This window comes from Aegilops tauschii, chromosome 4, assembly GCF_002575655.3.
Source record: "Aegilops tauschii subsp. strangulata cultivar AL8/78 chromosome 4, Aet v6.0, whole genome shotgun sequence".
NCBI lineage: Eukaryota > Viridiplantae > Streptophyta > Magnoliopsida > Poales > Poaceae > Aegilops > Aegilops tauschii.
In genome coordinates, this window is record NC_053038.3 from 460,168,380 (window position 1) to 460,240,468 (window position 72,089).

A 72,089-nucleotide genomic window follows, 5' to 3' on the forward strand; every position below is an offset into this window, starting at 1 on the left:
AGTGCTAATTCTGATTTGGAAAAGTAGATCCTGATCAAACTTGGTATAGATTTGTGGTGCACGCATGGAATTGTTTGATGCTGCTTGAGGAGGTAATAAATCTTTCTAGAGGCCCAAAGATTCAGGTCACCTTTCTAGGTATTCCAATTTCAGGCTTGCATTATTTCTAGAGGCCCAAAGATTCAGTTCACCTTTCTAGGTATTTCAATTTCAGGCTTGCATTATTTCTAGAGGCCCAAAGATTCAGTTCACCTTTCTAGGTATTTCAGTTTCAGGCTTGCATTATTTCTAGAGGCCCAAAGATTCAGTTCACCTTTCTAGGTATTTCACTTTCAGGCTTGCATTATTTCTAGAGGCCCAAAGATTCAGTTCACCTTTCTAGTTATTTCAGTTTCAGGCTTGCATTATTTCTAGAGGCCCAAAGATTCAGTTCACCTTTCTAGGTATTTTAGTTACATGCTTGCATTATTTCTAGAGGCCCAAAGATTAAGTTCCCAGTCGGCGGCAAGCGGCCCTGCTACCCATGCCGGTGTCGACCTCGACTCGCAAGGGCCGGCGTCGGAGGGGTTCCCGGGGCTTGGGCTCTACAGAGCCTTCCTCCAGAGCGACGATGGCGAGCTCCTCCCTCGGTGCGTGAGGGGCTCCGGGCTCCCTCCCTATCGTGAATGACTTCCGTGATGAGTTAGCTCATTCTTTGTTTCATGAAGTGTTTTTTTATTTTGTGAAGCTTGATTGACAACTTATATATTTAAGTGGGATATCTCGTTTGTATGGACAAAGTAAAAATTATCATGTTTTGCATGCTTGATTTGTATAGATGGTTCGTTTATGTCAATTGTGAGCGGGAGGAGGCCACAGAAGAGCCGGCCACACCAAGAGGGTGCTTGGATCCAAGGGACTTATTTTAGTCTGACTAAAAATAGTCTCTTTAACAGGCTAAAGTTCCAAGCACCCCTGACTAAAGAGGGGCTAAAACTAGTCTTGAGACTAAAAAAATTTAGTCAGGGGTACCCCTACTAAAATGTGGATTAGTCGTCTCTCTCCTCATTTAACTCCTCTCCTTTAACACAAGCGAGTTCTGGATTGGAGGGTTTGGAGGATAATAAATGCTCATTAACTTGATTTTAGTCTCTTTAGTATTTGGATCCAAGCATGGGTGAGGCTAGCAAGTTTTAGTCCCACTACTTTAGTCATGGAACTAAAACGTATCCAAGCACCCTCCAAATCCGGCAGGAAATAGGGTCCAAAGTAGTCAAATGATTGAGATAGAGCATTTATTGTCAATCTAACCCTGCCATCCATACACCTATTTGGTTTAGAGTTAGTTCAGGGTTAGAATCTAACTCTAACCTCTAACTGAGTTAGAGTTCTCCTCGTCTTGGTTCATCGCCATCATACTTTCCCCATTCCTGTGTTTTCAGTATCCTGCGAATCAAAGAGGCCCTTTTTTTGCGGGAAAAATCAAAGAGGCCCTTAGACTGGTTTCGGTCCGATCATTTTTTATAAACGTCTTATGTCCAAAATTTAATGAACGTGCTCCGGTTTCCATGAAAATAATCCGGTTTCATGTAGTAATTCATTCATTTATTTATTCTTCTGCGGGGGGTTTGCATGTAATTCGTGAGGTCTGAAATGTAAAGTACCCCGGCATATGATCCGAGTCGTGCATGCACTACGACCTAGATGCTCTATGTCCCACATGTCGGCGAATGGGAGCACGTGGAAATAGCCTAGGAGTACATATAGGAGGATAAATGCGTGAAATAATATGTACTGTGAAGCGTAGCCGCGGTTCGAAAAGGAGACCTAAAGTGATGATAGCTATAGGTCGCACGCACCCAACTAGTGGTACTAGACATATGACTAATTTTTTCCTCAAAAAAGAAAGAGGCACGAGTGCTCAGTACTCCTATTCTATAAACACGAGTCCCATCTGACAACAGCGTCCGTGCTACAGCTAGCTCTCCTCCCTCGTTTCTCTCTTCTAGTAATTCTAAACTCGGCCGACGCCCGGTGGACGGGGTGGGTTTGCTCAACTGCGGCCCCACCTCACAGTGAAAACGTTACGACTGGAATAAAAATGCCATATACTCCCTCCGTTCATAAATATAAGCCTTTTTAGATACTATTTCAAATGGAATACAGCATACAGATGTATGTAGACATAGTTTAGAGTGTAGATTCACTCATTTTGCTCCGTATGTAGTAGTCACTTGCTGGAATCTTTAGAAAGACTTATATTTGGGAACGGAGGGAGTACTATACTAATAAAACATTATGGCCACGAGGCGATGCAGTGCTGGTTACAAGAGGCAAGAAGAGATGCATCCATCGACGACGTCCACCTCCTCGACTCAGGGCGCCGGCCCACCGAACGACGCCTAAGTAGCAGCGGCTTTCGTGGCCAGGTCGACGTGCTTCTGAACAATGGCGTCCAAAGATTCCAGCCGCTGGAAGAAGGCCAACGTCTTTCTGTCCTTGCTTGCCTTGTAGTGGCCTATGTAGACGATTTCCTCATAGACGTGGATGTGCAGGTCGACGGTTTCTTGCATGGCGAGGCGTTGCGCGGTGAGCGCGGCCTCGAGGTGCACATTCTTCGTCGCGACCTCCGGCACCTGCAGGGCCACCAGGGCTTGAAAGAGTTCGTCACCATGGAGGCCGATGAGGGTGGCAGGCAATGAGGAGCCTGGGCGCGCGGGCTGGAGCAGTACGGCAAGGTCGTCCGCGCGCTTCTTGACGGTGGTGAACTTGCGGATGGAGTTGACCATCATGTCGTCCATGCGAGAGGCGAAGCCGGCGTCGGCGAGGGATATGATGCCTGCGGTCGCCAGCACCGTCTGGAAATGCTGTGCGGTGTGGGGCCGCAGGCCGGCGCCTTGGATGATTTGGCACAGCTGACTGCCGCTCGCATCCATCGCCTCCATAGGTGCTTGTGGCTTCTGGTCACTTGGTCTTGGATTGGAGTGAGCAGTGTTGCGCAGAGACTTGGGAGTAGATGGATTGGAGTGGTGGGGCGCCTTTATTATATGAGAGTCCAAACTCTGTTGCATTCACATCGTGCTGGCTCTATTCTGCTTCTCCAATTAATTCCCTCTGCATGTAATTGAGGATGCATCATTGACCGTTCAACGTCTCGGGAACCGCTACCCTCTCCCTCCTTGGCATTCAAGCACCTATGGACCCGTCGACGACGAGGTGCCTATGGTGACTTCGTAAATTTCAAGATGATAGTGCCGTGCGTGTGTGCGTTCATAAGGGTGGGTGTATGCACGTGTATATGAGCGCTTGCGTCTGTACTGTGTAAAAAAACGTAAATGCGTGTCAAAAAGAGACTAGTCAGTATACTCAATATTGTGCACCTCGGAGAGGAAAACGATAGAACTAATACGTATTTATTTACGGTGCAGATTCACTCATTTTGCTCCATATGTACTCCGTCTCGGTGTAGTCTAGTCACTTGTTGAAATCTCTAGAAGGGCAAATACTCCTTTCTGGTTTACAGGGCTATACTAGCAAGTAGTTGTACGTACTAGTACAATAGTGGGCTCACATAGCAATTTTGTCTCATGTAAGAGCCTGGCTATATGTGTGCTCCAATGTTCGCAACTGCAACGTTCGGTTTGCGCTTGGCTCTTCGCCTCTTCGAGAAGACGAACAATGATGTTACTACTACTGCTTCTACAGTGTCGAATCCATTGCTGCATGTCCGTCCACCGCGAGCGGGACGGATAGCTTGTTGTAGAAGTACTACTAAGCAAAAGTCTGTCCTCGTTTGCGAGCAACCGTGCGCATGGGTGAGGGAGAAGGCGTGTAGTAAAATCAAGCTTTTCCTCGTTGTACGAGTTGACACGACACATCATAGCACTGGCCCCACATGCTTGCCTCTAAACTTGGCTGAAAGACCCGCAGTGTACAATATATTTGCTGCAATCTCTAACATTTACCCACCACAAATTAAAATATATATGGCCGTATGCATCGTTCTGATGCAGAGGCCGGGGAGTCCCCCCTTTTCGAAAAAAACAAATTAAAATATATATTCCTGTCTTGACCAGATGAGCGTGCAAACTACAATCACCAGGGTGTCAGGTAGGGCCAAAAGACTATTTTAAGTTTTTTTAAAACACTTCGAGACGGCCACATAGCATGGAGCCGACCCCAACGATTTTAAGCTTACAGGCACGGTACACGCTATCCTAGACTACTCTACACATGAAACTGCCACACGAGCGTCCGGGCTGTGCTTGGCTCTTCGCCTCTTCGGGAAGTCAAACAATGATGGAGTACTACTGCATTGTAGGAGTACTACAGTACGCTTTTGGCCATCTGACACCGATTGAACTGCTGCATGTCCACCGCGTGCGGGAGGGAGAGCGTGTAGCGAAAGCTTCTCCTAGTCTTGCCAGCCACGACGCTCATGGGCGAGGGAGGGACGCTCCTGCCTTTGCGTGTATGACAGGTGGGCCCGATAGGTGTGTGGCCAACCTGTCATACAGCCAAAGGCAGGTGCAGTTAAGTCCGCGAGGGAGAGGATAATCAAACTTCTCGTTGATGTACGAGTTGACGCGACACATCAAAGCACTGCACTCGATATATTTCAATAATTTGCGTTTACTGATGCATTAATTACAACGCATGCATGCATGCCGTGACTCTCCTTTTGATACTTGCATGTGTTGATTTAATGCACCTTGAAGTAGTATAAAATATGTGACGGTAAAGCTTTGTAATACCCCGGCCCAAGTCGAGAGATGGTTGTGCACGAGGAGGGCGAGATCATGCAGACCGAACAGGACCCGACGATGGAGCTCTCTAAGGTCTCGATGGACCTCACCGTGCTCCACTGCCCCTTGTGCCTCCGCCCCTTGACGCCTCCAGTGTATGAGGTTCGAATACACCTCGTCCGTTCGGCTGATTGAGCAAGGTGCAGGTTTCTTGATTGATGTGCTGTTCGATTGATTTCTGCAGTGCAAGGGAGGGCACCTGGCCTGCACGGACTGCCGCGTCGAGCGCCCCGGGAACCAGCGGCAGTGCCAAAAGTGCGAGCGCGGCGGTGGCTTCGACATGCGGAACACGGCGGTGGACTCCGTCCTTTCGTCGGTGAGGGTGGAGTGCCCGCACGAAGGCTGTGGGCTCTACGTCACTTACCACAAGCTCGCCGATCACCAGAGCGTGTGTCTGCTCGCGCCCTGCAAATGCCCCGTGCCCATCTGCGGCTACGAAGGCCCGCCGCCGGCGCTCTACCACCACATCAGCACCGCGCATCCCATGCCCGTGCACAGGATCCAGTACGGCAAGGTGGTCCAGCTGCAAGTGCCACTGTCGGAGCCACGACTCTTGCTGTTCGCGGAGGAGGACCGCCGCGCGTTTTTCTTGGTCGGCGGCGTGCTCGACATCGGCGCACCTATCTCCCTGTCGGTCGTCTGCATCAGAGCGGGGGCGTCCCCACTGCCGCACTACGTGGCCAAGTTGTGGGCGAACAGCCCGCCGGGGGAGCCCAAAGGCACGACCGACGCCGTCAAGGTGGAAATGGAGGTGACAAGCAGCAAGGATCCCGGCGACGTCGACGTGCAGGAGCTGACCTTCTTGACAGTTCCGCCCAAGCTACTGGCCGGGGCTAAGCTTGTGTCCCTCCACATTCAGATTGACAAGCTCACGTCCTAAATGTTTCTACAGTGCCTTCTGTTTATCTTAGTAATATGCTAATATAGGGATTACCTTGGTCTACTTTAGCTTAAGAAATGGTGGGTTTTGGTGGCGATGCAGCAATTACTTCGACATCAGATCAGTAATTTCCAACAGTCGAACAGATATTTTGTGTCTGTTGAATATAAAGTTCCTTTGGGTAAGAAGTACTACTTGTCATCAAAATGGATAAAAGGAGATGTATGTATACGTATTTTAGTTGTAGATACGTCCCTTTTTATCCATTTTGATGACAAGCACTCCCTCTGTTCCACAATACATGCCTTCCATTTGTCAAAATATAGATGTATCTAGACATGTTTTAGTATATAGGTACATCCATGATAGAGCCAATCGGATGGTTGAGAACACTACAATTCGTAGCTACAGATGCGTGTGTGACTCCCAGATGGAGAGGCCGGGGGTCATGATCCTCCTTTTCGAGAAAAAACAGACGCGTGTGTGAGAGGACGAGTGCGTGCGTGCACCTCTTCTCTTCCTGTATAACGTACTACTAAACTCAGAGTACACGTTTTTGTGTGTGGCACGATGGTGCGTGCGAGAAGTCCCGAGAGATAGGTTTAATGCATCTGAAAAAAAGACTAGCCTAGAGCTCACCACGCGGCTATTCCTGTCGAACGCCCCATTAACCGTAAGATATGTATACGACGGTGCCAGTTATTGCACGTACACAGCAGTACTCCCTCCTTTCCGGTTTATAGGGCTTAATTCAAAAATCTCACCAACCAAGATGGTGAGTGGTGGAATATTTTTTGTAGTTTGCAAAAGCACCTAATTAATGCTCTTGTTTTCCTCCAAAAAATTTTGTTTATCAATGCATTATTTGCAATGCATGCATGCATAAAGTACATGCATTGGTCAATTTTCTCTTAATACTTGCATGCAATGATTTAATGCACCTTGGAATCTGAACATGTGTTGGGGAACAACCAAATTGAGCCTTATAAAATGGAAAAACTGAAATATTGAGATAAGCCCTATAAAACCGGAAAGGAGGGAGTAGAAAAAGAAGTACTCCATCCAAGAATAGTGCCGCACTTTGAAACTAGAACCGTCAATAAATTTTGAGCTTGCGTCTCGTCACATTCCAAATTACTCCACGCTATATTGAATTGCAAACATGTTCACACCAATCACAACCTAAACGGTTTCCCACTTAGGAGCTTATTAGTACCACGCTATATTGAATTGCAAACCTGTTCACACCGATCACAACCTAAACGGTTTCCCACTTAGGAGCGTATTAGTACTCAGTTATAAATACTAGTATGCCAAGATGACTACACATTCCTCCTCAACTCCTCATCCACAAAAACAAACAAGTCATTCAGCATCCTTCCCTTGCGTCTGCCATGGCCAGCGTGAGTTCTGGGCCGAGAGATTGCCACCAGGGAGAGGCGAGCATGGAAGCGGAAGCACGAGAGATGTCCCGCCTCGCTGCGAGAGCATCCGGCATGTCCCGTCGCGCGGAAGTAGCAGCACAGAGGTCCCGCCGCACCGCTGAAGCAGCACGGAGGTCCCGCCGCACCGTCGATGCAGCAGACTGGTCCGGCCGCGCCGCGGAAGCAGCAGAGATGTCCCGCCGCGCCGCGGCGGCCTGGGAAAATTTCTCGCGAGCAGGCGACGACTGTTACAGGAGCATGCATGCGATCGTCCATAGCCAGATGGATCAGATCTCCGGCTGGGCGAGGTTGCAGGACGACATGAAAGCCTCGTTTGAACAGGCTACCGGCGTCATCCGGCAACTAAGGGAGGGCAATGAGAGGCTCCGGGCCGAGCGCTGCTGAGGGAGAAGATCGTCCGAAGTGCAGACCAGCAGGAGGAGACCAGTGCCTTGTTGAAGAGGACCGGCGTCATCGTCAAGAAACTTATGGACGAGAATGACATGCTCCGCAACGAGCACCAAAGGCTGGTGGAGGAATCCGTGGATGTTCTCAAGCAGCGTCTTGAGGACACGAAAGAGCTCATCGCCGCTCGCCGCGGAGACTAGTTCCCGCGGCCTGCAGCAACGCATCAAGAAAGTAGAGATCAGCGAGCCAGATCCTTGTCTTCCTTCTTCTTTTGCCCTTGTGTATTTCGGGCGTAGCCACATGTGGCTTTTTTAATTATCTTTCTAATTATGTAAGACAATTAATCGTCCTTCTTTCTGTGGAAGATCAATGTTGCGAGGCTGGAATGAAGAAAACTCTTGTTGTGGCGACCCTGGCGTTGCTATTCTTCTAGTTGCTGCTGGGCTTCCTTCAGTTTCCTGGTTTCTTTTGATGTAATAATCGGTTTAGGATGTGGATTGTGTCGTCGGTTGTGAAATGTTGGGTTCTAGCGCGGATGTTTGGCCTTTGTTGGCCTCTTGGGATATTGCGATTTCAATCTGGTAGCTTTTAGTCCTTCGTGTTAGGCTGGAGTTGTGCTGAACTTCTTGTGAATTGTGGTGGTTTTCAGTAATGAAAATTAGAAGGGGCAAGCCCTTCTTTGATTAAAAAAAATTAATCGTCCTTATATATTCATCAGTCTTGCTATAAGTCGCAGTAGATGCTATATAGGTCCGTCGGATCTTACATCAAGATCCGTGCTTTCAGATTTTCTTTTTTCTCTCTTAAATCTCAGTCGAGTGAGACATAGCCACGCCATTAAACAGAGGCTCGGGCGCCATTAATGGAGACCTTGGGAGAGAGGTGGACGGCAGATGGAGGTCAAAGGGCTCTCCTCCCGATAAGCACGCGCAGGGGTCTGATCGCACGCCTCTCGTACTCAAATAGCTACCCTGCACGGCGCCTCCTAGCTAATAAAAATGGGGACGCGTGGCGGCACGTAAATGGTACTAGTAAGTAGAACGCCCATGGTTTCAATAATACTTGTGTTTCCGATTGTAACGTGACAGCACTTGTTCCAAAATGACTTTGTTGATTGTTAATGTGTGCGCCTTCGCAAATCGGACTGCAAATTTACCACAGCATGTTGGTGCCATGTCATGGCACCAAGACAAGTTTCATTATTTTCATCCATGTTTTGGATTTACAGGAATTAAAAAACTAAGTTTCTCAATGTTTCCAACCCAGCCACGACGCCCAGAATTTTGAATTTCATTCCCATTTCTTGCATGGAACCTAGAAATTAACCCGGGGACACACATGTGATATTTCAACCAACTTTGGTGCACTGGAACATGTGCTTGTATTTCAAATTTGAATTATGCACACAAAGGTGACACGTTCCCTCCCAGAACCACGAGCCTTCTTGAGAGAAGCTCCGATTTGCAAGAAGCTTATACCAAAATTTGTTCCTATTCGGCCAATTTTTTTACCACAGCATGGTACTACCATGACATGACACCATGCCAAGTTTCATGATTTTAAAACCAAGTTTCTCAATGTTCTCGACCGAGCCACGATGCCCAGATGTTTGAATTTTATTCTCATTTTTTGCATGGGACCTACCAAGCCACGATGCATGACACCATGCTGGGTAGTATACATCTATGTAGGACCGAAACACATTCTCATTTTTAATTCCTGTAAATCCAAAACATGCATGAAAATAATGAAACTTGTCTTGCTGCCATGACATGGCACCAACATGCTGTGGTAAATTTGCAGTCCGATTTGCGAAGGCGCACACATTAACAATCAACAAAGTCATTTTGGAACAAGTGCTGTCACGTTACAATCGGAAACACAAGTATTATTGAAACCATGGGCGTTCTACTTACTAGTACCATTTACGTGCCGCCACGCGTCCCCATTTTTATTAGCTAGGAGGCGCCGTGCAGGGTAGCTATTTGAGTACGAGAGGCGTGCGATCAGACCCCTGTGCGTGCTTATCGGGAGGAGAGCCCTTTGACCTCCATCTGCCGTCCACCTCTCTCCCAAGGTCTCCATTAATGGCGCCCGAGCCTCTGTTTAATGGCGTGGCTATGTCTCACTCGACTGAGATTTAATGGCGCCCAAGGACATGCATGAAAATAATGAAACTTGTCTTATATAATTCCTGTAAATCATCTGGGCATCGTGCATCGTGGATTCCTGTAAATTAGGCCCTATATAGATGGAAGGACCTACCATGCATGTTTTTCAAGACAGCCTTTGACTATTGACAAGATTAATAGCACATGAGATGTATACTATGAAAATTATATTATTGGAAGCTCCTTTGACATACAAATTTGAAGGTATGCTTTGTGTAAGTTGCATGTCATATATAATTGCTCTAACGTTTGGTCAAAGTTAGCCTCGAAAAACGCATTAGGACCTATATAGATGGAAGGAGGGAGTAGAAATTCACCCGAGGACACAAATGTGATTTCTCAACCAACTTTGGTGCACGGGAGCATGTGCTTGTAGTTTAAATTTGTATTATGCACATTAAATGACCAAAAACTCAATTAATGTGTAAATAAGGCCAAACGAAGCCGGAATAATTCCAAAATTTAACAGAGCACTCATGTAATTCTATGTTGCCTTCGTAAATAAACTCAAGGGGGACAATGTATATCGTTTCGCACTCAAAGGTGGCACGTTCCCTCTCAGAACCACGAGCCTTCTTGAGAGAAGCTTCGGTTTGCAAGAAGCTTATACCAAAATCTGTTCCTATTCGGCCAATTTTTTTACCACAACATGGTAGTACCATGACATGACATCCATGCCAAGTTTCATGATTTTCAGACGTGTTGGATTTACAAGAATTTTAAAACCAAGTTTCTCAATGTTCTTGGCCGAGCCACGATGCCCAGATGTTTTAATTTTATTCTCATTTCTTGCATGGGACCTAGAAATTCACCCGAGGACACAAATGTGATTTTTCAACCAACTTTGGTGCACGAGAGCATGTGCTTGTAGTTCAAATTTGACTTATGCACATTAAATGACCAGAAACTCAATTAATGTATAAAAATGACAAACGAACCCGGAATAATTCCAAAATTTAATAGGGCACTAATGTAGTTCTATGTTGCCTTTGTTAAGAAACTCAAGGGGGGGCAGCGTATATCGTTTCACACTCAAAGGTGGCACGTTCCCTCTTAGAACCACGAGCTTCCAAATCGGCCCAATTTTTTACCACAACATGTTAGTGCCATGACATGACACCATGCCAAGTTTCATGATTTCCAGGCGAGTTTTGGATTTACATGAATTTAAAATCAAAGTTTCTCGATGTTCTCGGCCGAGTCATGACACCCAGATGTTTGAATTTCATTTTCATTTCTTCCATGGGACCTAGAAATTCAACCAAGGACACACATGGGATTTTTCAACCCACTTTGGTGCACTGGAGCATGTGCATGCAATTCATATTTAGATTATGCACATTAAAAGTCCAGAAACTCAATTAATGTATAAAAAGGCCAAATGAACCCGAAATAATTCCAAAATTTAACAGGGCACTCATATAGTTCTATGTTGCCTCTGTAAATAAAATCAGGGGGAGGCAGCGTATATCGTTTCGCACACAAAGGTGACACGTTCCCTCTCGGAACCACGAGGCTTGTTGAGAGAATCTTCGGTTTTGCAAGAGGCTTATACCAAAACTTGTCCCAATTCAGCCAAAAATTATACGTATGAAAACAGGGTTTAGATTATCCCAAACATCTCGCTACCTAGACCAATAATGTACTATGATTTGAATTCAACATAAAATGGATACAAATATTTGAATTGGAGAGCGTATGGTACATGTAGTTCATAGTGAAATATGATTACTCCTATATGTATGTTTTTTGTTATCAAGATAATATTTAAATTATTGTATAACTTGACAACAATCGTATTCAAATAAGGAAAATTGATTCAAATTTAGTCCATATGGTAGACGACAATATATATGTTCACATGGTGGAGTAAAATGTTCATATATGATGGAAGATCAAAATGTACGACTACATCAATTATAAACCGCAAGGTCACCTAACGATATATTCGAATTCAACATAACGTGGATTCAAAAATTGAATTTCGAGATCATGGCATCTGTAATCATATAAAAAGGGACATTGCTCTTTCTTTGGTGGGAATTGATTTGTTTTTTGTTGTTGAGGGAAGTGCGAATCGATTTGGTACTGTGCAGGGTAATCTTGTTCTCCCGATTTTTTTTACATTTTTCTTGTAGTTTTTTCAATGGCATCTATAGCAATATAGTAAAAGGGGACATGACTCTCTTGTGTCATGTATGAATTGTTTTTTTTACACGTTAAGTTTGTTCTGCCGAACAAGGAATCCGCACCTTGTTATCCTGAAATTTTCAAGCTCGAGTATCTTTTGTCTCACCTGCTTTGAAACGGCCGCTTCTTCAACCCGCGCCGCACCTTGTTATCTCAAAATTTGGACGCGCGCGAGAACTCCCTCCTCATCCGAAATCGCTCCCGCAGCCCAGACACGCGAAATCCCCCTTCTACCCCTCAGCCGAAAATGAAGCTCCACGTCGCGGTGTCAAAACCGGTGGGGGTACGCTGGTAACTTACCCTACATTTCGGACAAGCGCGTCCCTAAGCTTGGCTCCCCCCTCCCCCTTCGCCCCCCCCCCCCCATTCATACACCGAGGCCGCCAAAACCCGCGAAACCCCACGCTCCTTCGTCGGCCTCCCGACCGCCGCCCACCCGGGGACTCTTCCCCGACTACGTCGTCCACCGCAACAGCTCGCCGTCCCTCATCCACCGCACCGGATGAGGATCCGTTGTCGATCTCGTCGTCCCGCCGGATCAGCCGCCCCGTCCTCCACCTCCAAGGAGCTGCCCCGACGTTCGCCTCGCCTATCGCGCCACCTCAATCCCCACAGCGCCGTCTTGACCTGCCCCACCGGAACCGCAGCACCCTCACCAATTCCTCCGATGAAGCCGAGGCCAACTCGGCGCCACCAAGGAGGTTCTGCACTCACCGCTGCATTTTATCTTTTATTCGATCTCATGGGGCTGCCGGTGCTCGATACCGAGCAGACATGGCGTGTCTCCATCGACGGCGCCGTCGCCGGCCACATCATCCACGGCGTCTCTCCCCCATGTCATTGCTTCCTCGGCGGCGACTTCCACAACGGCACTAGCTGCAGCTGCTCCGGCTCTCGCTCGCGCTGCGGCTCTGTTCTTGCTGTCGGTCACGCTGCTGCACTGCTCCTGCTTTCGTTCGTGCTACTACTCTGCTCTTGCTCTCGCTTGCGCTGCTACTGCACGACCTCCGGTAGCTACAGGAGTTGCTGCTTTAGCACTCGCTCGCGGTGCTACTGCACGACTTGCTCTCTGCTAGTGCGTTCCCTGCTCGAGCGTATGCTGATTTAGATCACTGCTTCTATGCTACTAGTGCTCGAACGCCCTAAACATCCATTGCAATGCTCTGTTACTAGTTCAACCAGTTTCAACAGTAAAATTCAGTTTCGACTGTGAAGTTCATTTTCTTCAGTTAAGTTCAGAGTGAACAGTACTTACAGCATCTGTCAGAGCGACCGTGGCGCGGCTGATGCGTTTTACATCTAGCACTTTTTGGTGATGTATTTTACATCATCTATTGCAGATGATATTAGGGTCCCACTTCAGATTGACGTTGTCTGTCTTGTCATGCTTCAGCCTCGTCGCCGTACACCTTAGCGGAGCTGCTCCAACGACGGAACCGTCCATCACAGCGGAGCAGTACCTTCGGCGCCGTTTCCAGAGGCCTCGGATCTTCTTCCCCGCCTCCGACAGTCACACCAGCATCATCACCATCCTCCACGTCCAACCCAATGATGTTGAGGTCCACAAGGCTATGCCAAAGAGGTTGTACACTTGTCGCATCACTTTGTTTCTCCATTCCTCTGTTCTTCCAATTCATGTGAGCCAAACACCCAGGTTGACTGAAATCCTATGTTTCCAAATGCTCTGTTTTGCACGTGCATTCCTATCCTATTCCTGTGTTTTTCCTGTCCCTGCGTTTATAGAATCCTCCAATTCTAAGGAGCCCTTACATATTTACTTCATTTTCAGATAGGCGTCAAAGAAAACTTTGTGTGTTATGTCCTGCTCCTGCCGTGCCGTCATCCACCCCACCTGAGGTGCACCATCGATAGAAGCGTTCACTACAGTAGAGATCCCCCCTGCAGACTTCCTTTCGCTGCCTCAGATCATCTTCCCCGTTGCCGGCAGCCACGCCAACTACATTACCATCATCGACTGAGCAGATGAACCTGAGGACTACACAGTTCCGGAAGAGAGGTCGCAGTCTTTCGTGTTTGCTTACGTTATACATCGGTTATTATTACCTGCTACTTTATCGTTCAATCTTGAGTTTTGAATTGCCCATGGGTCTCATATCGAGCCAGCAACGAATAGTATCTGTCTACTATCTGGTTCATCTAGGGTCTTCTATGTGGTTCATGTTGGGTGGGCATCAAAAATAGATGATCCATTGTCTATCTTTTTAAACTGAAGCTATAATCTACCTGCTATGATTAGTTTTGGATCCATCCACTCGTTTGCTACCATCAGTCTTGATTTTTGCATGCACCCCTTAGGCCTTACAAAATCTAACTATTTTTTTATTATGCATGTTAGATATTGTACACAATCATACTGAACATGTAGAGAAAAAGAGAAGACCGTTGCGTGCGAATATAATGTCATGCCGACGCCGCTCCATGGTGGGCGAAGTGCCCCCCCCCCTCCTGCATTTCCAGATTGTATTCCAGAGGAAGATAACTGTTCAGATGGAGATTCAGAAGGAGCCGACCATGCCTGTTTACCACCTGAGGTGTTTGCTCTAACCTGGCATGCTGATGTTGGTCATATCATGCATATGGCGCCTTGCATTGCTTACATTATACATCTTATATGTCATCATCTTAGTTTAGATTTGCTTTGTGTGAATGCCACCTGTTTGGTTTCTATATCATACTCCCACCATTCCTAAATATTTGTCTTTTTAGAGATTTCAACAAGTGACTACATACGGAACAAAATGAGTGAATCTACACTCTAAAATATGTCTATATACATCCGTATGTGGTAGTCCATTTGAAATCTCTAAAAAGACAAATATTTAGGAACAGAAGGAGTATATGGGAATTATGCAATGCCATCTTCTTTAGCCAGGCATCATATACGTGAATCATGCAATGCCATCCTGTTTAGCCAGTCATCGTATATGTGAATTGTATTGTGCCATATTTTTTTCCATAATGTATTCCATTTGTCAACAATGTTTATACATTCATCTACTCTTCCTGTGCATCAGCCATTTGAGTCGGTCATGGGAAAATCTGGAGTGAAAACAAGGTCTTCTGAGCAGTCAGTGCTACCTGTCGATGCAGATTTCTTGCTAGTTACAGATAGCTCCTCAGAGGAGGATTCAGAGAGAGATGACCAGTCGTATCCCCCCCCCCGAGGTGCATGCTCTAACTTGGCTGGGTTATATTGCTCATATCATGCATATGGTGTCTTGCATTGCCATGCCATCTGCTTCGATTAGACATGCTTTGTGTGAATGCCTCCTGTTTGCTTTCTATATCAGATATGTGAATTATGCAATGCCATGTTTTTCAGCCAGTTATCATATATGTGAATTATGCACCGCCATGGAGCCAGGCATCATATATGTGAATTATCTCATGCCATCTTTTTTTTTCATTACGTATTCCATTTGTCGACAATATGTGTATATTGAACTACTCTTCATGTGTATCAGACATTTGAGCCGGTTATGGAAAAATCTGGAGTGAAAACAAGGTCTTTAGAGCAGGCAATGGTACCTGTTGAAGCATATATCTCGATGGTTACAGGGAGCTCCTCAGAGGAGGATTCAGAGACAGATGACCAGTCCTATATCCCACCTGAGGTGTATGCTCTAAGTTGCAATGTTTATATTTCTCATATGATCCATATGATGTCTTGCATTGCTTAGTTTAGACATCATATGCACAATATTGAATTCTATCTCCTTAGTTTAGAGATCATACATGCGAGTGCCAGCTGCTTAGTATATGAATCAATTATGTCAATTATATCATGCCATCCTGTATAGTTAGACAACATGTATGTGAATTATTTCATCCCAACCTATTTTAGAAAGACATCATATAGTTTTGTCATGTCATCCTGTTTAGGTACTCATCATATGTTGAATGATGCCATTATATCATGTTAAGTTATCCATCATATATCTGAAACTGTGTCATGCTATCCTGTTTAGTTAGGCATCATATATGTGAAATTGTGTCATGCTGTCCTGTTTGGTTAGACAACATATATGTGAATTACCACATCTGTCTATCATACAATGTCTGTACGTTCAATTTCTTTTCTTGTTTATCAGCCATTTGAATTGGAGGGGGTGATGGCAGTATCTAAGGGAGCAAAAACCCGTTCTTCACAAAAGACAATGCTACCCGTCGATGCAGATAGAACCATGGTTGTACTGGCCCACAAACTAGCCCCACCACACATAATCGAGACTCTTCCAGATTGCACACTTACACCGTTGGGCAGAGAACTAGCTACAACCCATCTAACCGTAACCCCAGCGGATAGTAACCCACTTATAGTTGACAAAGCACCATGTCCACCACAGAGTACCCCCACACGAGCAGTTTGTAAAGCTACTGCAGTGCCCAAAGCACGAAGACCACCACAGCTAACCCAAACTCCACGTTTAAAGCAGAAGAGCAACTATTCTCAGGTTAGATTTCGTAGCTATGGTCCATACTCCTTTGTTGTTGCATCACTGTATTTACTCATACCAACTACTTTCGAATTTGAAGGATCCAATTGAAACTCCAATGGCGCAACATGTATGTTTTAAACCTATTTCTTTAACTGGATTGATGTTCTAACTTCTTGCTCTATGTTGATTTTAGTTTAAGTTGTATAAACAGTTATGTTCTCATGTGATGCACATTACAAGTGTTGCCAATGTTGTGTAGTTTCTCACACTTATATTCTGTCTATGCTGCTGTGTCTTAAAAATATATGAGTTGAACTGTGTCTCTATCTTGATTAGGGAACATAAACTAGAATGATATGGACAATACAGTGACCATAGTACATAGATATATGTTTGTTTCATGCTGTTATCCTTTCCACCTTACTACTGAACCAGTTTACCAAAATGAGTTTCGTATACTACAAGCTAAACCTGTGATGTGTCTGCTTGTTTCTCTTGTAGTATGCAAACAGAATATTGGAGAAGAGCACCCCACTATGCAATGGTAGAGAAAGTAATGCAGATAAGGTTCAAGATAGTGAGACAACCCTGTTGGTCTCCAAGAAAGGTGATAAAAACGATCTTGTAGACAGTGAGAAAACCCCACAGTCTTGCGTTGATGTAGTGTTCGAGTTACTGGCCAGTACCGCTGGCACAAGCTCTTCAAACTCGCTGCCTGAATCACTTCGGCTTCTTCAGTCTCAGCTACAAGCTGAAAGGCATCAGTCAGCTGTGCTGCGGCAAGGAGCCGAAGGACCGAGGAAGTCCCTGCAAAATTCAGATGCGTACGTTCTTGTGCAACAGCAAGCGCTGGAGGATTTAAGCGCCAAACAAGAGAAAGTTAATAAGCTTGCTAAGCATCTTGCCAGCATTATTGGTACCCAGGATATTGTTTCTTGAACTCTTCTGAAATGGTTTCAGTTCTGGACTTGTTTTGCTGCGGCGTTTATATGCTGCTTTGTTCCCTATATTTACACTGGTGGCGAACTTTGATGCCCAGTGGATGTAATATGTGTAATAGCCGTGATAGCCTAGCATAAGTTGCTTGCTTATTTATTTCCTTGTTGTCTTGTTTATTTGTTTGCTTGTAGTCAGTGCAGTTCTTTTTCCGCGGTTTGCTAGTGGCTGCAATAAACTATTTTTTAAAACTAGGCCACAATAACCATGGGCTAATATTTACTGTAGTGACACTGGGCCTCCTACGGGCCATAGAAACAGTGGGCCTTCTACGGGCCGTAGAAACAGTAGGCATTCTACGGGCCGTAGAAACAATGTGCCTTCTACGGGCCGTAGAAACAATGGGCCTTCTACAGGTCGTATCATCAATGGGCCTTATACGGGTCGTATGATCGATTGGCCAAACATGGGCCAATAACAGGCCGCATTATGGCCGTAAACGGGCTAGAGTTGGAATCGTCCGTTCATGGGCCGACCATAACGGGCCATCGTTAATAGGCCGTATTTGATGACGCTATGAAAACGGCCCAACGTATTAACGGACCACAAACGGGCCGACTGTAACCATGGGCTGAATTTGGCCCACAAGCAGAAAATGACAGTAACGGGCCGTAAGTAAACGAATGCTGGAAATGAGCCCAAGAATAAATGGGCTCTGAGAAGGCCGAAAGATAACATGGGCTGGAAACGGCCCAACGGAATAATGGGCCATTAATGGGTATAAAGTGATACACTGTTCATTACGGGCCAGTTTCACCACGGGCCTTTAATGGGTGTAAAGTGATACACTGTTCATTACGGGCCAGTTTCACCACGGGCCGTTAATAGGCCAAGAGTTACAAAGGGCCTCATATGGGCTGAAAGACGTCATGGGCCATACATGGGCCATGTCACAGCCATAGAATTGCTTGTAGTTAATTGCATGAAAGCATTCATGTCATCATGTTTAATTCAAATGAATTCGAATTGGGGATGACCAAACCCTAGCACCAAATGCATTCAACTAGGTTCAAGTAAACAATATCTTCAATGAACCCAAATGCCCTTTAAAAAAAGTTCATGATTTTTGTTAAAGGTGAAAACCTCTGCCAAAAATGATGCACCTATTTCTAGGCCATCCTGGATTTTTGAATTAAATCTTATTGTATTTGACTTTTGGGCATTTAAATGCTATAAATAATTTAAATGTTCAAATAATGTTGGAACTATTTTTGGGCCACTGAAATAATTCAGCAAGTGTCCATGAATATTTTCAGGATTTTAGGAAATGCCTTGGTATTTTTCCTAAGCTCAAAACAAAGGCAAATAATTAGAAAACAGAAACAAATTAGAAAAAACAGAAAGCAGAGAGAGAAGATACCTACCTGGCACTCACCACAGCCACCTGGCCGGCCCAGCTAGCGGCCCAGCCCACCAGGCGCTCTCCTGTCGCCTTCCTCCTCGCGCCAGTAGGCGAGGGCGCGTGCCCGACGCGCGCAGCTACACGCCGCGGCCACCTCCTCCCTCCCTGCCTGCCTGGCTCCGCCTCGACGCGTCTGGACGACGCCACGCGACCCCCAGAGCCGTCCGGCTCTCCCTCTCTCTCCCTCGAACGCTCTCCCCCTCCTCTGTTCTTCCCGCCGAACGCCTCCGTCGCCGCCGCTCGCCACCACCGCGGACACCGCCATCCCGGCGACGCCCTGAGATGCCCAAGAGCTCCGCCTGGTATCCCTCTTCCTCCTCGTCGAGCTGTGCAACGCCGGACGCCCCCGAGTGCCTCCACGTCGTCGTCTTCAACCTCCCAACGCCGGAGATCCCTCTCGCCGCCCCGCTCGCTCCAGTGCTTCCCCGAGCACGCCGAGGCCACCTCTGCACTCACTGTGAGCCCCTGCGTCGAACCCCCCTCCTATCTGCTCCGTTTGCTCATTGTAGACGCCGCCCCCTTGCTCATCGTAGCACGCCGCCGCGCGAGCTCGACGCCAGCATCACTCCGGTGACCATTTGGTCACGTGCGGTGCCTAACACACTCACCGCACCTCGTAGCGTCTCGCTAGTGCATCCATTCACCCACTAGCACGCTACAGCAGCAAAACCACCGATGCCCGAACTCCGGCCGCCGCATTCGTGCTCGCCGCCGTCGACTTAGACCACCCCAGCTCCTCCCGCTTGGCCTACTAGATGCGCGCGAGCCCCAGCTACGCGTAGGACCAAACCGCGGTCGATTTGGTCGACCGTGGGCAAATCCCGAGCCCTCCGCCGTCCCGGGTTTCACCGGCGACGAGCCGTGGACCAAGTCCGGCGGGTTTGACCCTGCTTGACCGGGGTTTGACTTCCCCCCTGACCCACTGACGTGTGGGGCCAGCCCCTGTTAAAAGTTAGTTTAGTTTAAAACCTAAACTTAATTAGGCACTGAGAGACTGACAGGCAGGTCCCACGGGTCAGGTTTGACCCTGGCCAGCCCGTTGACTCACTGACGCAGTGATGACGTCAGGCTGACGCAGTATTACATTTTCTGGATTTAAGTTTATTCAGGAAATTCCAGAAAATAGTATAAACTTCTAAAAATCATATAAAATCAACCGTAGCTCAGAATGAAATAATTTATATATGAAAAATTATCAGAAAAATGCAATCTATCCATCTGTATCATTTTCATGCATGTCAAACTAAGTTATACCTGCTGTATAGGTGAAAACATGATAATGCACTATTTGAATTCATAGTTTGAATTTGAATTTGAACCTTGAGTTCAAATCAACCCAAACCTTTCTGTTGCTAGTTGCATTAGGCCAAATCACGTCATATTGCCATGTCATAATCATGCATCATAATTGTTGCATTGCATTGATTGTGTTCTTCCTTGTTTGCCGGTGATTGTCCCCTCTCGATAGCCGTGATTCCGACGATGAGATCGATGACACCGATGAAGAGCTATACTATCTTCGGAAGTGTCAGGCAAGCATAAACCCCTTGTTCATTCCGATACAATCCCACTCTCTCGCTCCTGCTCTCTTTACTGCATTAGGACAACAACGATTCAACTGTTACTTGTTGCGGTAGTTGAACCCCTTATCCTCTGCATGACCTGTCATTGCCACAGTAAATAGATGAAACCCACTAGCATGAGTAGGAGTTGTTTGAGCCCTGATGTGCCTACTCATTCATGCTTGTTTGTCATGCCTGCTATTGCTTAGAGTTGTGTCAGGTCTGATTCATCGGGGATGAATTGGAATGGTGATGAACATGTCCTACTGTGTGTGAGCTAACTGTGTGAACACGATTTGGTAAAGGTAGCGGTGAGAGGCCATGTAGGAGTACATGGTGGGTTGTCTCATTGCAGCCGTCCTCAGGAACTGAGTTTTGTGTTTGTGATCCATGATACAGTTACTACCACGCATTGGGCCCGAAACCAATGGACCCTCTCGGCTTCTTAATCACCCTTGTCCTCTGTCCAGGAGTTGCAAGTAGTTTCTGGTGTTTGTAGTATGCTGGAGGCCGTGGGCAGCGCTGACCGGAGGGGTGGGCTGTGATGCGGTAGGCACGTGGCCGGGCATGCCGGGCGCCCGTTTGGTGTCTCGGAACCCTGCACACATCGTTCGGGGCCGTATGTGGAAACCTCGGCCGGACTCCCTGCGGATGGAACCTGAATAGGCGATAAACCTGGACTAGAGACTTGAGTGTTTAGGTAGGCTGTGGCCGACTCCCTCGCCAGGCTTCCGCTTGAAGGTTGCCGAGGTACACGACGTGTACATGGTGGTAAGTGGCGAGAGCGTGTGTGACGAAGTACACCCTTGCAGGGTTAACATCATCTATTCGAATAGCCGTGTCCGCGGAAATGGACTTCTGGGTTGCCTATAACAGTTCATAGACAAGTGAAAGTGGATACTCTAAAATGCGCAAGATAAGCGTGAGTGCTATGGATGGCGTTCTCGTAGGGAGACGGGAGCGGATCCATAGTGGAGTATTGATATGATGAATATGTGGACTCGTGTGCGCCACCTCAAAAGAGTTACTTGCAGTCGTAGTTTAGGATAGCCACCGAGTCAAAGCTGGCTTGCTGCAGTTAAACTCCACCACCCCTTTTGTTGATACCGATGCATATGTAGATAGTTCTGATGTAAGTCTTGCTGAGTACATTTGTACTCACGTTTGCTTATTTTATGTTTTGCAGAGAGACGTCAGTCTCGCTAGTAGTTCCGTGTGGACTTCGACGTTTAGCTTGATACCTCAGCTACGATCTTGTGCCCTCGGCAGGATCTGGTAGATAGTCAGGCTTCTCAGCCTTTTTCATTTGTAGATGTCTGTACTCAGACATGTTAAGCTTCCGCATGTGCTTTGACTTGTATGCTCTGAATGTTGGGTCATGAGACCCATGTTTGTAATATCTGGCTCTTCGGAGCCTAATGAATAAATACTCTGAGTCGTAGAGTCTTGTTGTGATGCCATGTTGTATTTGCACATATCGAGCATATTGTGTGTATGATTGAAATGCTTGGTATGTGTGGGATCCGACAATCTAGTTGTCTATCCTTAGCAGCCTCTCTTATGGGGAAATGTAGTCTAGTGCCTCCTTGAGCCGTAGTAGTCCGCTACAGCCCGGTTCACCGGAGTCCTGCTAGCCCAGCACTACTGCTCTGGACACTTGACTGGCCGGCATGTGTTTCATATCGTTCCTGTGTCTGTCCCTTAGGGGAAATGTCACGCGGTGACATCCGGAGTCCTGCCTAGCCTGCTACAGCCCGGGTTCCCGGAGTCCTGTTAGCCCAGTGCTACAGCCCGGATTCACACGCTGCTGACCGACACGTTCGATGTTGATTCATGTATGCCTGTCCCCATACGTTAGTGCCGCTTTGGGTTCACGACTAGCCATGTCGGCCCGGGTTCTCTGTCATATGGATGCTAGCGACATTATCATATACGTGAGCCAAAAGGCGCAAACGGTCCCGGGCCATGGTAAGGCGACACCCGTGGGAATACCGTGCGTGAGGCCACAAAGTGATATGAGGTGTTACAGGCTAGATCGGTGTGACTTAGAATCGGGGTCCCGACAGCGTTGGTATCAGAGCCTGACTGCCTGTAGGATTACCAAGCCAAACTGGTCGAAGTTGAGTCTAGAAATGCTTTAGTTATGTAAGGGAATTGATTGTGGAAGGGAACGTAAGGCTCTTTTTACTCCATTACCTTATGCCCTCTAATCTGAGTCACCCTCTTCTCATTCTACAGGGATTAAGAACTAGGCTTCCCATCTTTCTATCAGGATCACGTGTTACTAATCCGTAGACTCGTAGGATTGTTGGTCTCAAGCCTCAGTTCAGTTTCTACCATTACAGTGTGTTGTTAGTTGGACTTGGAACCTTGATATGATGTTGTTGAGCGGTTATGCCACCATTTTTGCAGGATGTCTCAATTCTTTTGAGCATTTACAGCCGTTACGCTGTCCGAGTCATCCCAGGTTCCTAAATGGTCTGATGCATTTGCAAATCCTTTCTTTCCGTTCTCGATGTTCCTTTGGGCCAGATTAACCACACTAATCGTTGAGTGAGGTACTCTGTTGCCTTGACATATATGTTGGAGTTATTATTATGACCCTAGGTGTCTTAGAGGACCACTTAGTAATCTAGCAATGCTTGCATCCCCAGTGTGATGATTCTGGCCATTATTCTTGAAAGCATCCCGTGATGCCATTTAGTTAGTAGGCATTCTATTTCTGGGTTCTTGAACCCAAGATTCACTCTACTTAACTCGTGTAGCTAGTGTTTGTTCGTTCCTTTAGGTTATTAGTAACCTTTGCATTAGTCCACGAGGTCCGTGGTATATCGTTCTTCCAAATACCATGAACCATTCTTGGCAGGAGTTCTTCTGAACCAAAAGGTCACGACCAAAGTGCTCTTAATGAGTTCTCCATTCTACATTGTGACTCTGCCAGTCCTACCTTTCTGCATGGGTTATCTAGAAGAAACTTGTTGGACTTGGTTCGACATACTAATCTATGCATCCACAACTCAGAAAACCATATGTTCCTTTGAGTTGTCCCTCTTTAGTTATTTTCTGGCCCTCGTCTATCAATTGATAGTCAGGAGTAATTGTGCATTTGTGTTATCGATGCCTATTATTCTTGTGGTCTGTCAAGCCATTCTAATCCAGAATGACTAGGAGAAACAAACTCCAGTACCTCGTCCATCTCTGGGATTGGGTCAAAGTAGTTGTATTCCGCAGATCAAATGCCTAACCAGCTTTTGTTCTGTTCTACCTACGAGTATTACCCTCTTTATGTCAGGAATCTCATGAGGATTGCACCAACCCTCATGAATTCTTGTTGCAGTGATACTTCTGGCCATCGTTATTCATTCCTCGGTCTCCGTGTTATTGTACCGGAATACTGACAAGTGAATCGTGGTGTGTGAAATCTATACTCCTAGCAACTCCGTTGCTTGGTAGTTAAAGGACAATAATTTCATCCTTAGCGTGTTGGTTATTGAATCACCATCCTGAGGTTGATCGTGCTACCTAGTCCATATTTCCGGTGCACTTTTCGATCAATGAGTTAGGATAGTGTCAGTCCTTGCTTATTCGGTCATATCATCTTGCCCTGAAAAGCAAGATTGTTCTCGATCTTAATAACATGTCGGTGGATCGTGATTTTCCAAATATCTTCTTGGAAGTACCACCAGGTTGTCCCTTACCGATATGTTGAGTTTGTGAACAAGTTGGTTTTCCAATAAACCACCCCTTCTCCAAGAATCTGTGTTGGATACCCCTGAGCTAGTTGGTCAAGCTAAACAACAACTTGGAGAGTTGGAAGATAAAAGGTTGTCTAACTTAGTTCATTTCCAAAGGGATATCTTGTGTCTATGTGTGTGTTGAAGAAAGATGATATCTTCATTGATTGATCCTCGTGATCAATTGTTGGATCTATTGTCTTACCCAAATCTTTGATTTGCGTATGGGCTATCATCAAATCAAGTCAGAACCAACGATATGCATAATGTTGTCTTACTCGTGGTTGATCCCTCGAGCATACACCATTACATCCTTTGGTATGACCAGTGCTATCACCATGTTCACATAGCTATGGAAATACATTTATATGGAAACCTGGATGAATTGTTGTTAAGCCCATTGACAACGTTTTCATCTTGTCCATGATTCATGTTGAACATCTAAGTTAGTGTTGGAAACTTTTGAAAGCATTTTTCTTTGTGCTAGTTCATGAAGCCTATGTTTGGATGAAAGGAGTGACTTCCTATAATTCATGTGCACTTGGTGTAAGTTGCCGCCGTGAATTCCAGAAAGTCAATGTTGTTTCCTCTGGAATCATCCCAAGTCAATCATGCACGTGCAAAGTATCCCGTGGTATGATAGACTGATCATCTTCATTCCATATGCATCCCTAGCACCCCAAGCCACTGATTGATTTGTTCAAGATAAAGGAGTCTGTTCTAAGGTGAATTCTTTGGACTTCCACGCGTGGAGACTTCGATGTCATTAATGATGGTTCCCCACCTGAACTCGGTAGCGCTTTGTTGTAAGACTACTATGTGGTCATGCTTGTCTTGGACAGTGTGTTCACAGGTTTGTAGCAGAACCAGCTCGTGTTTTGGAGCTTGCTATCGTAGTTCATCCCCTGAGAATCTCGCAACGTCATCTCGTCGAATTGTGTTGCAAACCTTCATTTTTCTTCCTAGACTTGACGAGTCTGGAATATTCTGACACCAACCAGATCTGAATCTCAGGCAGATATGATGGTTGGAACATCTCCCAAGAATTATAATATTGCCCTCTCGATAACCGGTAAAGTGGATGTCGTGGCCAACACATCCAGCCGGAAGGCCTATTATTGTAGTATCTTGATTGAGGAAGTTGGCCACCTCCCCATAAGGATTTCCTAGGATTTATTCCACTAGCTATTCCCTATGGATTCCTGCGCACCCGAAGTCCGACCTTTACTTGATGTTCTAGATATCAAGCCATATCTATGAAAGGGATATGCTAGTGCATCAAGGAGAACATTAGAAGCGGAGTGCTAAATGTCTCTCGGTCGATCATCCAGATTGCTTCTTTGGCATTGCTAAGGAAAAATCTGAGAAAGTGATGTCCTCCTTTGCACCTGCATCCTCCATCACCGTTCATCATGGTAGTAGGATGTGTTGCCAGGATCCTCGGCACGGATGTTGGTAGAACCTTGATGAATATGGAAATGCTCAAGTTCTTGAGAGCACGCACAAGCACTAGGTGTTATCATCGGCACTAACTGGAATTGCTCCCAGTTTCCTTCGGTTATGCTAAACCTTTCAAACAGTAGATTCACTCTCTACTGTTGAGCTTCTCCCCAGTTACTAGAATCATTCCTAGCATTTCCATTTTTGTTCCCAGCTTGCACCGTCATTGTGCCATCCTACCTTGGATTACCCTTCCCAGTAATTACTGATCAAGATCATATTCAAGTAGTCTTACCATAAGTCCCATTCATTTCCGGTGATAAGCAAATCACCCCTTGTGTTGTCTTCAACAAGGTAGTCCACATCGTCCATCCTAGCCCGAGTGTGTCGTTCTCCCGAACTCCCTCGAACGATCGTTTGTGATTCCTTAGGCTGGCATAAAGAGTTTCAATGATCTTAGGATCAAAAGTAATTCTTTTTGCCACTTAAGGAATAGTTCTACGAGTCACCTTCCCCAAGGTGCCCCGTTATGGAATCGTGGGAATTATCTCCTCGCTACTTTGAAACCATGCACCATCCTACCTAAGCGTGGGATTGTTGCCCACCAAATCAAATCTCATCGTTTGCTCTTCCATCTCCCTCGATGTATGTGTTGAGTCTCAGCTCAAGAGATACTCAACGTCGCATTCCGTGAGTTGATCGTGAGTTGCTCGATCTTTAAGGAGATCGATTTCTATAGAATTTTCCCTTGTCGTCATCGTGTCGGATGAAGATCTCGAAAGCAAAGACGTCAACGTTAATTGAAGCAACGGATCAACATCTTCGCGAAGAGCAATTGGATCATGAAGATCATGTTAGCTTTGTGTCCCTCTGTCTCCTTACCTCACGTCTTGAATCTCGGGACGAGATTCTTGTTTAGTGGGGGTGAGTTGTCACAGCCCTAGAATTGCTTGTAGTTAATTGCATGAAAGCATTCATGTCATCATGTTTAATTCAAATGAATTCGAATTGGGGATGACCAAACCCTAGCACCAAATGCATTCAACTAGGTTCAAGTAAACAATATCTTCAATGAACCCAAATGCCCTTTAAAAAAAGTTCATGATTTTTGTTAAAGGTGAAAACCTCTGCCAAAAATGATGCACCTATTTCTAGGCCATCCTGGATTTTTGAATTAAATCTTATTGTATTTGACTTTTGGGCATTTAAATGCTATAAATAATTTAAATGTTCAAATAATGTTGGAACTATTTTTGGGCCACTGAAATAATTCTGCAAGTGTCCATGAATATTTTCAGGATTTTAGGAAATGCCTTGGTATTTTTCCTAAGCTCAAAACAGAGGCAAATAATTAGAAAACAGAAACAAATTAGAAAAAACAGAAAGCAGAGAGAGAAGATACCTACCTGGCACTCACCACAGCCACCTGGCCGGCCCAGCTAGCGGCCCAGCCCACCAGGCGCTCTCCTGTCGCCTTCCTCCTCGCGCCAGTAGGCGAGGGCGCGTGCCTGACGCGCGCAGCTACACGCCGCGGCCACCTCCTCCCTCCCTGCCTGCCTGGCTCCGCCTCGACGCGTCTGGACGACGCCACGCGACCCCCAGAGCCGTCCGGCTCTCCCTCTCTCTCCCCCGAACGCTCTCCCCCTCCTCTGTTCTTCCCGCCGAACGCCTCCGTCGCCGCCGCTCGCCACCACCGCGGACACCGCCATCCCGGCGACGCCCTGAGATGCCCAAGAGCTCCTCCTGGTATCCCTCTTCCTCCTCGTCGAGCTGTGCAACGCCGGACGCCCCCGAGTGCCTCCACGTCGTCGTCTTCAACCTCCCAACGCCGGAGATCCCTCTCGCCGCCCCGCTCGCTCCAGTGCTTCCCCGAGCACGCCGAGGCCACCTCTGCACTCACTGTGAGCCCCTGCGTCGAACCCCCCTCCTCTCTGCTCCGTTTTCTCATTGTAGACGCCGCCCCCTTGCTCACCGTAGCACGCCGCCGCGCGAGCTCGACGCCAGCATCACTCCGGTGACCATTTGGTCACGCGCGGTGCCTAACACACTCACCGCACCTCGTAGCGTCTCGCTAGTGCATCCATTCACCCACTAGCACGCTACAGCAGCAAAACCACCGACGCCCGAACTCCGGCCGCCGCATTCGTGCTCGCCGCTGTCGACTTAGACCACCCCAGCTCCTCCCGCTTGGCCTACTAGATGCGCGCGAGCCCCAGCTACGCGTAGGACCAAACCGCGGTCGATTTGGTCGACCGTGGGCAAATCCCGAGCCCTCCGCCATCCCGGGTTTCACCGGCGACGAGCCGTGGACCAAGTCCGGCGGGTTTGACCCTGCTTGACCGGGGTTTGACTTCCCCCCTGACCCACTGACGTGTGGGGCCAGCCCCTGTTAAAAGTTAGTTTAGTTTAAAACCTAAACTTAATTAGGCACTGAGAGACTGACAGGCAGGTCCCACGGGTCAGGTTTGACCCTGGCCAGCCCGTTGACTCGCTGACGCAGTGATGACGTCAGGCTGACGCAGTATTACATTTTCTGGATTTAAGTTTATTCAGGAAATTCCAGAAAATAGTATAAACTTCTAAAAATCATATAAAATCAACCGTAGCTCAGAATGAAATAATTTATATATGAAAAATTATCAGAAAAATGCAATCTATCCATCTGTATCATTTTCATGCATGTCAAACTAAGTTATACCTGCTGTATAGGTGAAAACATGATAATGCACTATTTGAATTCATAGTTTGAATTTGAATTTGAACCTTGAGTTCAAATCAACCCAAACCTTTCTGTTGCTAGTTGCATTAGGCCAAATCACGTCATATTGCCATGTCATAATCATGCATCATAATTGTTGCATTGCATTGATTGTGTTCTTCCTTGTTTGCCGGTGATTGTCCCCTCTCGATAGCCGTGATTCCGACGATGAGATCGATGACACCGATGAAGAGCTATACTATCTTCGGAAGTGTCAGGCAAGCATAAACCCCTTGTTCATTCCGATACAATCCCACTCTCTCGCTCCTGCTCTCTTTACTACATTAGGACAACAACGATTCAACTGTTACTTGTTGCGGTAGTTGAACCCCTTATCCTCTGCATGACCTGTCATTGCCACAGTAAATAGATGAAACCCACTAGCATGAGTAGGAGTTGTTTGAGCCCTGATGTGCCTACTCATTCATGCTTGTTTGTCATGCCTGCTATTGCTTAGAGTTGTGTCAGGTCTGATTCATCGGGGATGAATTGGAATGGTGATGAACATGCCCTACTGTGTGTGAGCTAAGTGTGTGAACACGATTTGGTAAAGGTAGCGGTGAGAGGCCATGTAGGAGTACATGGTGGGTTGTCTCATTGCAGCCGTCCTCAGGAACTGAGTTTTGTGTTTGTGATCCATGATACAGTTACTACCACGCATTGGGCCCGAAACCAATGGACCCTCTCGGCTTCTTAATCACCCTTGTCCTCTGTCCAGGAGTTGCAAGTAGTTTCTGGTGTTTGTAGTATGCTGGAGGCCGTGGGCAGCGCTGTCCGGAGGGGTGGGCTGTGATGCGGTAGGCATGTGGCCGGGCATGCCAAGCGCCCGTTTGGTGTCTCGGAACCCTGCACACATCGTTCGGGGCCGTATGTGGAAACCTCGGCCGGACTCCCTGCGGATGGAACCTGAATAGGCGATAAACCTGGACTAGAGACTTGAGTGTTGAGGTAGGTTGTGGCCGACTCCCTCGCCAGGCTTCCGCTTGAAGGTTGCCGAGGTACACGACGTGTACATGGTGGTAAGTGGCGAGAGCGTGTGTGACGAAGTACACCCCTGCAGGGTTAACATCATCTATTCGAATAGCCGTGTCCGCGGAAATGGACTTCTGGGTTGCCTATAACAGTTCATAGACAAGTGAAAGTGGATACTCTAAAATGCGCAAGATAAGCGTGAGTGCTATGGATGGCGTTCTCGTAGGGAGACGGGAGCGGATCCATAGTGGAGTATTGATATGATGAATATGTGGACTCGTGTGCGCCACCTCAAAAGAGTTACTTGCAGTCGTAGTTTAGGATAGCCACCGAGTCAAAGCTGGCTTGCTGCAGTTAAACTCCACCACCCCTTTTGTTGATACCGATGCATATGTAGATAGTTCTGATGTAAGTCTTGCTGAGTACATTTGTACTCACGTTTGCTTATTTTATGTTTTGCAGAGAGACGTCAGTCTCGCTAGTAGTTCCGTGTGGACTTCGACGTTTAGCTTGATACCTCAGCTACGATCTTGTGCCCTCGGCAGGATCTGGTAGATAGTCAGGCTTCTCAGCCTTTTTCATTTGTAGATGTCTGTACTCAGACATGTTAAGCTTCCGCATGTGCTTTGACTTGTATGCTCTGAATGTTGGGTCATGAGACCCATGTTTGTAATATCTGGCTCTTCGGAGCCTAATGAATAAATACTCTGAGTCGTAGAGTCTTGTTGTGATGCCATGTTGTATTTGCACATATCGAGCATATTGTGTGTATGATTGAAATGCTTGGTATGTGTGGGATCCGACAATCTAGTTGTCTATCCTTAGCAGCCTCTCTTATGGGGAAATGTAGTCTAGTGCCTCCTTGAGCCGTAGTAGTCCGCTATAGCCCGGTTCACCGGAGTCCTGCTAGCCCAGCACTACTGCTCTGGACACTTGACTGGCCGGCATGTGTTTCATATCATTCCTGTGTCTGTCCCTTAGGGGAAATGTCACGCGGTGACATCCGGAGTCCTGCCTAGCCTGCTACAGCCCGGGTTCCCGGAGTCCTGTTAGCCCAGTGCTACAGCCCGGATTCACACGCTGCTGACCGACACGTTCGATGTTGATTCATGTATGCCTGTCCCCATACGTTAGTGCCGCTTTGGGTTCACGACTAGCCATGTCGGCCCGGGTTCTCTGTCATATGGATGCTAGCGACATTATCATATACGTGAGCCAAAAGGCGCAAACGGTCCCGGGCCATGGTAAGGCGACACCCGTGGGAATACCGTGCGTGAGGCCGCAAAGTGATATGAGGTGTTACAGGCTAGATCGGTGTGACTTAGAATCGGGGTCCCGACAGGCCAGTAGTGAAAACAGGCTGGAATCATATTGGATGGCCCAGATGACGCTACTGGGCCTAATTCGGATAGGGCGTAACGGGCCTTGGGTTAGCGGGCTGTAAATGGGCTATATGCGAACAGGGCGTTAACAGGCTTTCCATGGGCCGGCCCGCCACCTTTTGACCAAGTCAAACGGGCCGGCCTTTTCACAGGAATGGGCCTCTGTTGGGCCGTGCCACGTGTCGACGTATCATAGGCGCCTTCTGTCCAATGAGTGGATGACATCTGTCCCAACGATGAGCCGCCACATGTTTCCTCCAGCCAATGATGATTCTACACGTGGAAAATCCCCATTGGTCGGGGTTGTTAACGGGTTATCGGATCCAAAACCCGACCCGATAGCTTAACGGCGTTCCGTTACGGTGGATGCCACGTGTCGGTCACCCTTGACGAAAGCACTTTTGTGACGCGCGATTTATCGTCATGGAAGTGCACACTTCCGTGATGATAATTTTGGTAATGTCATGGAACACTTCTACGGTAGCACAGGTATGACTATCTTGATTCTATCATAAAATCGTCATGGATGTACATGCATGACAAAAAACGCGACCTACTGTGACAAACACGTATCATCACGGAAGTGTACTTTTTTTGTAGTGCTTCATGGAGACCGTCAAAGGGTGGCAGCAGCAATGGTTCTACGTCACAGAGCCCCGCGACACCACCTGGGCTGCGGCCACCGAATTCAAGTCCGGGGCCCCAATGTGGCTCACCTCCTAGCTAGAGAAGGGACTGGACTGGGCTTCGTCGGACGAGTTGGCAGCGCTGCAGACGCGCATCAAGAGCATGGTGGACAAGAACATCAAGCTTGTCAATGTGATCCAGGTGATGCTTTTTCGCTGGATCCTTCCTTGCCAAAGTCGGATTTGCAATTTGTGGGAGTTTGATCCGGCCAAGCACCAGACCTTGCGACAGTTCTTCGTTGCTACGCACGAAGGTATCTGGAAGGTGCTTTTCAAGGCCAATGAGACGTGGTCGAAGACGACCGAGGACCGTGGGTGCAATCTGACACATCCAGCCAGTCCGATAAGTTTTTGTATTACCAGGTGTATACTTCACCTGTACATTCAAGGAAGATGTCTAAGCTTCCCCATTTATCTTTTCAGGGCTGGACAACGAATGTGGAGCAGATCCAGTGTCCGGCTTCGCTGCCCGAAAACCCAGCAATCCCACTTCTGACGAAGATGCTAGTTCCGGCGCCCTACCAGGCGCCGGAGAAAAAGGCCAAGAAGAAGTCGAAGGAGACCAGAAGTGGCCTCCGCCGAAAAGGCACTTCGGACATGACGTCCGAAGACGCCGAAACCCACTCCTCCCCCGCCACCGAGGACGAGGAGGAGGAGGAAAGCAACTCCCCCCCCCCCCGAGGGGGGAAGGAAGAAAAGGGCAGCCTCCACGGATCTGGAGGCAGAGGCGTCCAAGAGAGGGAGGGTCTCCCCTGCGGATAATCCCGCACTGGATACTGACAGCAGCTCCGAGTGGCGTCCCAGGGATAAGCCCCTGGCCGAATTGTAAGTACTCAAAGGCACTTATACACACATATATCCAACTTCTTTACTTTGTGGTTTTAATATGTCGAATCATGCATTGCAGTCCGGCCCACGCCCGCCCCCAGCGATCCTCATCTTTGGGGAATTCGCTGGATCCAAATGTGATGGACAGCGGGTCGCTTCCGGTGGCCTCCTCTCCCAAGGCCACGGATGACGCTGAGGTGTTGTCCTGAAGGACCTCCGTAGGCCAGGGAGAGATACAGGAGGCTGTCAGGGTGGCGCCAGAGGTACCAGATGCTTTACTGGAAGCGCAAGCAGCCTCCTTCGAAAGAAGGAGGTGCACCTATTCCGCCGGTGACCTCTGTCCATACGGCTCCGGTGTCGGGCAAGCAGCCTCCTTCGAAAGAAGGAGGTGCACCTATTCCGCCGGTGACCTCTGTCCATCCAGAGGCACCGGATGCTTTACTGGAAGCGCTACAAAGTGCTTCCATATTGTTGAGGAACACCGTATCCTTATGGTACGGTGGTTGAGAGGGTTCAGTCCGCTAAGAGCAGAGTGACCGAAGCCTGCACTAGCCTTCTAACAGGCTTTGAGGTATGCGATGTAATTTATGCAAAAAGTATGTCATAGTATAGACAGTAGCCCCTGAGACTCTGTCCGGTGTTTGAAAAGAAAAGTCAGGCAGAGGATCAAATAATTTTTGCAGGAGACTAACCGTACATGTCTATGTGAATAAGCAGGCGTCGATGCTGGCTGCAACCTCCCATTCTGCCGAAGTCTCCAAACTGAAGCAGAGTCTGGAGCGGGCCGAGGAAGAGCTCGGCCGTGTCAAAAAAACAACTAGAGGACAAGCAAGGTATGCAATGGCCTATTTAGATCTAGAAAGATATGAATTATTTGTGTTGATCATGGTATCATGATATTTCGTAGGAGCTGCACTCGAGGTGGAGACTGAGGGAGTCCAGGATTAGGGGGTCCTCAGACAGCCGAACTATATCCTTTGGCCGGACTGTTGGACTATGAAGATACAAGATTGAAGACTTTGTCCCGTGTCCGGATAGGACTCTCCTTGGCGTGGAAGGCAAGCTTGGCAATACGGATATGGAGATATCCTCCCTTGTAACCGACTCTGTGTAACCCTAGCCCCCTCCGGTGTCTATATAAACCGGAGGGTTTAGTCCGTAGGACAACAACAATCATACCATAGGCTAGCTTCTAGGGTTTAGCCTCTACGATCTCGTGGTAGATCAACTCTTGTAATACTCATATCATCAAGATCAATCAAGCAGGAAGTAGGGTATTACCTCCATCGAGAGGGCCCGAACCTGGGTAAACATCGTGTCCCCCGCCTCCTGTTACCATCCGCCTTAGACGCATAGTTCGGGACCCCCTACCCGAGATCCGCCGGTTTTGACACCGACATTGGTGCTTTCATTGAGAGTTCCACTGTGCCGTCACCATAAGGCTAGATGGCTCCTTCGATCATCGGCAACGATGCGATCCAGGGTGAGGTTTTCCTCCCCGGACAGATCTTCATATTCGGCGACTTCGTACTGCAGGCCAACTCGCTTGGCCATCTGGAGCAGATCGAGAGCTACGCCCCTGGCCATCAGGTCAGGTTTGGAAACTTGAACTACACTGCCGACATCCGCGGAGACTTGATGTTCGACGGATTCGTGCCCATGTCAGGTGCGCCGCACAATCACGACGAGCATGATTTAGCTCTACCGTCGGACAGTGTTTGGGAGATCACACCTGCAACCACTCCGGCCCTCAATCCGGAACAAATTGCGCCATCTGAGGACGGGTGGATGGACCCCGCCACGAAGGCCGCACACTCAGTGGTGATAGAGCCGAATACTGACTTCACCTCCTACGAGACCCGTGTTGCCGAACCATTGGATTCGTCCACGGCCACGGACTCCGAGCCGCCTGCGTCCGTGCCCATCAAATCCGATTGGGCACCGATCATGGAGTTTACCTCCACGGATATCTTTTAGCACTCGCCTTTTGGCGACGTACTAAACTCGTTGAAGTCTCTCTCCCTATTAGGAGACCCTTGGCTGAACTATGTCCGGCTAGAATGGGATGCGGACGACGAAGAAATTCGCGCCCCACCCACCACCCACTTAGTAGCCACTGTCGACGATTTAACCGACATGCTCGACTTCGGCTCCGAAGACATCGACGGTATGGACAACGATGCAGGAGACGAACAGAACCACCGCCCACAGGGCGCTGGACTGCCACCTCATCGTATGATATATACATGGTGGACACCCCCAAAGAAGGCGATGACGATAAGACAACGGAGGACAATCCCTCCAAGAAGCAATCCAAGCACCGACGTCAGCGGAGCCGCTCTAAGTCCCGCCATAGCAAAAGCAGTGATACCGGCACAAGAGACAATAACGCTCCAGATAGTGCCGAAGACAACGACAATCCCCTCCGGCCAGACCTCGAGCAGGAGGATGAACAAGCTAGCCCTCCGGAACAGGCAGCAAACGGAGAATCAGAGGATGACAATTACATGCCTCTCTCCGAAGACGAAGTGAGCCTCGGCGACGAAGAATTTATCGTGCCTGAGGATCCCGTCGAGCAGGAGCGCTTCAAGCGTCGGCTTATAGCCACAGCAAACAGCCTGAAGAAAAAGCAACAACAGCTTCGAGCTGATCAAGATCTGCTAGCAGATAGATGGACTGAAGTCCTGGCAGCCGAGGAATACGAACTCGAGCGCCCAACCAAGAGTTACCCAAAGCGCAGGTTGCTGCCCCAACTCGAGGAGGAAGCATTGAAACCTACATCACCAGCGTATGATGCGGCCGATCGGCCACCTCCTGGCCGAGACAGAGAGGCTTATCAGCCCGAAGTACAGCCCGCACCCTACCGCCATTCAAACAAAAATACCAAGGCCCGGGGTAACACGCGGAACCTGCGAGACGTATTGGAAAACAAAGCAAAACATGCAAGATCGATCTATGGATCACGGGGGCGTGCCCCAACGCGGGACGCTGACCGTCACGCCGGATATGCTAAAAGTAAATCTGGCCGGGCCGAATACAGCAAACAAGACTCGTATGAACTGCGTCGTGATATAGCCCGGCACAGAGGCACCGCACACCCCCTATGCTTCACTGATGAAGTAATGGATCACGAATTCCCAGAAGGGTTTAAACCCGTAAACATTGAATCATATGATGGTACTACAGACCCCGCAGTATAGATAGAAGACTTCTTCCTCCACATTCACATGGCCCGCAGGGATGATTTACATGCCATCAAGTATCTCCCGCTAAAACTCAAAGGGCCATCTCGGCATTGGCTTAATAGTTTGCTGGCAAACTCCATCGGAAGCTAGGAGAACCTGGCAGATGCATTCCTGGAAAATTTCCAAGGCACTTATGTGCGACCGCCGGATGCTGACGATTTAAGTCATATAACTCAGCAGCCAGGGGAATCGGCCAGGAAATTCTGGACCCGGTTCCTAACTAAGAAGAACCAAATTGTCGATTGTCTGGATGCAGAGGCCTTAGCGGCATTTAAGCATAACATCCGTGACGGGTGGCTCGCCAGGCACCTCGGCCAAGAGAAGCCAAAATCCATGGGAGCCCTCACGACACTTATGACCCGCTTTTGCGCGGGCGAAGATAGCTGGTTTGCTCGTAGTAACAATACAGCAAGCAAACCTGGCATATCAGAAGCCAGGGATAGCAACGGCAAACCACGACGCAACAAACACAAGCGCCGCAAATATGGTGAAAACGCCGAAAATACGGCAGTTAATGCCGGGTTCAGGGGCTCAAAGTCCGGTCAGCGGAAGGGGCCACCCAAAAATAACAATCCGGTTCCATCCAGTCTGGACCGCATACTTGATCGCCAATGCCAAATTCATGGCACCCCAGGAATGCCAGCCACCCATACCAACAGAGAATGTTGGGTCTTCAAACAAGTCGGCAGGGCAGGCGCCAAAGATGGAGAAGGGGGTCTCAAAGCGATGATGGCGACGAAGCGCCCAGATCACCAAACACAGGAGGGCAAAGGAAATTTCCCCCGCATATTCAATCGGTGAATGTGGTAAATACCACCAAAATTACCAACTCGGACCGGATAGGCACCCTTAGGAATGCCGACTTAACAGAACTAGTCGTCCCACAATATAAACTAGGGCCGGTCACCTTCAACCGCACGGATCGTACGGTTAACGCCAATCAGGGAAATCCAGCCGCACTAGTCCTCGACCCAATAATTGACGGGTTCCACCTCACTCGAGTCCTTATGGACGGAGGCAGCAGTCTAAATCTGCTTTACCAGGACACAGTGTGCAAGATGGGCATCGGTCATTCGGCGATCAAACCCACTAAAGCCACTTTCAGAGGCATTATACCAGGTGTGGAAGCCAGCTATACAGGCTCCATTGCCCTTGAGGTAGTCTTCGGATCACCAGAAAATTACCGTACCGAAGAGTTAATCTTCGAAATCGTCCCTTTCCGGAGTGACTATCATGCACTGCTCGGACGAACCGCGTTCGCTCGATTCAACACGGTGCCAAATTATGCCTACCGTAAGCTCAAGATGCCCGGTCCACGCGGCATCATCACGGTTAATGGCAAGGCCGAACCTTCCCTCGGCACCAACAAATACACCACTTCCTTAGAAGCAGAAGCAACGAGCAGCACCTTGCAGCCGAACCTCGAGTCGACGTCCAGGCTCCCGGACACCGTCAAGGGACTCCGAACTACTTCGCGGAAGGATAGCTCGGCTCGTCCAGAGCTCAACTAAACACTCCGACGAAGGCCAGGACAGGCCGAACTCAGCGGCTCAACCGCCCTCCGGCACGCAAATATTTCTTACATTTCCTTCGCAGGTTCACCTTTGCGCCGACCAGGACGGGCTATACGGAGGCAGCTTGAACGCGTAAGGGAATCCTTAGACATTCCCCGCAATGACCATCCGGCTATACTACGGATCCGCACTCGGGTTCTTCCCCCCTGGTCTTAGCAAGTTCCGCAATCATATTCCTTTTTTATCACATTACTTGTACTCATACGCATAGACGTACTATTCAAATACAAAATGTGGATTTATACGACGTTTACCTGCTGTTATTTCTTATCGAAATTCTTTTGTCAAGCGGCATCCGTACACAGTGATATGTCTGAAAATATGCCAGGGGCTTCGTTTTACCCATAACACGGCAGTAAAGTCCGAACACCTTCATGGAAGTTCGGCACCCCGAACCTATAGCATTATATGCATCAGCTCCGAATCATGTCTTGGGTCAATAGTTGGGTTTGCCCGGCTCCCATGTTTTGGTACCTTACGTTCCGCTATATCGGCTAAGGTAGCACTGGGAGAACTACTGCGATTTTGTCCCGGTTCTTCCGGACGAGCACCTCAGTAGAGAAAGCTGAAAACTGACTGTCATGATACGGCGAGAGCTGGTCAGCTGTTCGAGAGGTCACAAAATCTTTAAGGATTTCTTCCGCATAATGCCATAACCAATGCAGCGTGCGATGGATCGGTTTTTCCTCCGATCAGGTGCTTATAGAGCCCCTAGTACGGTCTTCTGAACACCAGGGGCTGCGCCTACCTTACTAAAGCTCCTATGGCTAAGTGAGAGTGATAAAGCCCTATAGTCCGATTGCCTGGTTAGTTGTGCTGAGCACCTCCTTCGAAGGACCCAAAACTGGGATAAAGAGTGCTCAGGTTTATCCCGAACACCCCCGTACTTCTTACGTGGGGGCAGAAGCCGACGATTGGCCAACTCTCAGGTTTAACATATAAAACGGCCGCACAGGAGGGTAAACTTTTATATAACAAGCAATAAATAAATGACCTTGTTCAAACATTACAAAGGACAACATGATTGGCATTCATGGAAATATAATGTCCTTGGTGCATAGCTCCGCTGCAAGGTAGGATCCTTTTAGGACACCCTCATAATATAATTCGGGCTTGCGGTGCTCCTTCCCCTCTGGCGGTCCCTCGGTCATCAGCTTTTCAGCATCCATCTTCCCCCAGTGCACCTTAGCGCGGGTGAAGGCCATTCGCGCACCTTCTATACAGACCGACCGCTTGATGACGTCAAGTCGAGGGCAAGCGTTTACGAGCCGCTTCACGAGCCCAAAGTAGCTGCTTGGAATCGGCTCGGCAGGCCATAGCCGGATAACCAAATCTTTCATGGCTAGTTCCGCCGCCTTATGCAGCTCGATCAGCTGTTTCAGTTGATCGGTAAAAGGCACCGGATAATTCGGTGCCAAATACTGCGACCAGAAGAGCTTCTCTGCAGTGTTCCTTTCTTCGGCTCGGTAGAATTGGGCGGCATCTGATATCCTGCGAGGTAGCTCGGCAAATACCCCTGAGAAATCCGGATTCAAAATTAGAAACATAGTTTTTCCCTCAAATACTTGCTTTACATGGAAAACGCCTTACCCGCCGCGATCTTTCTCGCCTCTTGGATCCCCTGCAGGGCGCTTTGGGTTTCCCCCCCCCCCCCCCCCGGGCATCGCTCGTGGCCTGATGCGCCTTGGTGAGTTCGGATTCTTTCTCCGTTAAACTCTGCTCCAAGGTCTCGCATTTCCTCACGGCCTCTTGCAGCTCCTGCTCAGCTTTAATAACCCTAGCCTCGTGCTTCTCACGAAGAGCCTGCTCCGTGGCTGCCTTTTTCTCGGCCTCGGCCACGGCCTTCTTAAGGGCCTCGACTTCGGTCACAATCCCTAGCACAAATCATGAAGCTTATTTCATACTAAAAATTCATTTGCAATAAACGCGAGCAAGGCTTGTGCATACCTTGCTTATCTCTCAACTGCATTCTCAATTGGCCAAGTTCTTCTTTGGCCAGCTCCAGACTTTGATTCAGTCCGGAGATCTATGCAGTATGAGAGGCAGCAGTCGCTACAGACGCCTGCTTATAACAGAAGAGAAATCAATGTCATTCAATGAGTCCTCCTGCGATCATATATTCGATCCTCTGTCCGGTTCTTTCTTTCACCGAACAGTGTATCAGGGGCTACTATCTATACTATGACACTCTTTGAAAACTCATAAAACATACCTCAAAGCCTCTTATAAGGCTGATACAGGCTTCGTTCAGTCCACTCTCAGCTGACTAAATCTTCTCAATCACCGCACCCATAAGGGCACGGTGTTCATCAACGATGGAGGCGCTCTTCAGCGCCACCAACAAAGCATCCGACACCTCTGGTTGGACAGAGGTTGTCGATGGAACAGGCACGCCCCCTCCAGCCGAGGGAGGCTGCCTGCTTGATTCTGGAGCCGTATAGATCTCCGGAATCGTATCTGGCTGGGAGCCGAACTCAGGAGGGCCCCCGTCGTCAGCTCCCATGGGAATCTTTTCCCCCATGTGTCTGGCCCCTGAGGTTTGACCTCCAGGCGCCTCCTTCACGGTCTTTTCCTCTCCTCCTTGGCCGGGATCCTTCTGGGACGAAGCCGTGGTGTTATGTACCTGTTTGGAGGAAGGGGCCTTCGGGGGCGTCCCGCTCTCCATAGCTTCTGAGCTCAGCGAATCCTCTGATGAGGATTGTTTGGTACAGGACCTCGCCGGACTACAAAAAATATGGCTTAGGTTAAAATACTATGCCATGATGAGTCTGGATGCCTAAAACGTACTCGGATTTTATATACTTACGAGTTCACCAGGGGCTGGGCCCTGGGATCCCACGCCGGGCCGCTGTCGGCGGCGGCAGTGGACTCATGTCAATGGCTCCGGAAGAGGAGCCTTACCCCTTTTGGGCAGCTCGGCCTCCAGGTGTACCGAGGTCGTCCTCCTCTTTCTTCCCCCCATAGGGGATTCATCTTCCTCCTCCTCCTCACCCTCTTCGGAGGCGGAATGGGCATCAGAGCCTTCGGATATTGTGTCCGAAGTGCCACGGCGAGGAAGGCCGCCCCGGGCCTTTTTGGCCTCCTTCTCGGCCGTCTTCTTCGGCACCTTGTAAGGCGCCGGGACCAGCATCTTCGTCAGAAGTGGGACGGCCGGTTCTTCGGGCAGCGGGGCCAGACAATGGATCCGCTCTGCCTTCTTCGTCCAGCCCGGGGAGAGTTGTATAAAACACGTTAAGCGCTTCCTTTGGGTTACGCGGATAAAAAAAGTTTGATGACTTATCGAACTTGCAGGGCGGGACAGTTGGTACCCGCGGTCCTCGGCGGAGTCCGGCCATGATTCGCTGGACTTGAAAAGTGAAGGAAATATGCCCTAGAGGCAATAATAAAGTTATTATTTATTTCCTTATATCATGATAAATGTTTATTATTCATGCTAGAATTGTATTAACCGGAAACATAATACATGTGTGAATACATAGACAAACATAGTGTCACTATGCCTCTACTTGACTAGCTCGTTGATCAAAGATGGTTATGTTTCCTAGCCATTGACATGAGTTGTCATTTGATTAACGGGGTCACGTCATTGGGAGAATGATGTGATTGACTTGACCCATTCCGTTAGCTTAGCACTCGATCATTTAGTATGTTGTTATTGCTTTCTTCATGACTTATACATGTTCCTATGACTATGAGATTATGCAACTCCCGTTTACCGGAGGAACACTTTGTGTGCTACCAAACGTCACAACGTAACTGGGTGATTATAAAGGTGCTCTACAGGTGTCTCCGAAGGTACTTGTTGGGTTGGCGTATTTCGAGATTAGGATTTGTCACTCCGATTGTCGGAGAGGTATCTCTGGGCCCACTCGGTAATGCACATCACTATAAGCCTTGCAAGCATTGTAACTAATGAGTTAGTTGCGGAATGATGTATTACGGAACGAGTAAAGAGACTTGCCGGTAACGAGATTGAACTAGGTATTGAGATACCGACGATCGAATCTCGGGCAAGTAACATACCGATGACAAAGGGAACAACGTATGTTGTTATGCGGTTTGACCGATAAAGATCTTCGTAGAATATGTGGGAGCCAATATGAGCATCCAGGTTCCGCTATTGGTTATTGACCGGAGACGTGTCTCGGTCATGTCTACATTGTTCTCGAACCCGTAGGGTCCGCACGCTTAAAGTTTGATGACGGTTATATTATGAGTTTATGTGTTTTGATGTACCGAAGGTAGTTCGGAGTCCCGGATGAGATCGGGGACATGACGAGGAGTCTCGAAATGGTCGAGACGTAAAGATCGATATATTGGATGACTATATTCGGACATCGGAAAGGTTCCGAGTGATTCGGGTATTTTTCGGAGTACCGGAGAGTTACGGGAATTCGTATTGGGCCTTAATGGGCCATACGGGAAAGGAGAGAAAGGCCTCAAAAGGTGGCCGCACCCCTCCCCATGGTCTGGTCCGAATTGGACTAGGGAAGGGGGGCGCCCCCTTCTTTCCTTCTCCTTTTCCCTTCCCTTTTTCCTATTCCATGTGGGAGGAGGAATCCTACTAGGACTAGGGAGTCCTAGTAGGACTCCACACTTCTGGCGCGCCCTAAGGGTTGGCCGGCCTCCCCTCCTCCATCCTTTATATACGGGGGCAGGGGGCACCTCTAGACACAACAATTGATCTCTTGGATCTCTTAGCCATGTGCGGTGCCCCCCTCCACCATAATCCACCTCGATAATATCGTAGTGGTGCTTAGGCGAAGCCCTGCATCGGTAGAACATCGTGCTGACGGAACTCTCCCTCAAAGCTTGGCTGGATCGGAGTTCGAGGGACGTCATCGAGTTGAACGTGTGCAGAACTCGGAGGTGCCGTGCGTTCGGTACTTGATCGGTCAGATCGTGAAGACGCACGACTACATCAACCGCGTTGTGCTAGCGCTTCCGCTTTCGGTCTACGAGGGTACGTGGACAACACTCTCCCTTCTCGTTGCTATGCATCACCATGATCTTGCGTGTGCGTAGGAAATTTTTGAAATTACTACGTTCCCCAACAAAAAGAACCTTTCACATGTCCTTGTGCGAGGAGCCGAAAAGCTCTCGCAAGGTCTGGTGCCTGGCCGGATCGAATTCCCATAGATTGCAAGTCCGGTGTTGACAAGGCAGGATCCGGCGAACTAACATCACCTGGACTACATTGACAAGTTCAATGTTCTTGTCTCCCATATCTTTAACGCGCGTCTAGAGCACCGACAGTTCGTCGGACGAGGACCAGTCCAGGTCTTTCTTGACCCAGGATGTAAGCCGCAGGGGGGCACCGGATCGAAACTCGGGAGAGGCGGCCCATTCCGTGCCGCGCGGCTCGGTGATATAAAACCACTGCTGTTGCCACTCCTTGACAGAATCACTAAAGGTTCCCGTTGGCCATATGACGTTGGGCATCTTGCTCACCATAGCGCCCCCGCACTCGGCGTGCTCGCCGCCCACCACCTTGGGCTTCACATTAAAAATCTTCAGCCATAAACCGAAGTGCGGCGAGATGCGGAGAAAAGCCTCGCACATGACAATAAATGTCGAGATGTTGAGGAAGGAATTAGGGGACAGATCGTGAAGATCGATCCCATAGTAATACATGATGCTGCGAACGAACGGGTGGAGGGGAAACCCTAGCCTGCGGACAAAGTGAGGTAGGAATACAACCCTCTCGTGGGGTTCCGGAGTAGGGACGATCTGTCCCGCCGTCGGGAGACGGTGGCTGATTTTCTTGGCCAGGTACCCGGCCTCCCGAAGCTTTTTGACATCCTTCTCTCGGACGGCAGAGGCCATCCATTTGCCTCGTGCTCCAGATCCGGACATCTTCGGAAGGCCTTTTGTGGGCGGAGAAGTTGAACGCTTGGGCGCTGGAGCTTGGGCGGAGGGGAATGAATTGGGAAGCAAAAAGCGTGGGTGCGAAAGGGAGTCCTTATCCCCTTATAAAGGCAGCAGGGATTCTGCGCCTCCCCACTTGCCTGGTAAAACCGCTTATTCCCCAAGCGCCGTAATTGATGGTGCGGTTGGGTTACCCACACCCGTATTGATGAGAATCCCATGATAAGGGGACACGATCTCTGCTTCGACAAGACGTGCCAAGGAAACCGCCTCGCAAAATGTGCAGTGGCTGGTTGTGAAAAACGGTTCGAATAATGACCAGGCCGTGGTGTGATGTCATGCTGCAAAATGCGTCAGCAGATTAGATTTGTGGAAATATTATTCTCTCTACGGTGGTATGTGGAATTTTTTTTGCAGAGCCGGACACTATCCTTGTGTTCAAAATCTTCTATGGAGTATTCGGAGGAGGAACCCGCCTTGCAATGCCGAAGACAATCTGCGCGCCGGACTCATCGTCATTGAAGCCTGGTTCAGGGGTTACTGAGGGAGTCCTGGATTAGGGGGTCCTCGGACAGCCGGACTGTTGGACTATGAAGATACAAGATTGAAGACTTCGTCCCGTGTCCGGATAGGACTCTCCTTGGCGTGGAAGGCAAGCTTGGCAATACAGATATGGAGATCTCCTCCCTTGTAACCGACTCTGTGTAACCCTAGCCCTTTCCGGTGTCTATATAAACCGGAGGGTTTAGTCTGTAGGACAACAACAATCATACCATAGGCTAGCTTCTAGGGTTTAGCATCTATGATCTCGTGGTAGATCAACTCTTGTAATAATCATATCATCAAGATCAATCAAGCAGGAAGTAGGGTATTACCTCCATCGACAGGGCCCGAACCTGGGTAAACATCGTGTCCCCCGCCTCCTGTTACCATCCGCCTTAGACGCACAGTTCGGGACCCCCTACCCGAGATCCGCCGGTTTTGAAACCGACAGAGACCCTCAAGAACGCGATGGCTGAGGCCCAGAAGAAAGCGGCGAAGGAACAAGCCGCCCGCGAAAAACACGAGGCCAGAGTCGAGGAGGTCCAGCAGGAGCTCCAGGATGCCGTAAAGAAATGCTAGTCCTTGGGACGCAATATTGCGGACCAAGAGTCCGAACTTGCCAAGGCCCGCCAAAGTGCACAAGAGGCACGGGTTGAAGCCTAGGGCGCCCTCCAGGAGGCCAGGAAAATCGCGGCGGGTAAGGCCTTTATTATGCAGAGCAAATATGTGAAGAAAAGGTACTCTTACTGACCCGGATTTGGAGTTCTCCAGGAGCTTTTGCGGATCTACCGTGCAGTGTTGCTGATGTTGCGGAGTTCTTCCAAGCCGAAGAGGGGAGCTCAACGGAGAAGCTGTTCTGGTCGCAATACCTTGTGCCAGAGCATCCGGTGCCCTTTAGCGATCAGCTGAAACAGCTGACCGAACTGCGTAGGGTGGCCGAATTGGCCATGAAGGTTTTGATAATCCGTATATGGTCTACTGAAGCCATACCCAGCAGCTACTTCGGACTCGTGAAGCGGCTGCTCGATGCCTGCCCTCGGCTTGATGCCATCAAGCGGTCGGTCTGCATCAAAGGTGCGGGGATGGCCTTTGCCCGTGTCAAGGTGCAGTGGGCAAAGATGGACGCTGTCAAGCTCGCAACCGAGGGACCGCCCGCGGGCAAAGAGCACCGCACGCCTGAGCGGTATTTTGATGATGTCCTGAAGGGATCCCGCATTGTAGAGGGCCAGTGTGCAAAAGACATTTTGAATGAAGACATTCATATTATCCCATCATGTATCATGAAACAAGGCCGATATGTAATATAATGCTTGTTGTTTATTTGAAATTTTGCCTCTTGTGCGGCCGTTTTATTAAATCTGAGAGTTGGCCAGCGTCGGCTTCAGCCCCCACGTAGGTAGTACGGGGGTGTTTGGGTTGAAACCTAAACACTCTTGATCCAAGAATTTGGTCCTTGAGGGAGGTGTTTAGCGCAGCGAACCAGGCAATCAGACTATGTGGCTTTATCACCCTCACTTAGCCATAGGAGTTTGAACATAGAAATGTAGGCGCAGCCCCTAGTTAGTATTTGTTAATCCTGACTAGGGTGCTATAGACACCTGATCGAGTGGAGGCGGATCCGTCGCATAATGCGGGAAAAAATCGCAAGAGATTTTAACCTCCGAATAGCTGACCAGGTCTCGCCGCATCATGACAGTCAGTTTTCGGCTTTCTCTACTGAGGTGTTTACCCGGATAAACCAGAAACACAATCATAGTAGTTCTCCCTTTACTACCCTAGCCGATAGGACGGAACGTAAGGTAGTAAGCACAGGAGCCGGGCAACCCAACTATTGACCAAAGACATGATTCGGAGCCGATGCATATAATGCTAAATTCGGGGTGTTGAACTATACTGTAAAAAGTGCTCGGACTTTGTTGCCGTAGTACGGAGCGCAATGAAGCCCCTGGCGAATTAAAGCGTACCAAAGTGTACGGGTGCAATCGATAAGAGTAGCGAAATAAAATGAAGTAGTAAGCCAGTGCCACATAAGTTGGGCCGCAAACTGTTTCCATTATAATTTGATTAATACATCAAAGCGTATTTGTAAAAATAGTGCGATAAGCAACAGGGCTATTTAACATGCCGAGACCAAGGGGGAGCTGCGTGCGGGTCCTGAAAACAGGTAGAGTGGTCATCAAGAAGATCACCTAGAGATTCCCCCACACGTCTGTGCTGCTTGCCGCCTTGGTATATCCATCCTTCGAAAGGATCGATGATTAGGCCGTCGTGAGGGACCTATGGGAAAGAAACATAAAAAGGATAAAAAGAAAAGGGAAAGTATGTGTGCCCGGGGAAGGTCGAGCCGTATTATGGGCCATAATCGAGTTATGCCTCCGTCTTTGCCCATGGTATTTTGAGTGCGTAGTTATGTATGTGCGGTACGTATGCCTCCATTTGGTCGGGACAGAGACGGAGGCCGAATTGCTAGTCGAACTCCTGACGAGCTGGACTGTCAAGCTGCGGAGTAGTCCGGACTCGTTTGACAGTGTCCGGGAGCTTGGCCGCTGAATTCAAATTCTGCTTAATAAGGCCGCTCTGTACTTCCGCTGCCAGGGCCGCGGTATGCTCCTCGGTACGGAGGGAGCATTTAGTGTTTCCATTGACTGTTATGACACCGCGTGGTCCGGGCATCTTGAGTTTGAGATAAGCATAGTGTTGCACCGCATTGAATCGAGCAAATGCAGTTCGTCCGAGCAGTGTGTGATAGCCACTGCGGAAGGGGACGATATCGAAGATCAAATCTTTGCTTCGGAAGTTGTCCGGGGATCCGAAGACGACTTCCAAGGTGATTGAGCCCGTGCAGCGGGCCTCTACACCTGGTATTACTCCTTTAAAGGTAGTTTTTGTAGGTTTGATCCTTGATGGATCGATGCCCATCTTGCGGACTGTATCCTGATAGAGCAGGTTGAGGCTACTGCCACCGTCCATGAGGACTTGCGTGAGGTGGAATCCATCAATGATTGGGTCGAGGACCAGTGCGGCTGAACCGCCATGACGCATACTGGTCGGATGGTCCCTGCGATCGAAGGTGATCAGACAGGATGACGATGGGTTGAATTTTGGGGCGACTGGCTCTATTGCATAGACGTCCCTGAGCGCGCGTTTGCGCTCCCTCTTGGGGATACGGGTAATGTATATCATGCTCACCATTTTAACTTGGGGGAGGGGATTTATTCTGTCCCCCTGTGTTCGGCGGACGGGGCTCCTCGTCGTCGTCCTCACTTTGCGAGCCCTTCTCCTTATTCTCGGTATTTAACTTGCCGGCCTGTTTAAAGACCCAACAGCTTCTGTGGGTATGATTGGCTGGTTTATCAGGGGTGTCGTGGATCTGACATGGACGATCGAGTATGTGGTCCAAGCTGGATGAGCCTGGATTGTTTCTTTTAAATGGCTTCTTCCGCTGGCCGGACTTGGAGCCACTGAATCCGGCATTGACCGCCGTATCATCGGTATTGTCACCGTTGCTTCAACGCTTGTGCCTACTGCATCGGGTCTTGCCGTTGCTATTTCTGGCTTCAGAGGTGCCAGGTTCGCTTGTATTATTATTGTTGCGGGCTAGCCAGCTATCTTCGCCCGCGCAAAAGCGGGTCATAAGTGTCGTGAGGGCTGCCATGGACTTCGACTTTTCTTGCCCGAGGTGTCGGGCGAGCCATTCATCATGGATGCTATGCTTAAAGGCCACCAGGGCTTCGGCATCCGGACAGTCGACGATCTGGTTCTTTTTAGTTAAGAACCTAGTCCAGAATTTCCTGGCTGACTCTCCGGGTTGTTGAACTATGTGACTTAAGTCATCAGCATCCGGAGGTCGGACGTATGTACCTTGGAAGTTGTCGCGGAAGGCGTCTTCCAAGTCCTCCCAGCTTCCAATAGAGTTTTCTGGCAGGCTGTTTAACCAGTGTCGAGCTGGTCCCTTGAGTTTTAGCGAGAGGTATTTGATGGCATGTAGATCATTGCCGCAGGCCATATGAATATGGAGAAGAAAGTCCTCAATCCATACCGCGGGCTCTGTTGTTCCATCATATGATTCGATATTCACGGGTTTAAACCCTTCTAGGAATTCGTGCTCCATTACTTCATCAGTGAAGTAGAGGGGGCGTGCGGCGGCTCTATATCGGGCCAAGTCGCGACGTAGCTCGGATGGAGTCCGTCTGCGGTTTTCGGCCTGGACGTGGTTATGCTTGTCACGTCCGGCTAGATAGCCGTCGTCACGCGCGCCCCCGCGATTCGTAGATCGACCTGGTCTGACATGCTCTATTTTCCAGGTCCTGCCGCAGGTCATATGTGTATCCCCGAGCAGTTGTGTCTCTACCTTTATGGCGAGGTGGTGTGGGCTGGTGTTCGGCTTGAGTTGCCGCTTTATCCCGGCCGCGTGGTGGTCGGTCAGCCGTGTTACGTGCTGATGGTACGGGCTCAAGTGCCTCGTCATCGAATTGAGGTAGCAGTTTACGCTTCGGGTAACTTTTGGTTGGGCGCTCGAGGCCGTATTCCTCGGCTGCCAGGACATTAGTCCACCTTTCGTTGAGTTGGTCTTGGTCATCTTGAAGCTGCTGCTGCTTCTTTTTCAGGCTCCTTGTCGTGGCTATTAGCCGGCGCTTAAAGCGCTCCTGCTCGAGAGGTTCCTCAGGCACGATAAAGTCTTCGTCGCCGAGGCTCACCTCGTCCTCGGAGAGTGGAAGATAATTACTGTCCTTCGAGTCTTCGTTTACGGCCTGATCATCAGGGCTAACTTGCCCATCTTCCCGATCATCCTGTTCGGAGGTTGGCTCGACGGGTTCTTCTTCGTCTTCGGCGTCTTCCGGAGTATTGTTGTCTCTCATGCCGGTATTGCTGTCTTTTCCATGGCGTGATTTAGAGCGGCTCCGCTGACGTCGGCGCTTTGGTTGTATCTCAGGAGGTTTATCCTCGACTGGATTATTCTCGTTATCGCTGTTACCCTCTTTGGGTGTATCCACCATGTACACATCATACGAAGAGGTGGCCGTCCAGCGTCCGGTAAACGGCGGGTTTTGGGCCTGCTCCTCTCCGGCATCGTCGTCCATACCGTCGATGTCTTCGGAGCCGTAATCGAGCATGTCAGTTAAGTCCTCGACAGTGGCTATGAAGTGGGTGGTGGGTGGGACGTGAAATTCCCCGCTCTCAGCCCCTAGTCCGGGCTGGGCGTAGTTCGAATGTTGCTCCTCTGTAATGACGAGGGATCGCATCAAGTCCAAAGCCTCGCTTAAATGTGAGGTTTGGCTAGGGAGAAAAGAGTCCGTGGAGTACAGCGGGAAGGAGACTTCTTGGCCGAGCTCACACGATGCTGACTCCGAGGGTTCGGAGCCAGTGTCCGGAGAAGAGTCCGGCTTCCTGATGGTTGCCAGCGACACTACTCCCTCTGGCTCTCCCATACTGGGCTTAGTGGCCGCACATAGTCCGGCGGGCTCAGGAATCCCGTCTTCGGACCTGGCAATGCGCTCCGGATCTAAGGCCAGAGCGGAGGTTGAGGTCGTGAACCCTTGGAAGACCAATTCTCCTTGGATATCAGCGAGATTTCCAAAACTAATCTGGTGACCTGGGGCGTAGCTGTCGATCTGCTCTAGATGGCCAAGCGAGTTGGCCCGCAGTGCGAAGCCGCCGAACACAAAGATCTGGCCGGGGAGAAAGACCTCCCTTAGGGCAGTATTGTTGTAGATGATGGATGGAGCCATCGAACCTTCTGGCGACGACACAGCGGAACTCTCAAAGAAAGCACCAATGTCGGTGTCAAAACCGGCAGATCTCGGGTAGGGGGTCCCGAACTGTGAGTCTAGGGTCGATGGTAATAGGAGACGGGGGACACGATGTTTACCCAGGTTCGGGCCCTCTTGATGGAGGTAATACCCTACTTCCTGCTTGATTGATCTTGATGAATATGAGGATTACAAGAGTTGATCTACCACGAGATCGTAATGGCTAAACCCTAGAAGTCTAGCTTGTATGATTGTGATCGCCTCTACGGACTAAACCCTCCGGTTTATATAGACATCGGAAGGGCCTAGGGTCGTACAGAGTCGGTTTACAGAGGAAGGAATCTTCATATCCGAACGCCAAGCTTACCTTCCACGCAAAGGAGAGCCCCATCCGAACACGGGAGGAAGTCTTTTGTCTTGTATCTTCATGGCCCATCAGTCCGGCCCACGTCATATAGCCCGGACGCCCGAGGACCCCTTAATCCAGGATTCCCTCAGCAAGGGATAGTCATGCTGGCGTATCTGAACATTAAAGTGACTCTCTAAGCGAGTAGCATAAATACCACCATGTATTCTACCCTTGGATCTGTTAATGTGGAGGCGACGTGCCACAATAGCTCCCAAGCTATAAGTGTTGTCGTCGTAAAGTGCACGGCATAAGACAACGAAGTCTAGGGCACTTAGTGCTCCTACCTTCTCTCTAGCAAGCAAACACTTCGCAATAAATAAAGCAAAATAATGCACGACAGGAAAGTGTAAGCTAGTGGCAGTGACACCTGGCACGCCTCTCTCATCCCCTACCATCAAAGTGTGGTAAAAACCATCAAACTCTGTGGGCCTATGCTCTCTTAATTCCCTGTCAGAAGGGATCAAGCAAATGTCACAAAATTCAGTAAGCGGTATCTGACGGGTTTTAGCATATAAATTAAACTACACCTCAGGAGGATTATTCCTACTCGTGAAATGAAAACTTTGCACAAAGGAATTTGTGAGGAGATGATATTGTTCACACTCAGCTGCGATGAAGTCGGTGAGGCCGGCATTAGCAGCATATTGTGCAAACTCTTGACCGATTCCGGCTCCATCCATGAATGGGGTGTGCGGCCATTCGCACGGTCGTACCTCCGCCATCCTCCGGGTATGGAGATCATTATCCGACGACTCCCCAATAAATCCCTTAGAGTTCTTCTTGGAAGCAAACTTCCTAAAGATACTCATCTTTTTCCAAGTAGGAATCCCCCAAAACAGTTTCAAAAATGGAGCTTCGAGCAAAGAGATCAAAATCCGCGGGTTTGAGAGCAAGAACACGAGAGAGAGAGAGAGAGAGAGAGAGAGAGAGAGCAATAGTGATTTTTTCTGGAGGTAGGTGATGACATGGGCTAAAGAGATAAGTGAGGGGGCCCATGTGGGGACCACAACCCACCCAGGGCGCGCCTGGGGTGCTAGCGCACCCAGGTGGGTTGTGCCCACCTAGAGCACCCCCCCCCTCTGATGTTATTTGCACTAAAAATTCTTAAATATTCAGAAAAAAATCATATTAACTTTTCAAGCTATTCTAACAACTTTTATTTTTTGGGTAATTTTTTTATTGCACGGGAAAATCAGAAAACAGACAAAACATGGTATTTTATTTTATTTAACTAAGAAAAACAGAAAACAAAAGGTAAGTACAGAAGGTAGTGCTCACTAAATTCATCAACTTCATACCTCTCAAAAATGATTCATTAATAAGGTTGATGAAGTCTTATTAACAACCACTTCCGATTAGCATGAAACCGAAGAACTTTCGTAAAACACTAAGTTACCTCAATGGGGATATGAATGTCCCCAACAATAAGTATTTCATCTTTCTTTTTGACAGTAGGTAAAGGTAGATGAAAACTTCCAATAGCGATTGTCGGAGATTTTTCAGTAACATTAATACCATTCACTTGGAATTGTTTCCACGGGAAGTGCGACGTATGCTCATTACCATTAATATGAAAAGTGACCTTGCTTTTATTACAATCAATAACAGCCCTAGCAGTATTCAAGAAGGGTCTACCAAGGATAATCGACATGTTGTCGTCCTCGGGCATCTCAAGTATAACAAAGTCAGTCAAGATAGTAACATTTGCAACAACAACGGGCACATCCTCACAAATACCAATAGGTATGGCAGTTGATTTGTCAACCATTTGCAAAGATATTTCGGTAGGTGTGAGTTTATTCAAATCAAGTCTTTTATATAAAGAGAAAGGCATAACACTAACACGAGCTCCTAAATCACATAAAGCAGTTTTCACATCGTTTCTTTTGATGGAGCAAGGTATAGTTGGTATTCCCGGATCTCCAAGTTTTTTAGGTACTCCATCCTTACAAGAATAATTAGCAAGCATGGTGGAGATTTCAGCTTCCGGTATTTTTCTCTTATTGGTGATGATGCCTTTCATGTATTTTGCAAAAGGAGGCATTTTCAAGATATCAGTCAAGAGGGTACGCAAAAAGACTGGCCTAAGCATTTCAGCAAAGCGTTCAAATTCTTCATCGTCCTTCTAATTAGTTGATTTAGGTGTAAAGGGCATAGGTTTTTGAACCCATGGTTCTCTTTCCTTACCGTGTTTTCTAGCAACAAAGTCCCTTTTACCATATCTTTTATTCTTGGGTTGTGGGTTATCAAGATCAACTACTGGTTCTATTTCAACATCTTTGTCTGGTTCATTATTATTTGTTGGAGTGTCTTCATGAACCTCATCATTATATTTTCATCTTCAGAAGGTGAGTGTTCATTACCAGATTGAGTTTCAGCATCAGAGATAGAGACTTCATTATCATTATCAGGAGGTTTTTCTACTTCAGGTTCACTAGAAGCATGCATAGTCCTAACATTTTTTCTTCTTCTTTTTCTTTTTAGAAGGACTAGGTGCATCAGTGTTAGCTCTTTGAGAGTCTTGTTCAATTCTTTTAGGGTGTCCCTCGGGATAAAGTGGTTCCTGAGTCATTCTACCTCCTCTAGTCATTACTCTAACAGCATGATCATTGATATTATTGTTCATTTCATCAAGCAATTCTCTTTGATATTTAGCAACTTGTTCTAACTGAGTTTGAACCATAGAGGCATGTTTTCCTACACCTCTAACATCATTTGAGATTCTAAATAGCAAGTCACTCAAGCGAGCAATCATATCAGAATTGTATTTCAATTGTTTCATAACATTTGCATTGAAGTGATCTTGTTTTCTAATATAGTTATCAAACTCATAAAGGCATTGACTAGGATGCTTATTATAAGGGATATCACCTTCATCAAACTTCAATAAAGAATTTACCTCTACCGCCTTAGGTGGTGGTGGTGTTTCAAGCCCATGTATTTCTTCAATAGGAGGTAAAAAAATTACATCCTTAGCTTTAATACCTTTTTCCTTCATAGACTTCTTTGCCTCTTGCATATCTTCGGGATTGAGATATAGTATACCCTCTTCTTTGGAGTGGGTTTAAGCGATGGTTCGGGAAGAGTCCAATCATCATAATTTTTTAATATGTTGTTCAATAATTCCTTAGCTTGTCCAATAGTTCATTCCCTGAAAACGCAACCAGCACAACTATCTAGGAAGTCCCTAGAAGCATCGGTTAGTCCATTATAGAAGATATCAAGTATTTCATTTTTCTTAAGAGAATGATCTGGCAAAGCATTAAGCAATCAGAGAAGCCTCCCCCAAGCTTGTGGGAGACTCTCTTCTTCAATTTGCACAAAGTTAAATATTTCTTGTAAGGCAGCTTGTTTCTTATGAGCAGGAATTTTTTTTCCAGAGAAGTAATAAATCATATCCTGGGGACTACGCACACAACCAGGAGCAAGAGTATTATACCAAGTCTTAGCATCACCCTTTAATGAGAAGGGGAATAATTTGAGAATATAATAATAGCAAATCTTCTCATCATGAGCAAATAGGGTGGCTATATCATTCAACTTGGTAAGATGTGCCACAATAGTTTTAGTTTCAATAACCATGGAAAGGATCAGATTCAACCAAAGTAATTAACTCTAGGTCGATAGAGAATTCATAATCCTTATCATCAACAAAGATAGGAGAATTAGCAAACTGGGGGTCACATTTCATTCTAGCATTCAAAGATTTCTCTTTCAGTTTGCATAATAATTTCTTAAGATCATCTCTATCATTGCAAGCATAAAAATATCTAGTTGTCTCCTCATCCATAACATAACCTTTAGGTACTTTAGGCAATTCATATCTAGGAGAGCTAGGTCTAATAGGTGTTTCAAGATTTTTAGTTTCAAGCTCTTCATCAGTTTCAACAATTTCATCAATTTCCGTAATTTCATTTTGTTTAACTCTAGCAATTTGTTAATCAAGAAAATCACCTAGAGGCGCATTATCATCAAGCAAAGTACTAGCATCATCATGAGTAGCATTCATAGAAGTAACATCATGAATAACTGTCTGACATATCAGGATTAATAGCATGTGGTGGTGTTGCAAGTCTACTCATAACAGAGGGTGAATCAAGTGCAGAGCTAGATGGCCGTTCCTTACCTCCCCTCGTCTTAGAGGGAAAAAATCTTTGTCTTGGTATCCTTCAGATTCTTCATAGTGATAATAATCCCAAGTGACTCAACAAATATAGTTATGCTCCCCGGCAACGGCGCCAGAAAAAGGTCTTGATAACCCACAAGTATAGGGGATCGCAACAGTTTTCGAGGGTAGAGTATTCAACCCAAATTTATAGATTCAACACAAGGGGAGCCAAAGAATATTTGCAAGTATTAGCAGTTGAGTTGTCAATTCAACCACACCTGGAGATTAATTATCTGCAACAAAGTGATTAGTAGCAAAGTAGTATGATAGTTTTGATAGTAGTAGCAACATCAATAGTAGCAGTAGCAGTAGTAACTTAGCAGAAACAATATAAGAGAAATTCGTAGGCATTGGATCGGTGAATTCGTTGGATGATATTCATAATATAACAGTCATAACCTAGGGCGATACGGCACTAGCTCTAGTTCATAAATATAATGTAGGCATGTATTCCGTAAATTGTCATGCGTGCTTATGGAAAGAACTTGCATGACATCTTTTGTCCTACCCTCCCGTGGCGGCGGGGTCCAATTGGAAACTAAGGGATATTAAGGCCTCCTTTTAATAGAGAATGGAACAAAGCATTAACACATGGTGAATACATAAACTCCTCAAACTACGGCCATCACCGGAAAGTATCCCGACTTCTGTCACTTCGGGGTTTACGAATCATAACACATAGTAGGTGACTATAACTTGCAAGATCGGATCTAGAACATAGATATAATGGTGATAACATAAATGGTTCAGATCTGAAATCATGGCACCCGAGAAAGTAACAAGCATTAAGCATGGCAAAGTCATAGCAACATCAATCTCAGAACATAATGGATACTAGGGATCAAGCCCTAACAAAACTAACTCGATTACATGATGAATCTCATCCAACTCCTCACCGATCAGCAAGCCTGCGAAGGAATTACTAACTCTCGGTGGGGAGCATCATGGAATTGGCGATGGAGAAGGGTTGGTGATGATGAAGATCGAAGATACCCCTCTCCGGAGCCCCAAACGGACTCCAGATCTGGCCTCCCGATGAAGAACAGGAGGTGGCGGTGGCTCCGTCTCGCGAAACGCGATGATTTTTCCTCCCTGATTTTTTTCTCCAAATATGTGATTTTATAGTATCAGGGTTGGAGTCTGCGGGGCCACCAGATGGGGACAACCCACCTGGGCGCGCCTGAGGGGGGGCGCGCCTTGGTGGGTTGTGCCCACCCACGTGCCCCCCTCCGGTGGTTCTTGGCTCTAGAAATTATCTTTTATTATAGAAAAATTTCTCGCAAAGTTTTGTTCCAATCCGAGAACTTTTATTTCTGCACAAAAACAACACCATGGTAATTCTCCTGAAAACAGTGTCAATCCGGGTTAGTTTCATTCAAACCATGCAAATTAGAGTCCAAAACAAGAGAAAAGCGTTAGGAAAAGTAGATACGATGGAGACGTATCACCCACCTATATATATGTGGGATGGGGTGCCACACATAACCACGACAATCTCTTAGCTGTGTGTGGTGCCCCCCTCCACCGTTTACACCCTCAGTCATATTTTCATAGAGCTTAGGCAAAGCCCTGCGGAGATAGCATCACCATCACCATCACCACATTCTCGTGCTGCCGGAACTCGTCCACTACCTCGCCGTCTTGCTGGATCAAGAAGGTGTGGACGTCATCGAGCTGAACGTGTGCTAAACGCAGAGGTGTCGTGCGTTCGGTACTCAATCGGTTGGATCGCGAAGAAGTTCGACTACATCAACCACGTTACTAAACACTTCTGCTTACAGTCTACGAGGGTACGTAGACACACTCTTCCCTCTCGTTGCTATGCATATCCTTGATAGATCTTGCGTGTGCATAGAAATTTTTTGTTTTCCATGCAATGTTTCCCAACAGTGGCATCCGAGCCAGGTCTATGCGTAGATGACATGCACGAGTAGAACACAAAGAGTCGTGGGCGGTGGTAGTCATACTGCATACCACCAACGTCTTATTTTGATTCGGCGGTATTGTGGGATGAAGCGGCCCGGACCAACCTTACATGTCCACGCACATGAGACCGGTTCCACCGACTGACATGCAACTAGTTTTGCATAATGGTGGCTGGCGGGTGTCTGTTTCTCCTACTTTAGTTGATTCGAATTTGACTGCGGTCGGTCCTTGAAGAAGGTTAAAACAACAAACTTGATAAATCACCGTTGTGGTTTTTGCCGTAGGTAAGAACGGTTCTTGCTAGAAGCCCGTAGTAGCCACGTAAAACTTGCAACAACAAAGTAGAGGACATCTAACTTGTTTTTGCAGGGCATGTTGTGATGTGGTATGGTCAAGATATGATGTGATAGATGTTGATGTATGAGATGATCATGTTTTGTAATATCGACAACCGGCAGGAGCCATAGGGTTGTCTCTTTATTGTATGAAGTGCAAACGCCATGTAATTGCTTTACTTTATCGCTATGCGTTAGCAATAGTTGGCGAGACAATCCCGACACAACGATGGAGATCAAGGTGTCGAGCCGGTGACGATGGAGATCATGACGATGCTGATGATGATGGCCATATCATGTCACATATTTTGATTGCATGTGATGTTTATCCTTTATGCATCTTATTTTGCTTAGAACGGTGGTAGCATTATAAGATGATCCCTTCACTAAATTTCAAGATAAAAGTGTTCTCCCCGGGTATGCACCGTTGCCAAAGTTCATCGTTTCGAAGCACATCATGATGATCGGGTGTGAAAGACTCTACGTTCACATACAACAGGTGTAAGACAGTTTTGCACATGGAGAATACTTGGGTTAAACTTGACGAGCCTAGCATGTACAGACATGGTCTCGGAACACTAGAGACCAAAAGGTCGAATGTGAGTCATATAGTAGATATGATCAACATAGAGTTGTTCACCATTGATGACTACCCCATCTCACGTGATGATCGGACATGGGTTAGTTGATTTGGATCATGTATCACTTAGATAACTTGAGGGATGTTTATTTAAGTGGGAGTTTGTTAGTAATTTGATTAATTAAACTTAATTTATCATGAACTTAGTCTTATAGTTTTGCATATCTATGGTGTAGATCAATGGCCCGAGCTACCGTTTCCCTGAATTTTAATGTGTTCCTAGAGAAAGCTAAGTTGAAAGATGATGGTAGCAACTACACAGACTAGGTCTGAAACTTGAGGATTATCCTCATTGTTGCACAGAAGAATTATGTTCTTGATGCACCGCTAGGTGACAGACCTGCTGCAGGAGCTGATGCAGATGTTATGAACGTCTGGCAAGCTCGATCTGATGACTACTCAATAGTTCGGTGTGCCATGCTTTACGGCTTAGAACTGTGACTTCAAAGAAGTTTTGAACATCATGGAGCATATGAGATGTTCCAAGAGTTGAAGTTAATATTCCAAGCAAATACCCGGGTTGAGAGATATGAAGTCTCCAACAAGTTCTATAGCTGCAAGATGGAGGAGAACAGTTCTGTCAGTGAACACATACTCAAAATGTCTAGGTATCATAATCACTTGACTCAGCTGGGAGTTGATCTTCCAGTTGATAGTGTTATTGACATAGTTCTTCAATCGCTGCCACCAAGCTACAAAGGCTTTGTGATGAACTATAATATGCAAGGGATGAATAAAACGATTCCTGAGCTATTCGCAATGCTTAAGACCGCGGAGGTAGAAATCAAGAAGGAGCATCAAGTATTGATGGTTAACAAGACCACTGATTTCAAGAAAAAGGGCAAGGGAAAGAAAGGGAACTTCAAGAAGAATGGCAAGCAAGTTGCCACTCCCGGGATGAAGCCCAAAGTTGGACCCAAGCTTGAAACTAAGTGCTTCTACTGCAAAGGAAATGGTCACTGGAAGCGGAACTGCCCCAAGATTTGGCGGATAAGAAGGATGACAAAGTGAACAAAGGTATATTTGATATACATGTAATTGATGTGTTCCTTACTAAAGCTCGTAGTAGTGCCTGGGTATTTGATACTGGTTGGGTTGCTCATATTTGTAACTCGAAACAGGAGCTATGGAATAAACGAAGATTTGCTAAGGATGAGGTGATGATGCGCGTCGAGAATGGTTCCAAAGTCGATGTGATCGCCGTCGACACGCTACCTCTACATCTACCTTCGGGATTAGTTTTAGACCTCAATAATTGTTATTTGGTGCCAGCGTTGAGCATGAACATTATATCTGGATCTTGTTTATTGTGAGACAGTTATTCATTTAAGTTAGAGAATAATGGTTGTTCTATTTTTATGAATAATATCTTTTATGGTCATGCACCCTTGAAGAATGGTCTGTTCTTGTTGAATCTCGATTGTACTGATACACATGCATATTCATAATATTGATGCCAAAAGATGCAAAGTTGATAATGATAGTGCAACATATTTGTGGCACTACCGTTTAGGTCATATTGGTGTAAAGCGCATGAAGAAACTCCATGCAGATAGATTTTGGAGTCACTTGATTATGAAGCATTCGATACTTGCGAACCATGCCTCATGGGCAAGATGACTAAAACTCCGTTCTCTGGAACAATGGAGCGAGCTAATGACTTATTGGAAATAATACATACCGATGTATGCGGTCCGATGAGTGTTGAAGCACGCGGCGGGAATCGTTATTTTCCGACCTTCACAGATGATTTGAGTAGGTATGGGTATATCCACTTGATGAAACACAAGTCTGAATAATTTGAAAAGTTCAAAGAATTTCATAGTGAAGTGGAGAATCATCGTAACAAGAAAATAAAGTTTCTACGATCTGATTGCGGAGGAGAATATTTGAGTTACGAGTTTGGCCTTCATTTAAAACAATGTGGAATTGTTTCATAACTCATGCCACCTGGAACACCATAGAGAAATGGTGTGTCCGAACATCGTAACCATACTCTATTAGATATGGTGCGTTCTATGATGTCTCTTACCGATTTACCACTATCGTTTTGGGGTTATGCATTAGAGACAACCGCATTCACATCAAATAGGGCACCGTCTAAATCCGTTGAGACGACACCGTATGAACTGTGGTTTGGCAAGAAACCTAAGCTGTCGTTTCTTAAAGTTTGGGGATGCGACGCTTATGTCAAAAGGCTTCAGCCTGATAAGCTCGAACCTAAATCGGAGAAGTGCGTCTTCATAGGATACCCTAAAGAAACTATTGGGTACACCTTCTACCACATATCCGAAGGCAAGATCTTTGTTGCTAAGAATGGGTCCTTTCTAGAGGAGTTTCTCTAAAAAGAAGTGAGTGGGAGGAAAGTAGAACTTGATGAGGTAATTGTACCTTCTCTCGAATTGGAAAGTAGCACATCAGAGAAAACTGTTCCCGTGATGCCTACACCAACTAGAGAGGAAGCTAATGTTGATGATCATGAAACTTCAGATCAAGTTACTACTGAACTTCGTAGGTCAACAAGAACACGTTCCGCACCAGAGTGGTACGGTAATCATGTTCTGGAAGTCATGTTATTAGACCAAGGCAAACCTACGAACTATGAAGAAGCTATGATGAGCCCAGATTCCGGCAGATGGCTTGAGGCCATGAAATCTGAGATAGGATCCATGTATGAGAACAAAGTATGGACTTTGGTGGACTTGCCCGATGATCGGCAAGCCATAGAGAATAAATAGATCTTCAAGAAGAAGACTGACGTGATGGTAATGTTACTGTCTACAAAACTCGACTTGTCACGAAAGGTTTTCGACAAGTTCAAGGAGTTTACTATGATGAGACTTTCTCACCCATAGCGATGCTTAAGTCTGTCCGAATCATGTTAGCTATTGCCGCATTTTATGATTATGAAATCTAGCAAATGGACGTCAAAACTGCATTCCTTAATGGATTTCTTCAAGAAGAGTTGTATATGATGCAACCAGAAGGTTTGGTCGATCCTAAAGGTGCTGACAAAGTGTGCAAGCTCCAGCGATCCATCTATGGACTGGTGCAAGCATCTCGGTGTTGGAATATACACTTTGATGAGGTGATCAAAGCATATGGTTTTATACAGACTTACGGTGAAGCCTGTATTTACAGGAAAGTGAGTGGGAGCTTTGTAGCATTTTTTATATTATATGTGGATGACATATTATTGATTGGAAATGATATAGAATTTCTAGATAGCATAAAAGGGTACTTGAATAAGAATTTTTCAATGAAAGACCTCGGTGAAGCTGCTTATATATTGGGCATCAAGATCTATAGGGATAGATCGAGACGCTTGGTAGGACTTTCACAAAGCACATACCTTGACAAAGTTTTGAAGAAGTTCAAAATGGATCAGTCAAAGAAAGGGTTCTTGCCTGTGTTACAAGGTGTGAAATTGAGTAAGACTCAAAGCCCGACCACTGCAGAAGATAGAGAGAGAATGAAAGTCATTTCCTATGCCTCCGCCATAGGTTCTATCATGTATGCTATGTTGTGTACCAGACCAGATGTGTGCCTTGCCATAAGTTTGGCAGGGAGGTACCAAGTAATCCAGGAGTGGATCACTGGATAGCGGTCAAGAACATCCTGATGTACCTGAAAAGGACCAAGGATATATTTCTCATTTATGGAGGTGACGAAGAGCTCGTCGTAAATGGTTACGTCGATGCTAGCTTTGACACTGATCCAGATGACTCTAAGTCACAAACCGAATACGTATTTATATTGAATGGTGGGGCTGTCAGTTGGTGCAGTTCCAAGCAGAGCGTCGTGGCGGGATCTATGTGTGAAGTGGAGTACATAGCTGCTTCGGAAGCAGCGCATGAAGGAGTCTGAATGAAGGAGTTCATATCCGATCTGGGTGTGCATCGGGTCCAATGAAAATCTTTTGTGACAACACTGGAGCAATTGCCTTAGCGAAGGAATCCAGGTTTCACAAGAGAACCAAACACATCAAGAGACGCTTAAACTCCATTCGTGAAAAGGTCAAGGATGGAGACATAGAGATTTGCAAAATACATACGGATCTAAATGTAGCAGACCCATTGACTAAGCCTCATTCGCGAGCAAAACATGACCAGCACCAAGACTCCATGGCTGTTAGATTCTTTACAATGTAATCTAGATTATTGACTCTAGTGCAAGTGGGAGACTGAAGGAAATATGCCCTAGAGGCAATAATAAAGTTGTTATTTTATATTTCCTTATTCATGATAAAGGTTGATTATTCATGCTAGAATTGTATTGATCGGAAACTTAAATACATGTGTGAATACATAAACAAATACCGTGTCCCTAGTAAGCCTCTACTAGACTAGCTCATTGATCAAACATGGTTAAGGTTTCCTAACCATAGACATGTGTTGCCATTTGATAACAGGATCACATCATTAGGAGAATGATGTGATGGACAAGACCCATCCGTTAGCTTAGCATATTGATCGTCCAGTTTATTGTTATTGCTTTCTTGATGACAGATACATATTCTTTCGACTATGAGATTATGCAACTCCCGAATACCGGAGGAATACCTTGTGTGTTATCAAACATCACAACATAACTGGGTGATCATAAAGATGCTCTACAAGTATCTCAGAAGGTGTTTGTTGAGTTGGCATAGATCGGGATTAGAATTTGTCACTCCGAGTATTGGAGAGGTATCTCTGGGCCCTCTCAGTAATACACATCATAAGAAGCCTTGCAAGCAAAGTGACTAAGGAGTTAGTTGCAAGATGATGTATTACGGAACGATTAAAGAGACTTGCCGGTAATGAGATTGAACTAGGTATGAAGATACCAACGATCGAATCTCGGGCAAGTAACATACCGATGGACAAAGGGAATTACATATGTTGTCATAAGGTTCGACCGATAAAGATCTTTGTAGAATACGTAGGAGCCAATATGGGCATCCAGGTTCCGCTATTGGTTATTGACCGAAGAGGTGTCTCGGTCATGTCTAAATAGTTCTTAAACCCGTAGGGTCCGCACGCTTAACGTTCATTGACGATATAGTGTTATATGAGTTATATGATTTGATGACCGAATGTTGTTCAGAGTCCCGGATGAGATCACGGACATGACGAGGAGCTCCGGAATGGTACGAAGGTAAAGATTGATATATAGAACGATGATATTTGGACACCGGAAGAGTTTCGGGATGTACCGGGTAGATATCGGGTCATCGGAAGGGGTTCCGGTCACCCCGGGTGGTTAATGGGCAATATGGGCCAAAGGGGGGAACACACCAGCCCACAAGGGGCTGGCGGGCCCCTCCTAGGCCGCAGCCCTTGGGGAGAGAAGGAAAGGGGGGAGTCGGCCTCCCCCTTCCTTTCCTCTCCCCCCTTTCCTTCCCCCCTCCGGCAAATATGGAAAGGGGGCGCCACTAGGAAAAGACCCCAAGTAGGATTCGACCTACTTGGGGCGCCCCCTTGGCTGCTCCTCCCTCCCCCCACCTATATATATGTGGGAGGGGCGCCACACATAACCAAGACAATCTCTTAGCCGTGTGCGGCGCCCCCCTCACCGTTTACACCCTCGGTCATATTTTCGTAGTGCTTAGGCGAAGCCCTGCGGAGATAGCATCACCATCACCATCACCATGTCGTCGTGCTGCCGGAACTCATCCACTACCTCACCGTCTTGCTGGATCAAGAAGGTGTGGACGTCACCGATCTGAGTGTGTGCTGAACGCGGAGGTGTCGTACGTTCGGTACTCGATCGGTTGGATCGCGAAGAAGTTTGACTACATCAACCGTGTTACTAAACGCTTCCGCTTACATTCTATGAGGGTACGTAGACACACTCTCCCCTCTCATTGATATGCATCTCCTTGATAGATCTTGCCTGTGCATAGAAAAATTTTGTTTTCCATGCAAAATTTCCCAACAATGCCTACTTCGGAAGCCGAAGTTGAAATAGAAGGGTTCGAGACTAAGGACAATGTAGAGCCTTTAGCGATAGAATGTATTGCCTCGAGTCACTCCAGTAATAAGGATACGAAGGGTGAGGGGGATCAGCCCAAGCGTTCCTGGAAAAGGAAGGTTTATCCTACTTCAGCTGTTCATAGAGGTGCTAGAGTTAAGCTTAAGAATTTTTTTAATGGTGATCTATGAAAGGGATCTTTTGGAATAGCAGAGCTCTAGCTGACTTGGCTAAAAGAAGGTTTCTTGCAGAGTCATCGATAGAGCAAAAACTACACTTTATTGCACTTCTCGAAACAGGAAGATATAGTTTCACCTCACAGTTCCTTGGAACTTTGTCCAGCGGAATTGATTTTGATTGGCACTATTTACCTCCTAGAGGAAGATCCGGCGGGATATTGCTGGGGGTTAAGTGCGAAACTCTAGAGGTGATCAATGTGGTTCGGGGGGACTTTGCGGTTAAGTTTCGGGTGAGATCAAAGTTGGATGGGTTCCGTTGATCTGTGGTAGCTGTGTACGGAGAAACCCAACCTGAACTTATGCCTGATTTCCTAGCTGCTCTGGTACGAATCTATGGGGATGAAAGACTTCTAGTCCTAGTTGGAGGGGATTTTAACATAATCAGAAGGAGAGATGAGAAGAACAATGACAATTTTGATGAGCGTTGGTCCCTAATGTTCAACATGATTATTGAGAGTCTCAGTCCGAGGGAGATTGAACTCGCAGGTAGGCAGTTCACATGGGCCAACTCGTTACCCACTCCAACTTATGAGAAGTTGGATAGGGTGATCGCTAGTGTGGAATGGGAATAGAAATACCCACTGGTGTCGGTGCATGCGATGCAGAGGGCAATCTCAGACCACACACCATTGCTAGTAGACTTGGGAGACGCAACACATATTGGTAACAAAAACACTCTGTCTTTCGAATTGAATTGGTTTGAGAAAGAGAACTTCATGGCCATTGTAGCACGAGAATGGGCGAAGCCTGTTAGTGGACGATCGATTGTAGAAAGATGGCAAAACAAGATTAGGCATCTAAGACAATTTTTACGGGGTTGGGCCAGAAAGGAAAGTGGGATTTACAAACAAGAAAAAGAGAGACTCGCCAAATTGATCGATGCTTTGGACCCAAAGGCAGAAGTGAACCTGCTCGATGTGGCAGAACAGGCCACGAAGTCTGAAGCTGAGCAAAGCCTGTGCGCTCTCCTTAGAGAAGAAGAACTCAAATGGGCATTGTGTGCTAAGGTTCTCAAGGTTGTCCAAGGGGATGACAATACACAATTCTTTCACATGATTGCGAATGGTAAACATAGGAAGAAGAAAATCATCTAGCTTGAACAGGACGAAGGGGCCATGGTGGGTCATGAGAATCTCAAATCGTATATTTCCAACTATTATAAATAACTTTCCGTGCCTCCGGCAGAGAGTACGGTTTCCCTGGATGAGTCTGTTATTGGAGATATCCCTCAACTTCGGTCAGAGCAAAATGAGATTCTCTCTGCACCGTTTACTGAGAAAGAGGTTCTCAATGCAATATCACAAATGAAACCGAATAAAGTACCGGGACCAGATGGGTTCCCTGCGAAATTCCGTAGGAAATGTTGGCATATTATTAAGGATGATCTTATGCCTATGTTTCATGATTTTTTTAACGGTCATCTCGAACTCTTTCATCTTAACTTTGGTATGATTACGATGTTGCCAAAGAAAGAAGAAGCGGTTCGTATCGAGCAGTTCAGGACAATTTGTCTTCTGAATGTGAGTTTCAAAATATTCACAAAAGTGGGTACTAATAGACTGACACGGATCTCCCATTCGGTGGTGCAACCGAGTCAGACGGCTTTCATGCCGGGGAGACATATCCTAGAAGGGGTTGTTGTCCTACATGAAACTCTCCATGAAATTCATTCGAAGAAACTAGATGGGGTTATCTTCAAAGTGGATTTCGAGAAGGCATATGATAAAGTTAAGTGGCCTTTCCTTCAGCAGGAAATGCGCATGAAGGGTTTTAATGAGACATGGTGGAACCAGGTGAGTTCTCTAGTCCAAAAACGTAGTGTCGTAATAAAGGTTAATGATGATGTCGGTCACTATTTTCAGACTCATAAGGGCTTGAGGCAAGGGGATTCGATGTCTCCTCTCTTATTTAATATAGTGGCGGATATATTGACCGTTCTTATAGGCAGGGCCAAGGAGAACGACCAAGTTGATGGACTTGTTCCTCATCTAGTCGATGGGGGAGTTTCCATCTTACAGTATGCCGACGACACTATTCTTTTCATGGAGCATGACCTTGCAAAAGCTCGGAATATGAAGTTGGTGTTATGCCTCTTTGAACAATTGTCGGGACTAAAAATTAATTTTCACAAGAGCAAATTGTTCTGCTTTGGTAGGGCCAAAGAGGAGCAAGATGCATGTAGACAATTGTTCGGATGGGAATTAGGTTCTTTGCCCTTCAGTTACTTGGGCATACCGATTCATCATCGCAAACTTTCTAATAAAGAATGGAAATGCATCGAAGATCAAATTGAAAAAAAGCTTAGCTGCTGGAAGGGCAAGCTAATGTCGTATGAAGGGCAAGATCAAATTCAGTACTTACTAGTATGCCGATGTTCCGGTTAAGTTTCTTCGAAGTACCGAAGGGGGTATGGTGACTAGACTTATTTCGATCTCGATTTTTCTGGCAGTCAGATGGGCTAAGAAGAAGTATCGCCTGGCACGATGGGATATCATTTGCCGACCTAAGGACCAGGGGGGTCTTGGCATTGAAAACCTGGAAATTAAGAATAAATGCCTCATGAGTAAATGGTTGTATAGGTTATCAGTAGAGACTGATGGTATGTGGGCACATATATTACGCAACAAATATTTGCAATTGAAAACTCTTGCCCAAGTTACCGCGAGACCTAATGATTCGCCATTCTGGAAGGGGCTTATGAGAACAAAAGATTTGTTCTTTTGTAGGGTCAAATTCTTCGTTGGCAATGGAATGACAACAAGATTTTGGGAGGATACGTGGTTAAGGGAGACGCCTCTAGCCATACAATACCCCACCTTATATAATATTGTACAACATAAGGAGGATTACGTGGGCACAGTATTACAATCGGTACCCTTGAATGTTCAGTTTAGGCGATCCTTAGTTGGGGAGCGTTGGAACTCTTGGATGCACTTGCTACGGAGACTGATGGAGGTTCAATTATCTGACCAACCTGATTCATTGCATTGGAAGTTAGCTAGAAACGGAGTGTTTACGGTCAAATCTATGTATTTGGATCTAATTAATTCTGGCCCAATCCCGAGATCAATACATATTTGGAAGGTGAAGGTTCCCTTGAGTATTAAAATCTTTATGTGGTTTGTCCACAAGCAAGTGATCCTCACCAAAGATAATTTACTAAAGCGACGATGGGTAGGCAGTACACGATGTTGTTTTTGTGATCATGATGAAACAATGCAACACCTTTTCATAGACTGCCCTCTCACGAAATTACTTTGGCGAACGATTCATATAGCCTTTAACATTATTACTCCAGTTAGCATTGAATCGTTATTTGGGACGTGGTTAGCTGGAGTAGAACATACTACTGCGTCTCGTATTCGGATTGGAATATGTGCGCTTTTTGGGGCTATATGGAACTGCAGGAACGATATGATTTTTAACAGACAACATATTTTAACCTTCTTGCAGGTCATCTTCAGAGCTACAGCATGGATCCATACGTGGTCCTTACTCACTCCTACGGACTCCAGGGAGCCTTTGGTTACTGAGTGCAACCAGTGGGAGATGGTAGCACGAGCTATATTCAACCGGTTTGGATGGCGGTCTCATAACAGGATAGGAGTCTAGGGATCTTGTCCTTTTATACATACCAGTTGTGGTATTGAGTTTTTTATGTGTTCTTTGCTCCGCTTGCGAGCTGTAATGTTTCTATGACTTTGTGCTACTTCGAGACTTTTAATAATATGGCTGCATGCATCGTTCAGATGCAGAGGTCGGGGGCAAGCCTCCTTTTCCAAAAAAAATTGGGGCATGTTTCTCCTCTATGGTCCTGGGCGTCGGCGGTTCCATTGCGGCGGGAGCGGTGACGTTCGGGCCGGAGAGAGCGGGGTATGATGTGGAAAGACTAGGGTGGATTGTAAAAAAATTGCGGGCGTAGGCCGGGTTTTGGGTGGGTCGAGAATGTTGTACACCGACCTGGCAGAGTCCGCACTCCCCAGTAGCCCCCCTTTGTTTACGGCCGGCCTTAGGAATTTCGGACGTCTGGACTAGTCCGGCCCAGAATGAGTTTTTCTTTCTTTTTTTGCGTTGAAATCTAAAAGGTGCCCCGACTGTTTGATTCAGATATACAAAGAAGATCACCCATAAAAATGATATACAAAGAAGATTTGATGAGCCGCATTGGAGACGCCCTTAGCGGTGAGCCATTGTTTTGTTCGAGAAAGCACTTTGGAAATCTAAAATTCCTATAATTTTTTTAGTTTCAAACTGGACCTCAACAAGTCGCCTAAGATCAAGAGAGCTCCCTCGGACGGATGAAGATCAGCAACGCGTAAGGGACAATCTGCAATGCAGATTGGGTAACTTCCCTTCCAAGTACCTGGGCATTCCGCTTGCTATCAAATAGCTCACGAGAGGATATTGACAGCCGCTAATTGATCAGGCACGAAAATTCATACCAGCATGGCAAAGAGGGCTCATCCAAAGGCCGGGAAGATTAGTGCTTATTAAGTCTGTGGTAGCGGCGAGACCAATACACCAGTTAATGGTACTCAATGCTTCGGATTGGGTCTTCGAGGAGATTAATGCATGGATGAGATCATTCTTTGGGCAGGAAAGGAGCAAGCGAATGGTGGGCAGTGTCTCGTGGCATGGAAGACGATATGTCGCCCTACGTGCTGTGGTGGACTTGGGATCAAGAACCTCAAGCTTCAGGCACTAGCACTTAGGGTCAGGTGGGAGTGGTTAAGGAGGACAGACCCAGGAAGGCCATGGCAGGGAATCCTGTTTTTGATTGATGAAGATGCTCAAGAGGTGTTCAACAGTCTGGTCCACATAACAGTTGGCATAGGGGATCGAGTCCCTTTTTGGAAAGATAGATGGATCAATGGCGCGGCTGTACTTGACATAGCACTGGCCATTCTCTCCTTGGTTCCCACTAGGGTGCAGAACCTACGAACAGTGTGTCAAGCTATGATACAAAACAGATGGGAACAGGATATCAATGGAGAGCCACCTTTCATGGCACTTATACAGCTCATGCACCTGCGTGTGGCCATTGATGGAGTGCAAAGGAACTCACATGATCCGGATGCATTCATTTGGCCATGCGCTACTACAGGCACCTATACGGCCAGATCGGTGTATCAAAGGCTCTGCCTCGGACTCATGAGATCGCCCAATGTATGAATGCATTTGGAGAAGTGGAGCCATACTCAAATGCAAAATCTTCACATGGTTGGCAGTTCAATACAGGTTGTGGACATCGGATAGGCGTGCAAGGCATGGTTTGCAGGATGATACGGCTGCTTGCTTTCTTTGCCTCCAAGAGGAAGATACTGTTGATCACATTTTGGTGCATTGTGGGTATGCCAAAGAAGTGTGGCACTTATGCTTCACCAGAGTTGGAGTCGGAGTTCCCTACCCGGCACAAAGTGCCACCTTTACAGCATGGTTGTTGGAGGCAAGGAAAAACATCCCAACAAAACAAAGGAGAGGCTTCGACAGGATGGTCGTAGCCATAGCTTGGTCTATATGGAAACAACGAAATGCACGAGTGTTCGGCCGCCTTGGGCAGCAAAGGACACCTCACCTCTTGGGTGGCCAGACTATGGATGAGCTAAAGGAATGGAAGACCGCGGGAGTTGGACGACTAGAACCATTCGTGAGAGAGTAGTCTAGATTGTACCGTATGGTGTGGGTGTCGTTAGCCAGGTGTACGCATCCGTGTCTAGTTTCTTACAATTATATTGCTCTCTTCTATAAAAATATGATACGTCATTGACGTACTTTTGAAAGAAAAAAACTCCCTCGGATACCTATAATTTTCCTTATTTATTACCTATATAGTCTTGCCCAGCATGTCTCCAATTCAGATCAACCATCGGGCCCTCGGTTGCATGCACGTACACAATTGCGCCTTGCGCGGGGCACTGCAGAAGACTGGATGGATGGAAAGTACATCCATTGCTCGGAGTCAACTCACAGCGTGCAACGCTCCAGCTGGGTTGTTTAATTTATCATCATGTGGCGTCCAGCATCTCCCGCCTTTTCCTCGTGTTTTGTCCTTCGCCTCCTATCAAGATCTCGCGCCCAGTATGGCTTTCCACAAAGGCGTCGGCACGAGCACGCGCTTTTCTTTCAGCGTTGGCCGACGAGGCGAGGCTCGATCGCGTTTGGCCAAATTCCAGGTCGACACGCCTCCACTTGAGATGCACGCGGCCAGTTGACTGGCGCTGTGGGGTGGCCGGGTCACGTACGTACTGTGCGAGTCCAGGTCCAGGCATCTCCTTGACTCTCTTCTTCCCCCTTTAACTCGAAATAGTTCTGCGCATGCATGCATGGGTGGGAGGCCGGCCCGGCCAGGCGGGGAACATCGCACGAACTCGGCAGCAAGTACAGGCACATGCACAGGCACCACCTCCTCGTCAGATTCTACTGGCGGCCGGCGTTGTAAAAGCATGCATGCATGGCATGGCATGGAATAGAGGCACGCACGGGTAGCGTTGGTGGCGGCCAATAATTGTTGCGTGTACTTGGTAGTATCGTCGTCGCCGTCCGTCTAGAAGGACACAGAGGCGGGCGACGGATCTATATTCTGTAGGCATGCGGCGGCGAGTCTCATCAATGGCGAGCTGGGCATTGGACACATGGACGGGTGCAATGGCAAATCCATGTGTAGGAATCTTGATGACTCGGAGGCCGCGCGGCGGTGCGGTGCGCCGTGCACGGCCGGCGTGAATTGAGGGCATGGCACGGTACATGGCTTGTTCGACGTAAACGTACGTACGTGCACGTACGGTGCGCCGGCAGGCAGGACCCCGCCATTTTCATTTTTCTCTCTCTCTCTTTTTTTTTAGGCAAATTTTCCTCTCTTTTTTCCCCCTTGATTGATGAGGTCCGGCAACTTCTCTGGTACGGCACTAGCCGAGCAAGAGTGCCGGGCCGTGCTGCGGGGGCTTTGCACGAGTACCGCCCCGTGAGACTAGGCGTGCTTTTCTTCTTCTTCAAATAACAATGTGAACATGTTTGTTTGTTTTTTGGGTTTGTGTTTTTGGCTGGCTTTCTTCTGTTTTTCTTCTCTCAAAATCCGCAAGCTGATTCAAAATCGATGAACTTTTTTAAACTATATCAATATTTTTTTCAAATTTGATAAACTTTTTTTAAAGCGATGAACTTTTTTTTCAAAATTGATTAACATTTTCAAACTCGATGAACTTTTATTTTAAAATCAATGAACTTTTTTCAAATGCGATGAACTTTTCTTTAACTTTTATGAACTTCTTCTAAATTCAATGTTTTTTGTGAACTTTTTTTCAAAATTGATGCACTATTTTCAAAATTTTAAACTCTTTTAAAAGTTGGTGAACTTTTTCAAAAAAAATCCCTGAACATTTTGTAATTCACTACATTTTTCTATTTTTTTTATTTTTCCTTTTTGTTTTTCCCACATTTTTAAAAATCAACACTTGACCAGTCAACTGGTCAACGGGACCGTTAAAATGGGATCGAGCGACCTTGGGAAACTGGTCAAGCCGATTGAGCACTCTCCCTTTACACGGGCTGACCCACGAGCAGAGGGCGCGTGAGCGTCGGTTCCTCAAGTGCCGCTTAAGGCGCCACATAAGAGCACACATGGGTTCGCCCGTTCTCTTGGTTCAGGGATGGTTGCATAATCAATCCTATTCCGCGCCTTAAGTTTTTTTTTGCGTCTAAACACACTTTATTCATTCAACAATGTTCATAGGGATAGAATTTAGATCGAGGGGTTGAGGAGCCACAAATAGCAGCTAAGATCTAAACCAAAAGCATGTTTAGCAAGGCTATGTGCCTCAAAATTTGTAGTGTTGCCTTCAAAGATGAAGCTGCAATCTTGGAACTCATGATGAGTGGGTCTAATTTTCTTCTATGCTTGTGAATGATCCACCAGTGTCATTCTGGACATCACAACTCACTACATGGCAATCTGAAGCCACCACCACATGTGGTAATAGGAGATCATGTGCAAGTGTTAATGCCTCATGACAAGCAAGTGCCTCGAGGGTGGTCGGATGTGTTACACCCGAGCACTTGATGACCGAAGCGCCCGGAACATACCTCTCGAGTCTATGCAAACAACAATGTAAGATCCTTCATTCGAGCTCGTAGATATTGCTCCATCTACCCAAATTTTTGTAAAATCCGGCCGCAGGAAGGATCCATCTTTGGGATGGTTGTCTTGTCGCTGTAGAATCCAACGCTTGCGCCTTCTTGGTCTGCAATCAGCAAGCTCCCTTATATAACTTCTAATAAAGCTATTCGTTTGCACGGGGGCTTTTAAACATCTGCTCGTGGAGAGCTTTGCGGCGCGCGTGCCAAATCACCATAGAGTGACTATGATTTGATGAAGTCGTCTTTCAGCGCTGGCACTAACCAGCGCACACACCTCCGTGACCGGCCCAACCCATTTAGGAACTGTTGTGCATTTTCTTCTGGATTTTTTCCTTTTTATTTATTTTTCCTTTATAATTTTCCTTTCCTTTTCAATTTTCATATGCGTGACATTTTCTTAAATTATTGGAAAAAAATCATATTCATGAACTTTTTTTGAAACACGTGAACTTTTTTCAAATACATGAATACATTCTAATTCACAAACTTTTTTCCAAACTCACGGCGGGTCATAAACCCTAACAGAGGGTAACTCAAACCGTCCAAATCTTCATCCTCTAGATTTTATTTTAGGCAAATATTCATCCTCTAGTACCAGTTGCCCGCTAGAACCCTGCTCCCCAGCGCAGGAAAGAGTCATAGTGTCCGGCTCATTAGTGGGCTCTCTGTGTGCGAGCTTCCGGCAGCAGCCAGACATTGCGCCGGCCCATTAGCTCTTTTCCCAAATTGGGTTTTCCCTATTATTTTTCTATTTTTCTTTTTCTTTTTCTTCCTTTCTTTTTACATTTTTTCTTTTATTTATATTTTATTTCATTTTTTATTTTTTTGAAATCAGGAATATTTTTCAAACTCATGATTTTTTTTAAAGTTGTGGTCATTGTTTTTACAAATTCGCAAACATTTCTAAAAATTGTGACTTTTTATGAAATTTTCTGAATTAATGGACATGCTTTCAAACTGCTGATTTTTTTTAAAAATTTCATGAATATTTTTTAGTTTTGACAAAAAAAATTGAAATGCATGAAATATTTTCTAAATCGATAAACTTCCTGTAATTCATGAACATCTTTTGAATTTAGACACATTTGTTCAAATTCACAAACTTATATTGAATACACGATCATTTTCTGAAAATCATGAACATTTTTTATTTCCTGAACATTTTTTTTCAAATCATGAACATTTTTTAATCCTTGAACGCTTTCAACATTGTTTTAAAATCTCAAT